Consider the following 72,089-nt stretch of genomic DNA (forward strand, 5'->3'; position numbering starts at 1 on the left):
ATATGGACATTTTCACATACTGTTCAAATCTCTGCTCATTTCCACGTCAGACAAGTTTCATAATCAGACGCAGAGCAGCTTGTAGGTCAAAACAATCTGGAAAACAAAAAAAAACGAAGACCCCTGGAATTTCCTCTGCTGTATTCAGTCCGTCACTGTGCATGAAAAGACTTTAAAAAACTGCCCCGCATCCTCCACAAGGCACAAGACCACCATCAGCGTTATAGATTTTGGCAGGATGTGACCAGTGACATTTCATCCTTATGTGCAGTCGGTCAGTTTAAAGCTACCCTCGAACAATGATTTATCCAGCAGTCATTTGGTGATTATTCTGCTGCTACGAATTACAATCAGTTCAGCAAATGATGTTGAACATAGTTACTCATTACTTTTCCATCACTGCAAATTTCATTTGTGCTCAGTCTCATTTATTGATAGCGCTGAAATGAGACCAAGATGTCCATGTAAGTAAATATAATTAAAGGACAAAATGCTGCACCAGGTTTATTTGGACATGATGACTGTTTCACTTAGCACTTTACAATCATGATAAATCAGTAACTACTGGAACATTTTGCTGTGTAGATGGCATTTCACACAGCGGATGTTGCAAAGCATTGGCAGTTGTGTCCAGTCTAGTTCCAGAGAAATAAGGCCTTGTTGATCAACCCTGGAAGATTTTGAGCTAGAAGGTAAACAAGCTTCACTACCGTGTGCTTGATTATTATTTAAGAGGTACAACAGTCTTTGTCTTTAATATTAACTGATGCTCAAAATCATTTCTGTTTATGAAAAAAAATGTTTATTCATGTACAGACATTACAGCGGACCACTGGTCAGGTTCACTGTACATATTAAACAAAAATACAAATATATTATCAATCCGAAAATGTTTAAGTGCTGTTAGGATGGCAAAACAAAAACCGTTATAAAGTGAATCTTTGCCAAGCTTTGTGGATCGAGCCTGTTGTTCCATATTTGAGCAACAAACTGGTAGCCTTCTCACAAAGATGGTGTGGAATCAAACCAAAGTGCTTATCCATGTATAAGAGGACAATGCAGCACTCTGCGACATCAGGGAACGAGTATTTCTGAAACGAGACAGAAACGAGCCGTCGTTATGAGATGAATGCGCTCCTCGTAGTTCACTGGCTGGTGTGTAGTCGTCCTATAAAAGCTGAATGTATGAGCATTTGTACAATCAAATTATTACTTACTTTAAGATGGTCGGGGAGAGCGGCAAGCTTTTTCTGATGCTCTGTGACCTGTGCAACCAGCGCAGGGAAAGACTCGCAGTCTGCAACAGAAGATCTGACAGAAACAGAGTCTAATTCAGAGGCATTCTTACTTTCTCAGTGTTTATCATGCAGTCAGACAAAAAGCAATACAATTAAGGCTTCATGGCTTAGAAGTCATTCAGATGGGGATCTGTCCCAAAAATCAGGCCAATAAAAGTTTATTTCCTTAGTTTTGCACTGGAGCTATACGACTAACGAAGCTGAGAAATACTGGAGGTCTCTGTCACTCAAAATCTGCTTTAGCCGTGTAGCTCCAGTGCAAAACTAAAGAAACACACTTTGGACACCAAACGCATCTGGGACATTTTCAGTAAACTCGAACTCCGGCCAAAATAAAAAATATAACCATTGCTACATCTGCTGGAAATATACTTACTTGCCTTTAACAGCAGTGCAACAGTAATCTTTAGAATTAGCCTTCGATATTCAGTGGCAAGCTGATTGATTGACTGGTTGACTGACTAAAATATTCCTTTAACATAAAAAGTTGCCCTGCGATGGACTGGCGACCTGTCCAGGGTGTATCCTGCCTTTCGCCCGAAGACTGCTGGGATAGGCTCCAGCAGCGCGACCCTGACGGAGAAGCGGCTTAGAAAATGGATGGATGGATAAAAAGTTCATTGCTAATCTATTAACCCGTGTCAGCAAGCAGTGCTCCTTAAAGCAGTCGAATGCACAAACTGACAGGTGTGCCTGGTCACTTTTGAACATTAAGGAGATGTTACAATCATTAAACTTTAGTTGACGCCTAACTCCATCCATCCATCCATCCATCCATCCATCCATCCATCCATCCATCCACCCATCCACCCATCCACCCATCCACTTCTTAAAACGACTGCAGTCGGCGTAAATCATTGCGATTAGGTGTATATAATAACTGTGACAGGCCTAATATGTAGTGTACCTATTATCAACTAGACACCTTGGCAGATGTGCACAAAATTAATATGCAGCTGTAGCAGGAGTCACTTTTTTAAGCAGGAAAAAGGGAAGTGAACAATCAAATGGTCAGTAATGTTCAATACCTCTGCTTGTTGTGCGGGTCTCCAGGTCCCTCGGAGCTGTTTAGCTCATCGTCGAGATCAGTAGAGTGTGTCTGTGGCTGTGTGCCCAGGCTTGGCTGAGGCTCTTGAGGACGGCTGTGCTGCTGGACCAGGCTGGACACTCTGCTCTGGATGTCTTGGATGACTCTCTTGGTGGCTTGAAGGCTGGCATGGGGCTCAGAGAGGAGAACTTTCCAAAAGCCCTCAGACTTCACGATGGCTTCAGCAGCCTGAGCCTCGGACTGGGACCCAGTTTCTCTCTCATGGTTGGTGTCTCCATTTTCCAATGGTGTTTGGTGATCATTGGTGTGTTTGAGGCTGTTGGCGGTTGTGGTGGCGCTAGTGCAGCTGTGCTTCCACCAGTCTTTGTACAGCAGTTGGTAACAGACAAAAGCCTCCAGGCTTTGGGACACGAACAAGCTCCTCTCATCACCTTGCACAAGTCTTTGTTTACAGAGTGCTACTGAATCCAGACCTGCAGGGACAATAAAATGGATGAATGTCTTGATGTCTTAATTCTAAGGGATGGATGTATATTTAAATAAAAGTAAACAGCTATATAACTGTTCAATGCAGTAGGTTTTACTATATCATAATACTGTGTAGATAAAAAAGGAAATAGTAGTATCTTCGTTCACCATGTTTACTGCAGGGATCTAAGTACTTTTAATGAGTATCAACCGATTCAGATCCAGCGTTTGTATCTTCATAGATAACACAACTGTACATCTTATTTGTGACATGCCACATTAAAATCACTTAATTTTTAGAGTTTAAATAATGAGACACTGATCAGTTTCGTATTTTTTGGCCCATGTTTTTATTACTGTTTTATAATGTGTTTATCCTTCAGTTTTGATATGTGCATAGTGATATACAGCCATATGCAAATGTTTTGGCAACCCGGTCAAATGGCGTTTTGGTGATTTTCTAAGAGAAAATAAGTTACACATTCTCACAGAAAACATATATTGTTAATACACTATTACAGTTTATTTGCTGTGCTTGCTTGCATGTGCATGATTTACATTTATTTTATACGTTTTCCAATATGATGGAAAAAACATTATGCACTAAAATCAGAAGAAAAATGTAATAATTAAGCATGTTCTCTGTAGAGGATGTGTTAATTTCATTTAGAAAACAAAACATTGAATTTCGCCAGGGGGTCGTTCCACTGTACACTGAACTGCTACCTTGTGTTTGTGGTCTACTTAAGTGAAATAAGTGAAACTAGTGTTGTGAATACTCTGTGATTTCATATTGTTCTAAAATGTGTGTCGTAGCTCGATCTGAAAACAGCGGCGTGGATGGTAAAGGCATCTCACTTGCAGTAAATGGAAGGACCGTGACGGAAAGCAGCTTATTTCAAAGACTGGGAGATATTACAAGTTTTCATATTGCACTGTAAGTTCCGCTACGCAGGCAGTGACATTACTTTATCTTCTGAAAATGCGCCTCACTGCTGCAGGCTGTGGATAATTTCAGTTTATAGTGTATCAGAGTAAATATATAAATAAATAAATATAGAATGACTAGAAATAAATATATATATATATATATATATATATATATATATATATATATATATATATGTATGAGAGAGAGTGTGAGAGAGAGAAGTAGATGTGGCTTAAAACAGATGTACAGTATCTCACAAAAGTGAGAACACCCCTACATTTGACACCCTTACATTTCTGCAAATATTATATTATATCTTTTCATGGGACAACACTATAGAAATGAAACTTGGATCTAACTTAAAAGCAGTCAGTGTACGGCTTGCATAGCAGTACAGATTTACTGTCCTCTAAAAAGAACAACACACAGCCGTTAATGTCTAAATAGCTGGCAACACAAGTATTTAATGTATTTAATGTAAAATGCTTGGATCAGCCCTGATCTACTGTATCACATTTGGGACTTTACTAATTAACTGGAATTATGATTTCATAAAAAAGGTTTTATATAGTATATATTACGTTGGACAAAACACAAAATAATGAAAGAAAATGAGTTGACAAATATTTAAAGCAGCATTAATTCTGGGTTCAACATCCTAAAATGATTGATCCATAAGAAATGACTTTTTAAGCATTGTTTACTGTGGAGCTACTAGTGTGAGACAGCATTTGCACAAAAATAAGAGAGCGAGAGAGTGAGCGAGTGAGCGAGTGAGAGAGAGCGAGTGAACACATGAAACTGAGGGTCTCACCTTGGGGAAGAAGAAGCTGGCACATTTCAGCCATTAGGGAGAAATGGCCCACCTCAAATCCTCTAGTTACAGCTCGCAGGAACTCCTCTACTGCTGACGCCCAATCACCCAGCAGCTGACTGACCACAGACAGAGCCACGTCCAAAGCCACATGAGAGAGCAGCTGAAGAACAAACACATCACAGGCGTTATTAGCTTTGCCTCATTAGTACACACTTCATCAATTGGTATTTAATATGAACAACAATAATGTGCACCACACACGAAAAATCTGACAGTAACAACTTTTAACACAACGGATTTTATCATTAAAACATCTCGGACAGTAATAGGGTTATAAACATAAAACAAGACTGACAATGTTCAGCTTAATGATTTTTAATTTGATTCTTCAAAAGTTTTATTGCAGCTTTAAATCATTTCCACCTGAATGTCACATTCAGAGGCTTCTAAAGATTACATGAACTCAATCAGGTCTGTTAAACTAAGAGTTTATAAATAATTAAAAACTTGTCAATGTAAGCGACAACTATCAACAAAGAATGTGTAAAAATTCATAAAATACAGAATTCGGTTTGATATAATGTCTCAGTTAGGTACAGCAAAATAAGGCAGGTTTTCAATAATAAGTTAATGTTTCCATTTTCAGTTTATTAGAGTATTTAATGTTATAAAGTGCAATATTAAAGAATAATTCGCTAGCCACAAGCTGATACGTTAGCTCTGATCCAATTTATGCCTATGAGCAGTGTTCTCATCCTCCCTGCTTTTCAAAAGAGGTATTTTCGGCGGAGGTGTCCATGTTGTGAGCTTACTTGTTTATTTATTATAATCAGGAATAAAAGACATACTTTATTTGCACAGTCCCTGTGTGTGTTGAACTGAGGATGCTTGTATTGAACAATACAATACAATATATACTACTAGTACACTACTATTATTACAAAGACTATGAAGATTCTTCTCTACGTTTTTGGAATAAGAGCACATCACTGTAAAGCAATGTAGTATTATGCATAAGGTCTATGTCGGGTTGGTTGTTGAAAACAGATTTTTTGGCCAATATTATTATTTTCAGCCTTTGACAACTTTTACTCCAATGGAATGCAAAACATGTCCTGGCTCACTACTTTTTACATGTTTTTTCGGCAAAATCTCACTTAAAAAAGATAACTAACTGCTTCTGAGCTCACTGCTAGCAATAAAAGAAGATAAATGTATTTCAGAGAACTGCCTTCCAAATCACTGCTTGCTTGTACATGTTTTAAACACATATTCTAGGAGGGGGAATGTTAAGATTTCTGGACTCACAACAGTAACAATAAGAGTGAACACTGGTAATAACATCTGGACATACCTGCTTGATGGGCATGCTCGCAGTAGCTGAGGGGTTCTCTATGGCTCTCAGCTGCTGATGGAATGCTTTGATCTGGTCTAGGTCAGCTGTAGCCAGGCCAAACTCACTCTGCCACACTCTCTGGATGGCAGACAGAAAGTCCTCCTCAGTGGGTTTAGACCAAGCATGAGACGAAGCTGAGCTCCAGCTCACCACACCAGTGACTGACAATCTCTGGGTGAGAAGCTCACTCACACAGAACACAAGCCTGTGACCCTAGAGTGGAGCAGAGAGGAGGGAGAGAGGGAGAGCGAGAGAGAGAGACACACACTTAAGACACATAACCTTTTGCATTATAAACAAACAAAGAATAATGATTATCAAGGGTGTAAGAAGGTGCCTTCAGAACAGTTCCCTTACGAAATGTAACGTATTAGGGTTCAAGCAAACTCTTACGTTTATGTTAACCTACATACTTCTGATATATGTTTATAATTGTTTTAACAGTCCAAAAGTGATGAAGCTACATTTCCAACCTCAGGCTGCTGCACCACCACTAATAATTATAAATGTTGTATTATTTTCTGTACTGTTGCACAGCTGAGTCTGCATTAACACAAACATTTTTAACAAGTAAACAGTTTTTGGGCACAAAAAGCAAAAGGTAGCTGTTTATTGATCTTGGACGCCAAACCTGTAGGCAAATAAATCTTTGGCTGAAGTATCAGGACCTTGAGCAGAACATATTTCATTTTGACTGCTCTGCCTGACCAGCACCAAGGCTGACATTTACATTTGCTGCAGATTTGGCCAATTCATTAGATCCACAAAGAACAAAACAGAATTTGGGCAACTGACCAATAAAGTATCCTGTATCCTCAGGATATCCTGTGCTGCTAGCCAATCTTGCGACAGCATCAGCTCCTTGGCACATCTTAAGGAGAGAGAGTGGGAAAGGTTGCTTTCCCCAGCGAGATTCGCCAGGTTAGCGGCCGTTTTCAGTGACATCACGTCTCCTTTCTTGGCGATGACCTTGGCTGCATCAAAATTGCAGTCTGCAGCGAGATAGCTGTGGAACACAAAGAAAATTCTTCCAACATGCCTGTTTTGATTAAAAACAAATGTTCAGTGAAAAATCTGATAAAAATATAGCCTGAATGTAGTTGAACTGCCAAAATATGTTCAGTGTACAAACCTTATGTACATGTACAAACTGCACGAGTAAAATTGCAACAATCTCAAGCTGCATCAAGACACTAAATAATCTCAAATATCCTTGCACACAGTGGTTTCTGACCCTGTATGATATACGGTTATCTATAAATGTAAGATCATTCAGTATCAGAACCAGATAGAATGGCAGTTTGAGGCAATTGTGAGATACACTATATTACCAAAGGTATTCACTCACCCATCCAAATCATTTCATTCAGGTGCTCTAATCACTTCCATGGGCACAGGTGTTTAAAACCAAGCACCTAGGCCTGCAGACTCCTTCTACACACATTTATGAAATAATGGGTTGCTCTCAATAGCTCAGTGAATTCCAGCATGGTACCGTTATGGGATGCCACCTGTGCAGCAAGTCCTGCCATGAAATTTCCTCGCTACTAAATATTCCACAGTCAACTGTCAGTGGAAGCGAGTGGGAATGACAGCAACTCAGCCACGAAGTGCTAAGCCACCTAAAATGACAGAGCGGGGTCAGCGGATGCTGAGGCGCATAGCGCACAGAGGTCACCAACTTTCTGCAGAGTCAATTGCTACAGACTTCCAAACTTCATGTGGCCTTTAGATTAACACAAGAACAGGGTGTACAGAGCTTCATGAAATGGGTCTCCATGGCCAAGCAGCTGCATCCAAGCCTTACATCATTGAGCGCAATGCAAAGCGTCAAATGCAGTGGTGTAATGCGCCACCACCGGACTCTAGAGCAGAGGAGACGTGTTCTCCGGAGTGATGAATCACGCTTTTCTGTCTGGCAATCCGACGGACAAGTCTGGGTTTGGTGGCTGCCAGGAGAATGGTACTTGTGTCAAGTGTAAAGTTTGGTGGAGGGGGGATTATTGTGTGGGGTTGTTTTCAGGAGTTGGGCTCGGCCCCTTAGTTCCAGGGAAAGTAGCTCTTAATCCTTCAGCAGACCAAGAGATTTTGGACAATTTCATGCTCCCAACTTTGTGGGAACAGTTTGGGGCTGGCCACTTCCTGTTCCAACATGACTGCGCACCAGTGCACAAAGCAACGTCCACAAGACATGGATGAGCGAGTTTGATATATAAGAACTTGACTGGCCTGCACAGAGTCCTGACCTCAACCCAACAGAACACCTCTGGGATGAATTAGAGCGAAGACTGTGAGCCAGGCCTTCTCGTCCAACATCAGTGTCTGACCTCACAAATGCGCTTCTGGAAGAATGGTTAAAATGACCATAAACCCTTCTAAATCTTGTGGAAAGCCTTCTCAGAAGTGTTGACGCTGTTCATGTAGTCTAAGAAACTGCCTTCCAAAAGAAGTTTTCAGCTGATGACTATTATTGTATGTTATGTTTTGCAAACAGTATTTCAAAAGACAAGTGCATAATTCAATCATAACTTTATGATGTTGAATGATATTATGATATGATATTCACTGAGCCTGATACATTAACTGTACCATTTAGCAGCAGTAGTGTAATGTCCATCCTTCTCCAACACAGCAGCCCAGCTAACGTAGAGGTCCTTCAGCGCAGGGTCGTCAGGCTGCAGCCGGGCTTTGGCCAGTGCGATGGCCTCCCTGTCAACCACAAATACTAAGGTTAGCTTTCAGACCCTTTCACACTGTGAAGGGTCATCAAAAACATTTAAAATATCTCATCACAGGCGTACATATCTGATCTTACAACCTTTTGATTATGATTAATTAGGAAACAAAAATAACAAAACATAGTATGTTATGCACTGACATATCTACATTTAATTTATAAGTGAGGTCTAAATTTTAAATTTTCTCTTACCGAAAACATTGAAATTACAGCCTGAAATTATTTAATACTGAGTGCACAAATGTATATTTATATACATTATATACAATGTATTTATAAAGTAGTGGAATGGAGACCCAAGCTTTCGATGCAGCCGAACTGACACCTTCACAGGCATCATAGTGCTTTTTAACCCCTGTCTCATACCTGTAGAACTGGTGGGCTTTGAGGAGGCTGATAGCTTCGTAGATCTTATGAATGGACACAAGGTGGGAGGCGGCTTTGAGGAACTGTTCCTGCAGGCACAGCTGCTTCACATATGCCTCTACAGTCCTGGCCCACACCTGATAACCAGCTGAGAGAGACAAACAAGCAGAAACACTAATGACAGAGCACTTATCTGGACACCCATCTTTTCAAACTGTTTAATATAATTGAATATATGTTTTTCTTGTCAGCTTACAATAACAGATATCATAGGTATAAATACTGATGACCGCACTACCTTGTGAATAATGCCAAACTCTACCCATTTTATCCTCTTGCTATGATGTCAGCTCTCACTGGCACTCAAACCCTTTAGCTGTTTAAACCACCTTTAGGACAAAATGTGCTTTTAAAAATAGTTTAGGAAAGATGACCTTTATCTAAATAAAGCATTATTACTGTTCTAAGCAAAACCTGTGCTTCCTACCAAGAAAAACACTGATGATCATGAAGCTGGGTGAGGCAAAAATGTATTACAAGTATTAAAGATGAAAGCTAAGTCTTTTAGTTCTGCCCAAAATTTAGTGGATGACAGCCAGAATACTCCACCAGTATCACATCAACTCACGTATTGCTGAAGTTCATGCCAATCAAATGAAGAAGTGCCAAATGAACATCAGCTCTTGCTGCTACTAGGCTCTCTTTAAACAGTTTACACTTCATGCTGCTGGAGTGTGTCTTTAACCTCTTAAGCTCCTTGGAACCACCGGTGGTTCCAAAACGCACTTCATCATAACTTTCATATTTCATAAGTTACGTACAAAAAGTGGGTGTCGTATAAGGCTTTTTTTGTTTTCTTTCCAGTCAAACAGATGGGCAATGTAATTTTAAACCCTTATAATAGAAACTGACCATTTTTCCACAAATCTGAGCTATAAACTATAAACAGATGGCATCTCTTCAGTGATCTGCTCTGTAAAATTATTTTTATAAAATAATACAAAGATTTTTGGCTTTCAGCAGTAAATTATAGGCATACAACAATATGTGGATCATTATAAAACACATTTACTGTTAATTTGAGGGGAGCTTTTACAAAAAAAAAAGAAATAAAATAAAAATTTGCATTTATTTCATGCAGTTACTGAATAATTTGCCTTAAGATTTGTTCATGTAAATACCCTGGAGCATAAGAGGGAAAAGTAACAGAGAGAAAATACCAATTTCACATATATTCAAAAGATATGGCATTTTATATACATTTTAATGTTTTGCTTTATTATGTTTTTGTAACTCAGCAAATAAACAGAAATTGTGCACTAAAACTAAAAGTTTGTCCCCTGTAGAGGATGTGTTAACAACAAAACATGTAATTTTACCAGGTTTGTTCAAACGTCTGCGCATGACTATACAACACTCTATTAAAACTGCACCGCTGCATTTTCTATGACTGAAGACTTACCCATGGGCGCTAAACTCAGCAAATGGTCTGTCAGCTCTCCTTTCTCTGTAGCCACGTGCAGAGCACCAACCAGATCTCCGTTCCACAGCCGCAGATACATCACCGAGTCATAGTGACCCGCTTCCAAATGACTGTCCTCTACATGAAAGACACAGCACCACCACTGATTCATCCAGACTTACACAGAAAGATGAAAGATGTTAATATCCTTATTTTCTATGAAGCTGTCTTTGGTGCACTTCTTACCTTCTTCCCGAAACATCCTGCAGAGGGCCTCCCTGTCAGTAAAAAGGCCAAGCTGGATGTGTTCTCCAGAGCCCGGCATGCAGTTCACTGACTCACCTGAGAAAAGAATGATCTGAAAAATTAATATGTTGGAAATGTACCTCCTGCAGCATTTTACATCCAATATTGAGAGAAAAAAACGATTTATTAAAAAAAAAATTCACATTAATTAGTATCAAACTATAAGAAAAACAAAAAGATGTATGCATTTTGTTTACCACTAGTGGATTAAAAATGAAGGTGACCATTCAACTGCACTGATTTAGGAATGTCATAATTGAGCATAATGGATTATAATATTTAGTATAGTATCTGATAATTGTTTGGGAAAATTTAAGACTTTTAAATGCAAATATAAAAATAAATGATACAAACATACATATAATTTAATTTAATTTAATATTACCCTAAAAAAAGTTTTTTTTTCTCCTGAAAGAGCACTGCCTTTATTTTCACACAGGGTTTACATGAACCTGAACATGAAAATGTGATTTCTTCAGGATGAAGAATTCACCAATTATCACCAATGTACTGTGAGGCGTGTGGTTACATGTTCGCTCTTGCTCTCATTCACACAGCTTGTGTATTGTTGTTGAGAGGAACCATAGTTTTCTACAAAGTTTTCTGGGAGTTCCTTCAGTTGCATTTGTGTACAATAATAATAACAACAACAATAATAATAATAATTCTGAATCATATCAATACATTTCAATTGAATGATATTTTGATGCATTGAATCATTTCCTCAACATCAGAAAATTAAATAGTGATGAGGTCAGAGGTTTCCACTGCTAATTACTACTGTTTGGTATGAATAAAGCTTGCAGTTATACGACGGCTAGCATAGCAAAGCTGGCACTTTAAGATGGACTGGAATCCATGTTGTGTTGCTGACCGTGTGCATGTCTGACAGCGGCCAGCGTAAGGCAGTCCTGCTGCAGCTCCTCTTTGGGTCGGTGATCCATGGAGGTGCTGAGAGGCAGCATGGAGCGTGGCTTCCTCTTTTTCAGAGACAGCTCTAAGAAAAGAAGCACAAACCAATTGCAATTATCACTCTCACAGAAAACGTCAGACAATGGCTACTCTGTGGGAAAAGGTCAAGAGCACTCAAATCTGGTTTGTGTTAATCTATGTATTTAAGTCTAGAGTAAGGCCAGAGGGCCGGCTGACATTTCTGTCACAAAGCCCTGTTCAGAAGCTACAGTGTAAAGGACTTTCCTCCTTCTAGAATACCAGACTTTCCATATCAGGTATTAAATCAACCAAGGCTTATTAACATGGAAGCAAGTAGCCACCAGTTATCAGGAAATGATTTTAGTAAAGCTAAATGGTGGCTGGTTATATTAGCATTTTTAACTGAACTATGATTTTACAATTGTAATGAGGTAGACACTTTGGCACTACAGTCCACTTCTTAGATTAGCTGAATTTTTAACTGTACTGAACTGTACTGGATTACATTTCATTGTGTTTTTTTTTTTATCCATAACTGAAAATGTGAGAGACAACTGTTGTAGTAGCACATACATATACAGAGCTTTGTAGTCAAAACACTGACCTGGTTTTTCTTTTTTCCTTTCTTCTTTTACCTCCTTCTTCATAGCCATAAAAAATTTCCCACCATTTTGCACTTTCTCTGCTACACACCTGTCCATACTGGCGTCCTTAGACAAACCTAAATCCAAAAAGAAAGAGATGCACCATGATATCAGAATCCTATCGGTATAGGCAGATATATGCTTAAAATCTGTATCCAACAGATCTTTCTCTGTAACGCTAATTCAGGCTGATTTAATCCCAGTTTCCACACTTTATATGTCACGTATCTGCAGTTATCACAAAGTAAAATGAAAAGTATTAAAGATTCTGCACTCTATGTAGGTCACTATTCAAAATTCAAGCTACACTATGTAAGATTAGAGAAAAATGTGTATTTAAAACATGCAAGAGGTACATTTTGTTATGTCAGTTGTGCTTTGGTCCCCTTCCCAAGGCAAATGAATCTGATGATTTTGTTAAGAGTATTCAAAGAGAACCTAGTCAAAACTTGGAGAACTCAGGTAAATACTTAAAAATTTCTAATTTTCACTCAATGTTATCCTGACAACATAATTTGTCATGTAAAATTGCTATTAATTTGATAAATGCAACTTGAGACATTTTCACGAGTGGTCTCAGACTTCTGAGCTGCACTGCGTGTACAAATATATCAAACAACTCCCATATCAGTGCATGAAATGTAAAAATATTTAAAAGGCCCAAGTAGGTTAGTTTTATTTATAGAACACTTTTAAATGAAATGCTGTTATCAAAAGTGCTGCACATCAGCAAATGAACTTTGCATAGAAGTATAATAAGCAGTAAAGAAACAACAAAGTAAACTGAAAATGAAAAGCTAAATTGAAAAATGTGAATAAGAAGATAAACATGCAAAGGCGAACAGGGCCACCTTTGTGACTTACACTTTTGAAAGCTAAAAGACATTTTACAGCTCGGCACGAAAAGAAAAACAAACTCATGAGAACACAATAGGAACGTTACCAGTGGAGAGTGTAACAGTAGAGGCGGTGGTGCTCTCTCTCTCTTCATCCTCGCCTTCGTCTTCTGACTGCGCTTCATCTGCTCCACTGCCTCCTTTTTCCTCCTCTCCCATGGGAGATTCATTCTCCTCCGTCTTCAGTCCACCCTTTCCAGCTGCCTTCTTCTTCTTCTTGGTTTTCTTCTGTGGAGCCTTCTTCTTCTCCAGCTCCACACGTCTCTTACCTGGAAGAACATTTTTTACAACATAACTATAAGACAAAAGTTGACCTACCCAACTTAACAGAGCCTCAGCTACACTCCACAGAAATGTGTTATATAGCTGCTAAGATACTTGACTGAGTTATATGTACTCAGTGAATTCAAGTAAATCACAAATGATTAAAATGATTTGAGTAAATCTAATTAACTAGACTGATTATTTTGATGTATCACCCACAAACAAAATGTTGGATTTACTTAAAAATATTGTGTGAAGTGATTGAGTACAACTGTGTTAAGCAGTTTTTAAGATGCTCAGTTGAGTAACATGTACTCAGTGAATTCAACTTAACATGGTTATGTTCTACTACAGTACAAAAAGAACAAAGTACTCAATGAGAAATGCTTTTAAACAACATCTCAAAAGGTTTATAGTTCAGGTAACCTTCCCATAATGTGCTGTTTTCAAACTGTGTGGTACCGATATAGCAGGACACTAAACTTCACCTGTTTAAGACTCATGTACTGAATGCATTACAAAACAAAAAAAGTCCTTCTGGCTGCATTAAGCCATGTATTTTCTTCAATGGATTCACCTTTAATTGGTTGACTCCAGCATGCCAGAATAAAACTGTTTTAAGGTAATAAAAGGGAGGGAAATGCAGGGTAAAACCTTTTAAAGTTGGGCTGTGTAAATTCAAACGTGAAATCTGAACCCATCCCAAGCCCCACTTATATTTTACATAGGAACCAAATTTGAGAAGTTGTGTCCCATAATGTTCAGACAAGAACTTCAAGCTCTAAAACTGGATCCATCAAAAACACATATTTTAGAGTCTCTAAGTCACACTCCAAATCTATTAAAGTGGTGTAGCCTGATCCTGAGCATGCCAATGAAGCAAGACATCCCCCATAAACAGCATCTATGTATTGAAGAACAGGCCAAAACTACTTGTTACCTGCTTGCAGATCTCATCAGCAGCTGCAGAAACCATGTGGTTCAGGTTATTACTAATTAGGTTCAAGTACTTTTTTCAGTGCTGTAGTGCCACCTGCACTGCAGTTTCATGTTTTCCCTGCATCAACACACCTGCTCCAGCTCAAGAAACACTTCATAATTACCCAATGATATGTCTCAGGGGCAGGGGGATAATATGTGCACAGTGCAGGTGAACTGCAGGATTGGAGGATCTGGACAGGCATTTCAGAAAGTGGGCTTTTTGAGTAAAGCTGGTTAACTTATCCCCAAAGTGAGGTTTGCACAAACGTCACCTAGTTCTCCTATCGACAGGCTTGCTTCAGGGCTTATGTTGGCTCCTGGTAGTCTAGTCACTGATGTAGAGGTAATAAATACAGACATTATATTTGGCTTCCTAGTAGTTTCTGCCACCCCTGAGATACATCATCAGAAGGTGGTTTTCCTAGTCTTTAAATGGGAGACTACAGCATCAGAGTGCTACTTTAAAACCCTAAATAACTTCAAGCCAAATAAATTGATCCTGGACCAACTTCCACCACACTCACTCTTGGGAGGTCTGGCATGCTCCTGCTTGGACACTGCCCACTCCTGGACTGTAAAATCATCGCCGCCAGTCCAGACCAGGTCAGGGTCAACAGGGGACCACTGCACACACAGCAGGCGTCCGCTATGACCCCTGTAGTTACACACCGGTTCCTCCTTCAGCACATCCCACACCTGTATTACAGTACACAAGAACACTTGAGACAAAACCACAGGGAAGATATTTTTGAAATATCTAAAATCTTTTCTTATGATATATTCACTACACTTAAAAAAGATGGTTCTTCAAGGGTTCTTTAGTAAAGAAAATGGTTGTATATAGAACCCTTGGCATGATTAAAGGGTTCTCTGCATCATGAAAAGGTTCTTCAGAATTCTGAGAATCTACTGCACATGGTTCTTTATAGCACCAAAAAGTCTTCTTCTATGGTTACGATATCATGCTTATAAGATGAAAAGATCCTTTTTTGGTGCTATATAGAACCATCTGCAGCACACAACCTTTTAGCGAACCATTTCGTTGTAGTGAATTAAACAATGTGATAAATAAAGCACTCCTTCCTTCAGGTACTGGGATTTGCTGAAACTAACCAAAAATGCACTTTACCAGATATACACACAGGATGCTTCATGTGACTGGAACTTTCTATAGCCAACAGCAGGTTACACAGTGCAACAAAATTACATAAATAATATCAAATAGATTTGCTCAACAGCTGCAATTTGAAGCAAGTGTGTTTAGGCATGCAGTTTAGCACTATGCTAATTGGTGAGGAATTAGTTTGTTGGTAAGATTATCCTCACAGCTCCATCCCAAAACTAAAGAAGAAACCTTTGGATGTCGGACTCGTCTTCACTGATCATCTACATTTGTGGTAAATAGCAAACTGAACTACTGCTTTAAATGGCAAAAACAAAGAACAAAATGACTACTGTAAGCCTGTAACTTGCCTGAGCTGTACCGTCGTAAGAGACTGTTACGAGGCGGGCATCGTGATGAGGGCTCCAGGCCAGGCTGGTGATTTTGTTTGTGTGGCCAGACAGACTGCGGAAGGCTTCTGTTACTAGAATGGGACTCTCTGAAGGATTCTCTAGATGATGGTGACAGAAAAACAGCAATTGTTCACAACAAGTTTGCTCAACAAATACTGTAACAATTTTCAATGAAAGTTCTGTGAAAGTAAAGAAATAGCTTAAAAATATCAAGGACTCAAACTTGTGGACCATCTAAGAGTGAGACTGCTCACCAATGGCACTGCGCAGATCATGGATGTAAACAACAGCGTTACTGGAGCCAGAGGCCAGCAGGCAGTGCAGCTCAGGTTGGTCTGAGTGCTGGTGGTGCCAGCGGAGTGTGTTAATGATCTTATGATGCTGCTGAATGGTGCACAGAAGCTTCAGACCGGGAGCACCAAGCACTTCTATAGAGCTACAAATCACAGAGCACATTCAGCACAGACAAACTTGCGTATTGTGTAATCTGTTATCAGTTAAGCCTTGGGGAAATTTCACAAAGCAGTATTTCCATATTAGCTGGATAACTTGGGCCTTAAGTGAAGACTGCCCAATTAAAATGTCCTTTACTACAAAGTTATCTGGCAAAACATCCCTGTTTGTATAAGCTTTGTCTGAAAAATCGTGCATTCTCCAAAATGTTTAAAAATACTTTATGTACGTTTATAATAGTGCAAACTGGTTTAAATATGTTTAATTTAAAGGGCCCTGTATGGACTTTATGGACTTTAATTTACAAATGATCAAGATATTTTATTACTAATCTGAGCCTGACAGTCAAACAACTTGCAGACAATTCTACAGATTCCTTCGCTCACCCATCCTCATTTCCAATGGCTAAAACTTTTCCATCTGGCTTCCAGCTAAAGTCTGTGTGTGGGGAGAGATTGTGCTAGAGAAGAAGAAGAAGAAAAAAAAATGTTTCATTAAAAAAGACAAAGAAGGAAATTAGATGCATGATTTATAAAGAATAATTACTTGATTTACATGAAATTACATGAAATTTCTACTTGCTAGCTAGGTCTCCTGCTACCACACGATGCTCCCGGGCTAGGAAGGTGAAAGCTAGCACATGCTTTTTACAAGAAGCGTGAAGCATCACTGCATCCTTTCGAACTGCAGCTAATGCAACGTTACGGCATAGCTCAACATGCTTGGAGAACACCAACGGCCAATTCTGTAACTTCCACTAAGACATCCCCCAAAATGCCCACCCAGAGAAAGTAAACCTATTTATGTTCTCTTGGACTCAGCATCAGTTGCAGTCAGTTGGGCGTATCTGTAAGTGTCTTACTTTGATGTTGTTCGTGTCACGGATGAGCTTGTCAATGTTGCTGGCTTCTGCCGACAGCTTCCAGGGGTCATGCTGATAGATGACTCCCTCTCCACCACAACTGTATAGACTGTATGTGGGCTTGTCTCCAGAACCTCCTGAGGCCAGAAAACACAACATAAAGATCAACACTAGAGACAGTATTTTAACCATTTGTACCATTTGAATATTTAAACATTTAAATCATTAGCTCTGATAGTCATATGCAAAAGTTTAAGCGTAATTATGATTTTTTATTTCGTAAGTGATAATAAGTGGATTAGACACAGCTGAAGTTTTTTGAAACACCTCAGTGTCACTGCTGGACTGAGAATAGTCCACCAACCAAAAATATCCAGTCAACAGCATCCCACAGGCAGCATCCTTTGACCACAGATGAAGGACTAGAGGATTCCAAATTATGCTTGTGAATCTCAGATTAAGGTAAACAAATACTTTAACTACATTTAGATAACCAAAACAAATTAAAATAACCACACTCATCTCTAATCCGCACCCCTTACACAAAGTAAACTCCTACTCAGACCTCACATATTTATTCCTTTCTTAACTACCTATACAGCCCATGTGAGACCCCTAAGCTCCAGATGCGCAGATAAAAATGCAGAATAATCCACTGCATCGCCCTGTCACCAGTGGCATCCCAGGGGACGGGCGTGGAAGAAGCGCCCAGCCAGCAGAAAGAGTGTAAACAAATTACCCCCCGCCTCCACTTCCCCGTCAGCAGCTCTCTCAAAACAAAAGCAATTATCTCCACCGTCTCCCAACCTGATGACAGATACGGCGATAAAAGTGTCATGTGGCAGCGGAAGGACCGCAAATGAAGTTTCTGTGTCTCCATTTCCCACAGAACGTGCCTGTGATGGAAGGGACGCGGGTTTTTATGCCAGCAGTTCGCTCAATTACCACTGCACATTAAGCGTGTGCCGGTGACGCTGTTCGCTGATGGATGGCTCTTGGCGTCACTCCTAGTTCAATGTTTGCCGGGCTGCGGAGGGTGTTATGAATGAACTTGTTCAGACATCGAAAAGCGACTTACCAAATGACAGAGGCGGGATGGGGGGTCCCCAGTCCAGAGAGTACACTGTTCTGCGGTGGTATGTGCTGGAACTCTGTGGAGGCCTGCATGTCAGAGCACAACGCACAAATGAAAACAAACTCCTTTTTAGATTAGGATGGAGCCAGTTCAAGGTAAGCAAGCAAGCTATTATGAATGTAATGACTCATTCAATTTGATACAGTAGTGTCTTGATTCAATGCATTTTTTCAGTACTGTAATGTGCCTTACACTTCTATGTGAATGTTTTCATTTTGTTAGAGTATTAAACATTATAAAAGTATAATATTTACAATAAATGCTATGCTTTATAATGTCCTGGTCTAACACTTTTGCTACCAGCTAACACAACGATACAATATGATATGCTGAGATACAAGTTAACATGTTGTATTGCTACAGATATATAAGCAGAGTACGCAAAAATAGTAGAAATGACTGCTTGTGCTCTTACTTGTTAGAATAAGCTTCATAGATGCCCACTTTGCCATCATCTGTTCCAAACGCTAAGGAGCCTTCCTTCGCTGGATGCCAGGCCAACTATCAAAAATCAAGAAAATAAATGGTCTAATCTGTAACGATATGATGCAATGGTTGCTGCCTAGGGCATAATGGCTTCTCCCAGCATTTATTTCTCAGAATGCATTTCTGAGCATATTGTTGACACCGTCAGTACTGACCAACTGCATATTTCATCACAAATAGAGCACAATTAGGCTGTTTATTTAGATTTACATAGTGCAGAATGTGAAATACGGAATAAAAATCACTGTATTATTGGTTCTTTTTTGTCCTTTCCAACATACCAAACCCAAACATTTCAATCTTTATGCGTTGCTCATAACTAGTATATATTATGTGCATAAGACCCAGTGTTTATCTGCTGCAGTAACACCCAAATGCCTCCAATGGATCAATAAAGCCCCATTAATCCATTTAAACCACACTGTGTAAGCTTGATGATGTCTTAGCTAACGAAGAAATAGTACAATCAATCAATTTACAAGTGTTACAAAAGCTAGTTGTTTATTTTGGTCTTTGAAAATTGGTTCAACCAAACCAGGTTCCTCAATTGGTCAAACTAGGCCATAATACAGTCAAACATTCCACTAATAGACTGTGCTGTGACCTCATCTCAAAGGGCATTTAATTGTTCTTCCAAGAGGTTTGTCTAGAACATGTATTTGTTTTTATGTACCACAGAGTCATAAAAAATTTTACACAACAATTTTCCAACTTCTCTTTATCTTATATTGTCCGTGTGGACTGAGGAGTGAACAATACATGTAGAAAATGTATCAGTATTTATATACTACATTAAGCTCTTTCCTTTCAGATTAAGGGATAATTGTTCTTTGCCCATTAAAGTTAAACTGAATTGGACATCAAATCACATTTTCCTTCCAACATATTTCTGAGTGACACCACCACAGAGGCTCTCTGAGACAGCTGAGTGTTGTTGCTTGATGACAGGTGGGGGTGGTGGGAGAGTGAGGGGAAACACAATATTATTGGTAAATACCATTCCTTCCTGCTTGCTGGTGCACAATGACAAATCATGAAGATCATGATTATCAAAAATCAGAAGACATTGTAGAAACAAGCAAATGTCATTACATTTTATAGGACAATATAAATTTTGTCTTTTAAATGATGATTTGAAGAACAGTGCTTAATATGATCTAACAAGGTTCATTCTCATTTCAGGTTTACAATAAAAATTCAGTATTCCTTTAAGAGGGAAGGGGAAAAAAACTTAAGCAAGCTGTGCTATTACACATTAACCATTCTCTCACAGTCGTCTTGATCAATATTAATTTCCGGTGACTTACCGCAGTTACTTTGGATTTGATGTTCTGCCAGTAGGTCTTTGTGTCATACAGGTTGTGGATGGACAGGGTGTTCCACACGCGGATCATGTTGTCTCCGACCCCCAATGCCAAAAAGCCCGTGCCCACAGGAGAGAAGCTTAAGGAGTATACAAAACCTCCCAGAGTGGGCAGAGTCCAGCAGCAATCCAGAGAGGCCAAATCCCAGCACTTAATCTGGACACAGTTACACAAAAACACCAACCCTGGTGTAAATGTCATATAGCATAATGCATATCAGGAATACTACAATACTAATATTCTCCAACCTAATCTCTGTGTTTAGCACCTACATTACACCACTGATTACCACAGATAGCAAATTTGATGTGTTTCTCTGTATTTAGAAAAGAACAGAATAAACTATTTTATTACAGATGCACAATCAGAACCAGCCAAAATGGGTGATCAGCTGATTTTTCCTTCAAATGTGCAATTAGATTATTTATTTTTTTTATGTTAGCTGTACTGTGCAATTGCACAGTACAAGTTGTGCTAAACAGCCAGTTACCTCTTACTTTCTATGTGGCACACAGAATTTAAAATACCATTTTGGCCAATGAAACAGCAAATAACATTTTTTAAAATTTAAAACTTTAACTTTGGCTAATAAAAAGTACTGGAAAAGTGTGTTTTGCATGTTCATTTATCCCACAGAAGGTGAGCTTTACATTAAAAATAAAAATTAGAAGGTATGTATGCACAACTGGAATAGACTAAGTTTAGAATGAGCAGATTTTTGTTTAGACCACAAAATCAGCCAATTTATTGTTTCCATTTTGGCAGGTTTATGGTGTAACTTTAGGTAATATAATGTGAGCCATACTAATACACCTATAGCAAAATGTCACAGCGTAATGACTCATTGTGCTAAACAGACAGATGTCTTTTAGTTTCGATATAGCATGTCATTTGAAACATGTCATCTAAATATATGATAACTCATTCATTGAATGCAAGTTTGACACATTAGAAAGCAAACTAGACGTGCATTTCCTGAAGGAACTGCAAGAGTGCTTGAAAAGAGCTGCAAGTGTGTGGGTGTGTGTGTGTACAGAACACCTCCTTAGGCTTGTGTCTGTGTGTGTGTGTCTGTGTGGTGTGTGTGAGAGGGAGAGATGTATGTGTTTGAGGGGGGGTGTCATTCAAATTAACTGTCACTCTGTTATTATGTAGCTCTTAGTGGAGAAGCCTTGTTTGAGTCCGATTTGCACCCTCTGAACAAACAGTCATAACTCGGAAAATGTTTACTCTATCACTTAACCGGATACATGGTGTGAGATTAGACCCCTGGAGGATTATTTTGTTGTAATGTTGTTGTAATGGGAGTGAATAGAGCGGTTTTCTGTACTTAGTGCCAAACAAATGCTCATAACTCTAAAGCTAATTGATAAAATGATGAGATATTTTGAGGTTTCAGAAAAGACAAGTTTCTCTACCATTTAAAACTCCATTTAAAAAAATGGAGTTTCTAGGTGAAAGTTGAAGGATTTTAAAGCAGATTCCCTGCGTGACATCAGCTGTGACATCATCAATGTCAGTTAGAATTTGAAGTTCTGAACATACCGCCATTCATTCTTATGGGAGGTTTTTAATTTTTAAACTTATTTTTATTAAAAGCTACCAATCCGATCGACTCCAAAAATACATAGCACAAGTCACAGCGCTGAGATCTTTGAAACGCAGTTTGAAAGGTTATTTTTAATATGACAAACATGGATGACTAAGATTTCGTGGCTGTTTGTGGGAGCCTTGGTTTGCAAAAGGCTGGGAATCTCTATTTTAGTGTTCCTCATGTGTTCATTTAGCCCACACTGTGTGAGCTTTAGGGTTACAAGAAAAGGCTAATAAAAACTGGCCAGAAACATCAGCCATAGGCCAATTTGGCAGGCCATAAAACTTTATGATCGGGGAAACCCGTTGCTGAATTCCATGAATAAATGTCTGAAATATATCTCTATAATATGGGAGTTTGAAAGTACAACCACTACACTCTGACAGTACTAATCTTAGCTCTTCTCATTACGGTTTATTCAACTTTTGAACCCTGAAGCACCGTAAAAAAGTAGTTTGGTTACTTTTATTTCCACCAAGGTTTTCTGGCATCAATGCATGACAAGGCAGAAACTTACATCAAACTTACAGCACACTGGTAATGTATCACTACAAATTCTTCCTTCTGGTAAACTATTTACCAATCCTGAAAGACTGAATTATACAGAATTACAGTTTACTTAACAAATACCTTTAGCTGAAAAATTCAAGCGTTATTACACCCAGGGGGAAACTGCAGCGCTAATGGAAGACATACTTAAGGACAGATTTACCTCTCTGTCCATGGATGTGCTGATCAGTAGCTCTCTGTCCCCAACACACACCGAGCTCATGTTGAAGACGATGCGGCTATGGTTCTGACCATCGGCAGAACTGCCCAGCAATGTCCACTTCTGCTTGCCTGACTTTGTGAGGTCCCATATCACTAGCTCTCCACTGCACAAACAAAGCAAGAGAAACTTAACAGAGGAGCAGGGAGAAACGCACAGAGCGAGGAAGAGCGGGGAGAAACGCACAGAGCGAGGAAGAGCGGGGAGAAACGCACAGAGCGAGGAAGAGCGGGGAGAAACGCACAGAGCGAGGAAGAGCGGGGAGAAACGCACAGAGCGAGGAAGAGCGGGGAGAAACGCACAGAGCGAGGAAGAGCGGGGAGAAACACACAGAGCGAGGAAGAGCGGGGAGAAATACACATGCAAATACATAAAACATGACTGAATTCTAAAGGCCTGTACCCAAAGCAGCTGGACACTAATTGTGAAGGTCTTCCTTTAGGCCAGTGTACAGTGAGCCACAGCCTCTCTTTCACCCCAGGGTCCACTCCTGCCCCCCGCCTCTTCAGAAAAGGCAGTTTCAGAGTCATAACACCTAGAGAAAGAGCCACAGAGACCCACATTATGCAGAATGCCAACAGAGGAAGCTACAACATTAAACCTCTTTTTAAGTATAAAAGACTGCAGCAATAAGGTTTTCTCACCTTTGCCTCTGGCTGTGCTCCAGATTCTAAGTGTCTGATCTCGACTCCCAGAAGCAAGGTAGCCTCCTCCTACCTCTGCCAGTCCATTGGAAGCATCTGCTGACATTAAGCACATACAAGATGAGTAAGAGGAGCTTTAGGCTCCAGGTGTGACTTTTATTAGTCAAACATGAAAGTGCTTTGACTGAGAAGTTTAAAAGGGAATTTCATTGTACTTTTCAAATTGTCTGTATAATTGAGCGCATACGATATACACAAAGTCATTCAAAGCGGTTTTATATGAAATGTCCATTCAAGTTAGAACTGTTCACGGTGGTGGTAACAGAAACCAGATGCCTGAAACATTTATTGCCTCTAAAAGCCACATCACAGAAAGTTATTATATGAAATGGTTATGAATACATTGCCTAGCGCCTGACACATTGTTTACAATTTTAAAGGTTTCAGCCTACAATGTATTTAAATAAAAAACGATTCTTGGCTGAGAGATACGATGCAGAGTGTTTTAGGCAAAACAGACCCCAAAGAAAACCTATTTTTGCTGATTTACCTGCATTTTCCACTCTTTTACCAGTACCAACACTGCATAACAACTCAAGAAATGTTTAGAGGTCTGAGGTTTGAGCTGACAGCGAATCACTGAATTAAAATGATTTGATACATGAAAGAGCGATCTGATTCAGTGATTCAAGCACCTTTAAGAATGAATTAATTCAGCATTGATATAATGAAGTTTCTTCTGTTATTTGTATTATAACAAAGGCAATTTCAAAGCAAAAGTACTTTAAAATGCTAAATTACCTTACTTACAATACAAATAAGAGGAGTGAATGTCCCAAATAAATCTAAATGTTGACTCACAAGTCAGAGATGACATGGAAAAAATAGCCAATTTGGTAACTGAGGGGGAAAAAGGCACCTTTTGGATAACATTTCTGAGAAAGTTTTTTCATAAAATGTTTCCAGTCGCCGACAGTAACGATATCCTCTGCTGCTCCGTGTATGTGTAGCTGGGGAGAAGATGGTATTACTTTGAAGTAAGATTTTTGTACAGTTACAGCTGCTATTCAAGCAGGTGCAAGGAGTAAAATTTGGCCAAATTAATTGTTACATCATTAGAGTAGGTTCACTGGTGCTTTTAAATAGTGATGCAAATAGGAACATTTGTGCTGTAGTCATCAAAACCCCTGGCTCCCATCACCACCACTGTAAAGAAATTTGTGTTGGCTCATTTCACTCCAATTAACCATTTCACATCAAACCACTCTGAATGACTATTCATTTTTCAGCTATTGAATCATGCAAATATTTTTAATAATCAGTGGAAATCCCTTTGAATCATCCATCTGCCAAATATTTAGTATAACATCCTGGAACCTGATTACACACCAGTGTTTTCTTCTGGCCGGCTGTACAGATCTTCCTCTTTGGGCTCAGGGCACCAAGCCAGAGCGTGGATCTCCTCATCATGACCTCGCAGTCGGTGGATCACCTCTCCTTTCTTGCTGATGTCTATCAATGCAATCATTCCATCCTTGTACCTTAGAAAGAAAGGAAATTTGTTCTACCTCCCACAGGTTTTCAAAGAAACCAGATTTGTCATCAGTCAGGTACATGGTATAATATTCACATGATCTTACCCAACTGCGACATGGTTCTCATTGTGTGGGGAGCAGGCCAAGCAGAAGATGGTTCTGGGTTCAGGGAAGAAGCTATGGGTGTCATTCCTGCCATGCCAAAAGCACACCACAATGCCTTTCTCATCTCCTGACACTACAAGACCCTTCTCCACAGGAGACCAGTGGATGGAGGTGATAGTGCTCTGAAAAAACATGAATACATTTCAGTGCATGTCACTCTAATATTAATGCCTCTTCTGTCCAGAGGTGGGCTGCACATTTTTATTAACAGCTATTCAGTTACAGAGGTTCTAGTTTAATGCTAAAGATTTGTGCTTTCTCAAGTAGATTATAGAGCAGAGAGGTCTACTTTTTATTCAGTTCCATTTTAGTTATTAATTTGAATTACTAATTCCTTTGTTATGTTTATTTTCATTATCTAGACTGGTGACCGCATCTGTACTGCTTTGTGATTGGACACACTTTTCACTTTGAAGCTTTAGCCTTTTATTTTAGACCAAGAAAGCATAAAAAGAGATCAATGGTTTTAGTGGCTGGATGTGATAAAACGTTCTGCAGGATTTCTAAATTCTTAAAGTGCCGATATCATGGAAAACCAAATTATCCTCACTTGTTTTGAATGTGACAGAGTTTGAAGTAGTCTGGAAATGTTACTAAAGTTTCACTCCTTAGCCTATACAATCCATATATAATAATTAAACTGCAAAAAGAGCCCATTCTGAATTTGTTGTTTTTGTGAGGTCACAAAAACCAACAGATTTACATATACGTATTGTGTTTGTGTTGGTCATCCTCTAGTCCTTCATCAGTGGTCACAGGACGCTGCCCACAGGACACTGTTGGCTGGATATTTTTGGTTGGTGGACAATTCTCAGTGCAGCAGTGACACTGAGGTGTTTCAAAACTCGAGCAGCACTGCTGTGTCTGACCCACTTGGACCCGCACAACACATTAATACACCACCACATCAGTGTCACTGCACCGCTGAAAATGATCGCCACCCAAACAATACCTGCTCTGCGGTGGTCCTGTGAGGGTCCTGACCATTGAAGAACAAACTGAAAGGAGGCTAGGCTGAGAAACAGGTGGACTACACTTTGCAATTGTAGAACTACAAAGTGCAACTATATGGTAAGCGCAGCTGATAAAATCAACAATGAGTGTAGAAACAAGTAGGTTGTTTTGAATGTTACAACTGATCGCTGTTCGCTCACGTAAAGAACATAAGTGGACATCAGGTGAGATGAAGAATCTGAAGAAACAGTACTTTGACTCGTGTGAAGGTTTAGGCTACTATACTCACCTCTCCCTCTCCCCCATGATCAGACTGAGGCTGTTTTTGTCGACTTACCTGATGAGCAGTGTGCTCTGCCAGCACAGCTTTCTGCTCAATGTCCCAGATCTTCACTGATCTATCATCTGAACTGGTGGCACAAACGCTTTCTTGCCCATCGTGCTGGCAAAAAGCAAAGCCAGAAACCCTTTCAGTGTGACCGCTGAGTTCACCTGAGAGGAGAAAATGATGAGGTTAGGAAACTGTAATACATAAGCACAGAAACTAACGTGTCCCCATTGAAAATGCCGTAATACAGATGCAATGCTCCTACCTAGAACTGCTGCTGAGGCTGCAGTCACTTTCACCAAGTACACTGTGCTTTTAGCTCCGAAGCCCAGCACCCCGCGCCTGTTGACATCGCTGCAGCGGGAGCAGTACCAGTTAGGAGAAGCAGAGAGAACCCGCTCATGCATTCTGAGTCGGATATTTTGTGTAACGACTGAGAAAGCACACTCAGGTGGAGTTGGAGTTGGGGTTGGTCAGCTAACAGCTAACAGCTAACAGCTCTGTTCACCCATGCTGCTGCTCCATCAACACAGAGGGAGCCGTCCGTCGATGCGAGGTGTCGCAAAAAAAAAAAGCCCCGGACAGTTTCAGTAAGGTGGTAGATGAATAATAATAATTTGCGGTATAATCGATATGTTTATTGGTTATATTACTCTGTTTTCAGTACAGCATAACAATAATTAGGCATTATAAGTAATTTAACTTCAGGCTCTTTGCGGCTCTTTGCGACACTTTGCGGTTATTGTGGATTCAGCATGGCGGCGTCCGCTGTGACAGCGAGTGGTGAGGCTAACGCATTATTTTGACCTCTTCACGCTTCAGCGTGTTTTATGGTGGATTGAACTATACTGTGATGACTATAAACGTCCTTATCTGGTCCACAGGTGCTACATTCCTCAGCCGTTTGGTTGGACACATTCATTCGAGGTTCGTAAGTAGTTTTGTAGCTAAGCTAAGCTAAGCCTGTCCTGCAAGTGTAGAAGCATCAAGGACAGCGGCGGTGTAAATAGAGCAAACACACCGGTCAGTCACAGCATTCAAAGTAGCCCCTTGTTTCTGTGCTCTTTGTCCGTTTTATCAGCTCCACTTACCATATAAGCGCACTTGTAGCTCTGCAGTCACAGACTGTAGCCCACCTGTTTCTCTGCACACTTTGCTAGCCCATTTTGCCTTGTTCTTCAAATGTCAGGACCCCCACAGAGCAGGTATTATTTGGGTATCTGTCGGTGGTGTGTTAGTGTGTGTTGCGCTGGTCTGAGTGGATCGGACAGTTTTTAAAAAGCTCGGTATCATTGCTGGATTGAGAATAGTCCACCAATCAAAATATCCAGCCAACAGCACCCTGTGAGCAGGGATTAGAGGATGACCAACACAAACTGCTGTAACAGATGAATTAACTACTGCCTCTGACTTTACATCTGCAAGGTGGAGGGAGCAACAAGATAATTGTGTCTCATAGAATGAACAGTGAGTGTTTAAAAACTCCAGCAGCACTGCTGTGTCTGTTCTACTCATACCAGCGCAACACACACTAACACGGCACCACCACTTGAGTGTTTACTGCCATGCTGAGAATGATCCACCACCCAAATAATACTGGCTCTATGGGGGTCCTGTCCATTGAAGAACAGGATGAAAGGGGCTAACAAATTACGCAGATGGACTGTAAACAATCTATTATTGTAGAACTACAAAATGTATCTGTATGGTAAGTGGAGCTGATAAAATGGTTAGAGAGCGCAGATACAAGGAGATTGTTTTAATGTTATGGCTGATTGGTGTATATTTGTCATATATTGTTCATAAATGTTTAGTTTATTTAAAAATTATAAACATAAGTTTGTATCTGTTATTTGCAAATGCATAAGCTAAATATCAATAGATATGTTAGTCTTTTATGATCCATAAATACACGTGTGAAATATGCCTTTATTTGCATTAATGATTTAAATGTGCAGAAATGTTTAAAAATCAATGGAATTCTTATTTAAACAACAGGACCCTGGGTTAAAAGCAAAATTCAAACACAGAGGGCAGTAACAGTCCCTTTCATAATGTGCCATTTTGGATAACTGGTGGAATTTGACTTAAATTCATTTTTTTCCAACTTCATAGAGGTCCAGCTCAAAGTGCTTAAATTTGTGCAAACAAAACAAGTTTACATTAAATAGCAACGAAAATAAACAGTCCCTTTTTTCCTGTCTGTTGACCACTCTGTTCTGCTTACATGTACTCCAGGTTTCTCGCTCCCTGCTCGCAGGTGTCTTGTCTCCACACTGCTGCAGTATTAAACACCAAGAACTGGGAGAGGAAAAATCGCATTATATATTCGCCTCAGCAGAAAGATGAGCCCCCCAGACCAGCTGTTTGTGACGTTTTTCTCCATGTCCTTCATACAAGCTAACATGCATACCAAACTGGTTTGACAATTTTATTAGTGAAATGTTATATGGTGTTTTGTTTACATCAAATGCTCACTGTTTTTTTTTCAGGAGATATTTCACTGCAGATACCAAATTAAGTACAGCAAAGACAAGATGTGGTATCTAGCTAAGCTGGTGAGTGACACTGAAAAAACATTGCTACTTATTGATCACTACGGTTCACTATTAACTGAATGATTAATTTGGTCTATGCCATAGTTCTCAATCTTGGGGTCTGTCTCATGAAGCAGGGTTTCTTGTTTAGCCAACTAATGTTAAGCTTATACTCAAGGGCAGGTAAAGTTCACGTCATAAAAAGCTCTTGGACCAATCAAGGTTCGGCTTCTGACCAAACAGGAGCAGGTTTCTGGTGGAGGTGGACCCCTCTGGTCCTTCATTCTTTTTTCTTTTTGATGTTTATGACACTGTGTAATAAGGATTAATATAAGTAAGTAATACTTAAGTAATAAGTAATAAGTCCTGCTTTCGTATGTGCGCAAAATAATTAATCTCATCCTGAGTAACTAAACCTGAGTTTAACCGTCAATGGCTATTGTAAACTGGTAAGCCATGGCTGCATTTATTAGGTTTGTTAAATTAGTTAGGAACCATGTTTGAGTTGAACAAGCTTCGTGAGACAAGGCCCAGGACCTGGAGTACCTGCAGAGTTTACAGAATTTCTAAAACCTACTAACCTGCAGAATTTCTAAACTCTACTAACCAGTGCTGCCCAGGCAAACCACAGTTTCAGGAGTCAAATGTTAAAAGTTCAACTCAAGAAAGGCTTAATAATAAACTGAGTTGAATCAGGTGGAGCTGCAAAAACACAAATATGGTGGGAGGTGTTTTAATACTGAACTAATGTCTATATGGTTTTACCGACGCCTCTAGATCAGAGTTCATCAGTTTCATTCCCGATGAGCTAAGGGTTCCTATGCTCAAACACCTTAACCACTAAGTTGAATCAGCCGCTTTTCAACATAGTAGGCACCAACAGCTGGACTCTAGGAATGATGACCTTAGCTGTTGACGGTAAAGGGCCGGGTATTGCCAACTAGTTCATAATAAGGTAACGATTGTCGCATGTGAATATCTCGCTATGCGTCACAAGATTTCGGTCAAAATTCCTAATTAATAGTATTAATAAACTCTGGCTTCTTAAAGTCAGAATGCAGCCTGTCCTGAAAGCTGCAGGAGCTGGTTGTTTCTGACACAACAAATGGATGGCAAGTAACTATAGAAAAAGCTTTATGAAACTTACTTGTCTTTTGTAACTACTGCCATTTAGTAGCATTAAGTAGATGCTTACAGTCAACATGAAATCAAAACTGACCTTTTTTCACCATGTTAGTTAATGTCCCTGGTGATATAGAACACAAATCATATGATTAAAAGACAAATATCTTGCTTTCGCATAAGTTTAATCAAATGTAACGACCTTTGCCGGCCTCTAACACGTCTTGTGATTTCTTGCATCTTGTGCACCAGCAAGGAAAATTGTATTAACCATTAATATCATGTTCCACCTCCCTCTCCTGCCACTTACACCTATCACTGAGTGCCCAGTTAGTTCAAAGACCTTCCCTGATTCCATATTTAACTTGAAACATATAGGATGGAAGAAATGCGTTACGATTTCTGCTTAATATCCTTCAATGGTAGTAGATTGAATTCTATATATATAGTATATAGAATATATATATCAATGCAAGAGCCCAAAAGTATGATTTAAAAATCATGTAATCATAATTGCGGTTCAGTAAAGCTCTAGTAAATTGTATCTTCTTCTTGGGTAGCTGTAATCTTTTCATATCTGCCAGTTTCTTTTTTCCTCAGTATTTAAAAGGAGGTTCTCCACTTTGGTGCGAATAGACAATGCAGCAGCCGTGGAACTGTGAAGTATTATCTGAAAAATGTAAGGCTTATGATTAATGTTTGGTGTCCCTCAACTAATAGGATGACTAAGCTTTCAGATGAAGAAATTCTGAAAGTTGTCTGAGTCAGCAGCATCGCTCAGTAGAGTCTGTTGTATTTTGAGCAGTGCTTGCTGTTTCTTGTTGCTATTCTGGATATCATAATGATCCTGCCTGAACAGAGGTCATCAACTGAATTATTTTATCTTCCTGAGAATATTTTATGTACAGTCTCATAGCTGCACATGAATGTTGACGTGAAAACGGTTCACTCATGACTTTTTTCTTTTGACAGATCCGAGGAATGACCATCGACCAAGCCCTCGCTCAGCTCGAGTTCAATGACAAAAAGGGTGCCAAAGTAATGAAAGAGGTACCTATACAACTTTTTACCGGAACTGTTATCATACCTCATTACTCAATCTTGGTGATCTGGATAGGACCATTATTATTATTATTGTTTTACAGGTTATTTTAGAAGCCCAAGAAATGGCTGTGAAGCACCACAATGTTGAATACAAATCAAATTTATATGTTGGTAAGAGTCCATAATATCTTTCGTTCCTCTTTGTCTATTAAAATCAGTGTCAATTGAAAATCATACCATGATGTTTTTCTGAACTGTCTGAGCATTTTAGCTTGATGATAGGTGGGGGTGGTGGAAGTGGGAGGTGATACATGATGTTATTTGTAATATTGTAATATTATTTGTCCTCACCTGCTGGTTTATGATGATACAATCAAAAATCAGTTTGGGAGGCTAGCTGATGCACTATACTTTCCACTGTGTAACTTCTTACAGTGTCGTATTAGCTTATAAGTATGATCTTACAAACGAGGAGGTGCTGATCTTGCTGATTTGAGCATTCTCACTGTAACTCTTTCAGCACTATTTCAGACTATTTCACATATACATCTTGGTAAATGAACCAAGTTTTTTACACTGCAAGCAAACTTTAAAGGGGAGACACTTTCTGGTTCTCTTTAGCATTGATGATATCTCATAGCACTAGTTGTTTATATTTCAACTCCTTTAGACTCCACCCCACCAATGCAAAGTTACAGGTAGCATTGTTCAAGTTAATAATACAACAGTTCTTTGTATACATATGATGAGCTGCATTCACCATGGTAAAATTCCAGTATATATTCTTAAGATACTAAAAACGATTAGGTGGTCATGATTAGGCTGAGCCTAGAACTGAGTTTGGTTCATATAAAAATAAATAAATGTGAAAATACTTAGAATTTGTTTGGCTTGTTCTCATATAAAAGAAGAAACCATGACTCTGTGGTTTGAAACCTCTCAAAATGCTTGAACAGCCCGTGTTACCAGCAGTTGTCTGATAAATTTTAAGTGTAGAAATTTAACGTAAGAACGCAGAACTTGTGAACTGTCAGATTAACAAATCCAGCATTTAAGCTCCATGAATGTGCTGGACTTCCTAACCGAATCACAGTCGTAATATCGGCCAGAAAAATTGCAGTAAGATATTTTCCACCAATCGTTCAGCACTAGTGAAAACATCGTAAGACAACAGGTTGACCAGTCAGTCACAGCTCTCTTAGAGTAAGGTTCTGTCAGTCAACTTTTACTAATTTACTAATTTAATAATTAGCATTTACTAATTTGTCTATTTTTACAAGATAATGCTGCAAGTTTGGGCCATGAAGCTAAAGAGTCTTGGTGACTATAATAGCAATGTTTTGAAGCATATAAACGGCTCACAGCAAAAGCTAGCCAGGCTAAAGTCCAGCCTCAACACAGTGGGTTGTAAGTATTGTATGGTTATAGTTATAACCTGAGTTACAACTGAACTTCCTCAAAAAGAAATCTGTATCTCCCCATACAAACTCAAAACAGTTCATCTTGTGGAAGTGTTCATGCACAGAATAATCAAAAACACAGATGTGCCGAATGAGATATAGTTACATTTCTTCATGCTGATATTTGCTGTTGTACTTTGAGGTCAAAAATTAATTTGCTGCATATGACACATTTTATATTTTTATATATATATATATATATATATATATATATATATATATATATATATATATATATATATATATATATACACACACACACATACATATACATATATCATATATTTTATGTAACCCCCCACGACCCAGAAGGAGAAGTGGCTTAGAAGATGTGTAGATGTGTGTAGAAGAAGATATATTTTATGTAAAGCTAACACAATAAAATGTAAAGCCTGAAATAATCATATGATACATATATACTTTCTTATGTCACACACAGGCTAAAAAATAAGATTTGGCTTGATGTGTAGGTCTAATGCAGAATCAACACACTGATATGATAATATGAAGATATGATGACAATAGCAGATAATTCACTTGCGTCCCATAGAGCCAGTTTTGACTGAGTTCTCTTTGAATTCTCTTTAAATGCACTTGCAAGGATGCTTGACCAAGGAAATCCATAGACTGCCCTACTACCATTAATTGCTTGCAGTTGCTTAGAACTTCTTGTCCAGTCAGTCATGAAGTCTTCAACTAACCATCCTTTTCTCCCCAACAGCTGAATCCTTCTCAACCAAAGGCAAATATCTCAAGCGCATTCGCTACCACGGCCGAGGTATGTTCGGCATCATGGACAAAGTGCACTGCCATTATTTTGTGAAGCTGGTGGAGGGTTTGCCTCCCACAGTGGAGCAGAAGACCGCGTTCGACCAGGCCAAGGAATATGTGGAACAGCTGAAGAGCCGGACGATCATCCACTCCCTCTAACTTGAACGCCTACATGCCAAGCTCATGTGCTCATGTAAATAGTAATGGAATAAACAGATTGCTTCTGCTGTTTAAAAACATCTGTCTTGATTGAACTTTTATTTGGTCATTTCCAGTTTCAAATTGAAATGAGGTTGAGTCGAATAAGCAGATCTTGCCACAACCCCTCAGCGAGGTCTTCCTGGCCTGAGTTGTGCCGCTACATGACATTTCCATTCATGACATTTCCGTCCGTGACGTTCTTCATTAGTTAGCTGATGAGTGTGGCCTCGGCCTTTTCCTGTAACCTTTGATGGCACTCTCCAGTTTTATATTGTCATGTGCCCTTTTAGTGTGAACATGACCAGACTTGTTCCACTCTTAAATGCGGACAGCAGAGTAGCTGATCTCTAATGATAGCTTCCATTTTCCATCTTTTGAAGCAAGTGCAATGGACGGTGCACCAGGATGCTGTGCATTTTTACAAGGCTGAATAAATTAAGCTGAGTTAATTACTGGTGCATTTGCTTTATGTGTTTAGATAATAGTCGTGATTGAAACATACTACTCCATTCACTCTCTGCCAGTCAAAGGTGAAATTAAAACAGACTGAAAGATTCTGAATTTGATTACAAATCTGTAGCCTGACGTTGTTTTGAATATTATGACATTTGCAGTCATGAATACAGATACGATGCGAGACGGAACCAAGGCAGACTGGGAGTTATTTCTGCATTGTGCGTCTGATTTGTTTTCATAAGTTTTTAAAGGCTTTCTTCCGTGACTAAGTCTAAAATGTTAAAGACCTCCAAATGGGAAAGAGCACTCCAAATGTTTTATTCATAAAATAAAACTGGATTTGAGTCAGCTTTAGATTTGAGGAGCCAAATCACCTTGAAGCGTCCCAATTCCCCTCCCTTGCAGTCCTCAGTCCCGTTTTGAACAGTTTCATTATTCCCCTCATTAAATTAGAATGGGTCTGGTGGTGACACTTGGGTTCCTCCATCTAATGGCACATTATGAGAGGGACTGGCACGGCCCTCAGTGTTTTAATTTTGCTTTCAGCCCAGGGACCAGTTACTTTAAGGAGAACTTCACTGATTGTTCAACGTTTCTGCATAATTAAAAAGTTAGCATGTAAACAAAGTCATTCAGAGTGGCTTCATGTGAAATGCTCTGTTTTAGAGGAACTTACTAAGTCAGTGCAGTTCACATTGGTAGTGATAAATACCAAAGTGTTCAGTGCCTCTAAAAGCTACTTCACAAAGTCATTACATGAAATGAGCAGAGATGTGATGCCTGAGACATTGTTTTACAACAGTTTTGAAATTTGGAAGGTTTGGCCTAATACATCTTTTAAATCCCTTCATGGTGAAGTAGTACACAGTATAGCCAAATGTATGTGGACACCCTGTGGGTTCAGCTACGCTCTTTGCTAACATTTGTATAAAATCAAGCACATAGTTGAGCATTCTCCATAGACAAACACTGGCAGCAGAATGGGTTGAACTGAACTCTTGCAACTTTAATGTGGCACTGTCATAGAATGCCTCCTTTGCGTCAGGTCGATTTGTGAAAGTTCTGCCCTGCTAGATCTGCCTCAGTCAAATGTAAGTGCTATTATTGTAAAATGTAAGCGTCTAGGAGCAACAGCAGCTCAGCCATGAAGAGGTAGGCTATGCAAACTTTATTGTACACTCACTACAAAGTTCTGCCTCTGGAAACAGCATCAGCACAAGAACTGTGCATCGGAAGCTTCATGAAATGGGTTTTCATGGTTGAGAGCTGGACACAAGCCTAAGAGCGCAATACACAACACCAGTTGTTAGTTGGAGTGATGCAAAGCATGTTGCCACTGGACTCTGGAGCAGTGGAAACGTGTTCTCTGGAGTGATGAATCATTCTTTTCTATGTGGCAGTCTGATGGACTAATCTGGGTTTGGCAGATGGCAAGAGAACACTATCTAGCAGTAGTGCCAACAGTAATGTTTAGTGGAGGAGGGATAATGGTCTGGGGCTATTTCAGGGTTTGAGCCACTTAGACCTGGTGAAGGGTAATGTTAATGTTACAGCATGCAAAGACTTTTAAAATAATTTTATGCTTCCAACCTTTTGGGGAAGATCCTTTCCTGTTCCAGCATGACTGTGCCCAATTTGAGGTCCATAAAGACATGATTTGATGAGTTTGGTCTGGAGGAATTCCAGTGGCCTTGATTGCAAGTCAGGTCATCTCATCAAGTATCAGTGCCTGACCTCACAAATGCTCTTTTGGATGAAAGGGCCCATATTTTCCCATAGACCTATTCCAATATTTTGTAAAAGAATGGTGGCTTTTGCCACTTTTGGCCATATTGTGTACATACACATGGTATTGTGTACCAGGGTGTTTTAATACTTCAGATTTAGCGCTTCAACATTGCATGATAAAAAGCTCAGAAGCCCGTGTGGGTTCCCAGGCTTACTGTTTTGGACTGTAATAAAATTTGCATTGGAGCAAATAATGGGGGGCATTTCACAAAGCAAGATTCTGAGTTAGCCAGATAACTTGAGCCCTCCACCAGGCCTGGATCATTCAATGGGTTTTATGGGCACTAGAGGGGCCCCACAAGCAATTATGAGACAATCTAAACAGGTCTTTTGACTTGTGGTGGGAGCTTTACTAATGGCATAGTGGGAAATACGAACTAACATTGTGTCCTAACAGCAAGCGAAGCAACCGACAACAAAACCAAAGCGCTTCCATTACAATCAGCAAAGATATCTACACTAGAAGTGTGCGGAAGAGCACGCTGTGGTGAGACATGATGCACAGTTTATGATGGACGCTTAGTTTCTGTTTTTGACGTGTTGCTAGTCCTGCTCTGTTGGCCCTGCCTTGATGGGATGATAGGAAGGTTGGAAAAAAACATTAAAATTAAAATGCAATCTGGTTGAATGTATTTGAAAGGCATTTTGCCACAGAATCAGTGCACTGTGCGAGAATATGTAATTGAAAAGAGGAGAAGCGCCGTTTCCCATTTACATTTGAATATTGCCCTCTTTCTAGCGCAGTGTTCTCTTTTTGGTAATACAATTTAAATGGATTATTAGAGAGTGCAAATACATATAAGTTACATTTTAATTATCATTTTGACTGCATAACAGTTTTTTTATGTTTTCTCATTTTTCCTTTTTTTTTTTGCACATTTAAGCTGACTTAAGCTGATTGTAATTCACCTCTTCATTGGGGTTAATGTTTTGCTTGTCAACAAAGGATGCATGCTTTATAGGGAAATGTTGCACTGGTTGTTGGGCTTATATTGACCTGAGTTCTCATTAATGTGTGTGTAATCTTGCTTCTTTTTTTTCTGAATTGGAAAAAAATGTGATCGTAGTGATGATGTGCGGTTAGTATGCTGCTGCTGCTATCGTGCTGCATGGGCCTTCTTGAACTTTATGTGATATAGCATAACAAAACATTGACCACCACAAAAAGGAAGCCAGGTAGGAGCCCATCAAACATTTGTGCCCCACTACTTGATGATCCAGGCCTGCCCTTCCCTTATGGACAGGCTTGACTTAGGCATTATTTCTCTGGTGAAACTGAGAAATCCTGCTTTGTGAAATATCCCCATGGTTCTTCATGGTTCCAAAGAACACAATACAATTTACAAAAAAAAACCCAAAACAAACCACTTGGAATGACTTTGTTCAGGTCCCGACAGTCGTCTTATTTAGAAATGCTTTGAAAGAATTGGCGGAAATCCTCTTTAAAGTGTTCAGAGCATCAATTTTTAGCCTCATTTCAGCAACAGGTAATTTTGTCATCTCATACAAGTGTCTGTTTTCTAACCTATTATCAAAAGACGTAAGAGCTTTGTTTAATAAAGAAGTCATTACCATTATGACCCCCCAGTACTGAGAAGAGCAGTGAATGGAAAGCACTTGAAAAGAAAATAACATCCATAGCTTGTTATCCTGCAGGGATGGAAGTTTGTTTTCAATTTACAGGGCATTGCATTGACACAGCACTACACACAGAATTATTCATCAGAAAACTTCAATACAATCTCCAGTCATCCCTCTGCTGCTTTACCATAAAGTTAAAAAACATCTTGTAGAGTGTCTGCTGTGCTAGGTGTTTCTTTTACAAGTTGTTTGTATAATGCTGATCTAAAAGCAGAATCCCACAGCCAAATCCCAGGCTTGACCATCATATGAGAAGCTGAAACCGATCCTGGATCAGTGGGGAAAAGGGGCCAGCCTCCATCAGAGGCATGGCTTTGTGGCCACTTTCTAATTTCCCCACAGTTCCATGTTCTTAGTATAACATGGGCCGACTCCGGAGGCGAGGGGCTCTTCATCTCGTCGCCTACAGTGTGCTCTCAAATAAAATGCCATCTCCTGGCCCCAATTTAAGCAGACAAGTGCCCTCAATTTCAGGTTAGAGCCCTGGTCTATCCCCTCGTTGCTGGAGCTCAGAGCACTGAGCTACAATAAGAAGAGCAACTGTTCTCTCTGCACATGGTTTCTATGGCTAGAGCACCACTGAGCCAAAGCACAATTCACTATTTCTTTAACATACAATGACGCTCTGCTGGAAATCTACAGTTTTCATTTCATGTTTCAAGTTTAGCAAGTGGTTGTCAGCATTATCATTTTATAAACGAGTTTCATTCATTCAAATTGAAAGTCACAGTTTGTCACAGAATTTTATTCAAATTGGCTGTTTGCAAAAAGAGGTTTGACATGACATGCCTCTAAAAAATATTACTAAAGCTTCAGTCAGTTAAACCACCTTCTCATCAGACATGAAGTAACTTCTGCTTTAATGCCTGAAATATTTCATTCTTATTTTGCCAGTTATCAAACCGTACACTGACCGGCCACTTCATTTCTTCAGCTTGTCTTATCATATAGTTCCACTTTGTAGTTTTACAATTACAGACAGTAGTCCACCTGTTTGCTTACTTATTTTGCCCCCATCTTACCCTGTTCATCAACAGTTAGGACCTCCACAGAGCAGGTGTTGACCCAGGGACACTCTACACAGATAAGCACAAAAATTTGTGAGAATTAGGATCATCACAAAATCATGTCAATATCCATCCATCCATCCATCCATCCATCCATCCATCATCTAAGTCGCTTCTCCCTCAGGGTCACGGGGCATGTCAGTATCATGTCACAAAATAAATGACTTGGTCAAAGACCAAGTATGATTTCCTACAGTATTCATTTTCTCAGGACATCATTATGTAAAATGTGAAGGTAAGATTTTTCATCATTTCACTACAATCTGTAGCTCAGGGGTGCTCAGTCCTGGTCCTGGAGATCTACCCTCACTGGAGACTGCAGAGCCTTCAGGTGTCTTCTGGCTATAATATTCAGATGCTCCTGAAGGCCTTCATCACCTGAATCAGGTGTGTTACATTAAGGGTGGAGCTGAACTCTGCAGGGTGGACACCCCTGCTGCAGCTACTCAAAGACTGGGTAAAAATTTAGTATGGTTTAACCCAGTGGTCACCAACTCACCAGCCCCTTACTTAACACTAATACAGCTGATTCAGCCAATTAGGGACTAATGAAGAAGCTCATTATCTGGAGGAAGATCTACAGTACCAGGCTTGGTGACCGCTGCTATATCCCTTTATTACCGGCTCAGGCATTGTTTTGGTTAAATTTTTATTTATTTATTTTTACATTATTAAAATATAAACAAAGTCATTCCATGTGACTTGGTGTGATATGCTGCGTTCTAGAGAAATATGCTGAGTCAGAATTGTTCACAGTGGCGGTGATAGGAACCAGACATCCACCTCTAAAAGCTCCCTCACAGAAAGTTATTCCATGAAGTGCTGCTTAAATCAATGTTTTATGATCATTTTGTGATATTTAATCAAATGGCTATTATAACCCCAATTCCAGTGAAGTTGGGACATTGTGTAAAACATAAATAGAAACAGAATACGATGATGTGCAAATCCTTTTCAACCTATATTCAATTGAATACACTACAAAGACAAGATATTTAATGTTCAAACGGATAAACTTTATTGTTTTTTGCAAATATTCACTTATTTTGAATTTGATGCCTGCAACACGTTCCAAAGAAGTTGGGACAGGGGCAACAAAAGACTGGGAAAGTTGAGGAATGCTCAAAAAACACCTGTTTGGAACATTCCACAGGTGAAAAGGTTAATTGGAAACAGGTGAGTGTCATGATTGGGTATAAAGGGAGCATCCCTGAAAGGCTCAGTCATTCACAAGCAAGGATGGGGCGAGGTTCACCACTTTGTGAACAACTGCATGAGCAAATAGTCCAACAGTTTAAGAACAACGTTTCGCAACGAATTTAGGGGTTTCATCATCTACAGTCCATAATATCATCAAAAGATTCAGAGAATCTGGAGAAATCTCTGCAAGTAAGCGGCAAGGCAGAAAACCAGCACTGAATGCCCATGACCTTCGATCCCTCAGACGGCACTGCATTAAAAACCAACATCATTCTGTAACGGATATTCCCACATGGGCTCAGGAACACTTCAGAAAACCATTGTCAGTGAACACAGTTCGTCGCTCCATCTACAAGTGCAAGTTAAAACTTGGAGACCCCGGACTGTTGAGCAACTGAAGTTGTACATCAGGCAAGAATGGGAAAGAATTCCACCAACAAAGCTTCAACAATTAGTGTCCTCAGTTCCCAAACGCTTATTGAGTGTTGTTAAAAGGAAAGGTGGTGTAACACAGTGGTAAACATGCCCCTGTCCCAACTTCTTTGGAACGTGTTGCAGGCATCAAATTCAAAATGAGTGAATATTTGCGAAAAACAATAAAGTTTATCCGTTTGAACATTAAATATCTTGTCTTTATAGTGTATTCAATTGAATATAGATTGAAAAGGATTTGCAAATCATCGTATTTTGTTTTTATTTATGTTTTACGCAACTTCCCAACTTCATTGGAATTGGGGTTGTACACCTCATCGACATTACATATGAACTGAGGACTTATGTAGGTTCAATGATGGTTTTGGAGAGTAAATAAAAGGGCTATATTTGTGTAGTAGACAATGTGACCACTTTGGTTCCTATCACCACCACTGTAAAGATTTTTTTCTGTTATTTTCACTTAAATGAACCATTTCCCATTAAACCTCTCTGAATGAATCTGTTTACATCTCAAGCACTGCATCAGATGAGCTGGAGTTAAGGAGTCGTGACCACTACAACAGCGTTGACGACTTTGAGAGGCGGGACTTTTCAAGCCTTTAATTTGATGATAAATGGTGTGATTGTGAGTGGAGCAATAGTTAATAGATAGTCATTCTGGAGGACCCAGGAGTGATTTCACCTCAAAATGGAACAGACAGAGATATTGAAGTCCGAAACAGACAAAATCTTGGAGTGTATCTTTACCTCCACAGCCAGTAACCACGGTTTGGGGAAAGAGCAGTTGCAGTATCTGGTGACCGCGACAAATTGAAGCTAACATTTTCATTTTAGATTTGGCCGTGAAAAAAGAATAATGACTAAAATAGGTGCTTTCAATTTATTTTTAGGCATTTCATTTCATTTTCAATTTTGGCAGGATATTTGCACAGATGTTTGGAAAAAGAAATGGCAAAAAGAGGTTTGCATTTACATTTCAATTTACATTGTTTTCATTTTCATTTCCTAGAAACATGGCTATATATTATACATCTTCAGCAAATCCATTTGTACCAACAATCCATCCATCTATCCATCCATCCTCCACCGCTTATCCGAATCCGGGTCGCGGGGGCAACAGCCTAAGCAAAGAGGCCCAGGCCTCTCTCTCCTCCGCCACCTCCTCCAACTCTTCCGGGGGGATGCCGAGGCGTTCCCAAGACAGTCGAGAGATATAATCCCTCCAACGTGTCCTGGGTCTTCCCCAGGGTCTCCTCCCCGTCGGACATGTCTGGAACAGCATCCAGAGGCCATCCTTACCAGATGCCCAAACCACCTCAACTGGCTTATCTCAACATGAAGGAGCAGCGGCACTACTCCGAGCCTCTCCCGAATTTGTACCAACAAATCAGATATAATCCAAACACATTCGTATATATCCTCTTAAACAGGAGGCCCATATAAATCCAATACAGTGTATCCCTTACTTGCTGCTTACACTAACACTTTTAGTTCAGTATATCCACAAAAACCCCATGTTATCCCTTTTATGCCGTTATGCTTGTCTGTTCAAATATGCTCTGAAACTCACATTGTCAACTCAAAGCTCATTTGACTACAAAGTTTCTCTGAAATTCATCAGTCATTCATGAGGTAAAGCAAATGTGGTAGAGCAAGGAAAACATGCTACTTTACAAAGAAAGGGGTTTCCAAGATTGGAGTTGTCTACAGTGTCTCCCTACAGTATGTCACATTTAAACACAGTTACTGTTTCGTGTTTTATAGACCATTTGAATTGGCCTTTACAAAGAAACCACTCCAGCCTTATTCTTATAGCAGTTACACAGATCGTTGCCTATTGTGCCTCCATGTAGAATTTACACATGCTGCTTTGCTTTGGACAAGATCAAGATAATCTTGTATCCTACAAAATACACTCTAGACCTTTTCCTAGGTTTGCGTGTTTGTTGTGTTGATGGTCTATAAAAATCTGTACCATACACAGAATCTCCTGTTTTGGAATGGGAAAAAAGACTGCACAGAGAATCTTTTGTTCATCTTTTATTCAACTGCATCAACACGTATTCTACTCCAGCTATTCCTCCAGTGAGTCTCCTCAGTGGCCCTGAGACCAAGCAACGGTCATATCTACCACAAACCATGAAATGTTTCCATGTCTTGCTGGCAGAGCGCGTGTTCTTCTGATTTTATGAGGTGAGAGGAACTATAAAATATGGATAAGTTCAATCAAGACAAGGGGAAGCTGGAACTCGCGATAAAGCTTTGTGTGCCACACCGCGGCTGCGTTGGCTCAGCCTCGTCTCCTGCTACGCTGTTGTGGCTTCCGGATAAAAGATTAGTCACTGAATTATGTATTCCTTCAGTCATAGGCTAAATATCCAGAGAGAAAATTGTGTGATCTCCATGAGGAGCCTGGCGCTAACATAAAGCCGTGAGTGAGCACTGTATTATTTACGATGTTAATTCAAGCATCGAGTAGTTGGTGTTCAATGCTTGGCTCTTAACTTCTAGAGTTCTTGAAGTGTAACTTTTTTCTCAGAGGTTGTTGGCATCATTCACAACTAAGGTGAGTCAGAGTTTACCAAAGGATACGCAGAAAAAAACATGTATTTGTTTTTGTCTTTCCTCAGAGTAGGGCCTTCTTAAGGAGAGAAAGACGCTGGAGTGCCTGGAGGTGTTCATTTTTTTAGTCTGTGGTGGGAAGGGAACAAATGATGTTTGCTTGCTAATAAAATCCATCACAGACACCCTTCGGCCCAAACCGCAAGCCAGCACTATATGCTTTGCCCTTGAGGAAAAAAGGGCCCAAACAAACACCTTCATTGTTGAGTTTTTTTTTCTGCTTGAGCTCCCGTTCAGTCCTGCCTCAAAGTAATATTTATCTCAGTGCGCACGATAAAGAAAGAGAGAGAAAAATTGCAATGTGAGAGCTTTGTTTTTGGAGGCTTATTGGCCAGCATTGTGTCAGCTTAAATCTCAAGTTAAGCTAAAATGGGCTCCCACTCCGATTTATTTATCTTCTTTCATCCCCGTCCACATTGCCCACAGATATGACTGGCGCTAGAAGAAGTGTAGTTGATCTGATGAAAAGTGACAGGAAAGAATGACTGGAAAATGTGCATATAGAATGCATTTGTAATCCAATTACTCTGTTTTCACTTTCTCTTTATTCGAAAAATTGAAAAAAAGATGAGGAGGAAGGAATTGATATCTGTTGCTGTATTACACACTTCTTGAAGTCAGCAGCAGTGATGATAGAATAAGAGTAATCCTATTTATCAACTATTACATCAATCTAGTTAATCAGAGTAATTGGCTAGATGCTAATTTTAGTCCAGGGACATATTCATCTAATCATTCAGTAGCTGATCATTGTAGCAGTACTCATCAATACATCTCTAACAGATAGTGTTAGCTTCATCTCATATCTGTAGGTGTCACTGTTGATATTTGCCAAAAAATAGGCCTAACACCAGTTTGTGGTGCACATTTCCTGATGGAGCTATGCTCTTCTTCTGCAGGAGTGTTTTGCAGTTTGAGTTTCATTTTAGCACATGTCTTCAATATCTGCTTAAGGACTCTAAACGATTTGGGCTCCTCAAAGCAAAGGCCGTTTTCTTAACCGAATAAGTTGTATTTTTTTCCCCTGTCCATATTTTGTCATGTCCTGCCCCCAGGACTTGGATTGGGCAATAGTTCTTACTCACAAGCCTGCTCTATGGTTGGTTCATACCTTTTCATAGACTCCTTATGAGAGTGTTTTTACATGCATTCCTTTCAAAATGAACCAAATTGTGTGCTGTTAAGGTGACCCTTTCAGCATTTTAAGGGAACTAAGATTAAGTTTTTTTATGCATATGTGCATAAAACCCGAACCCCGGAGAAGCGGAAGATAATGGATGGACGGATGGATGCATATGTGAACACACCAAACAAAGTCAGACCCCTCTAAGGGTTCATTTGTGGATTATTTTGTGGCCTGATTGATTTATTCATTTTGAAAACAAAACCGCCAAAGGGTGCTTCACATTTGCCGTGAGGAAGGTGTGGGCAATATGGAAAAATATTATCACTATAATTAAAGACATTTTCATGATCCAAAAAACACACTTTAAATATTATCACATAAAAAAACTTAAACTGCGCACAATTATTTTTATTCAGCATTTGACATACTGCACTAAATCCACTAATTAGTGTTCTCACGATTTCCATAATTTGCTCAGTAAAACACGTTGTTCATCCCCATAACAAAATTTATATGATAAAATATCATCATATTGCCCACCTCTGTCTCGAGGTTTAGCATATATGCCCAGCCACTACTCCAGTATGAGTGGCGAGTGTAACCGAACTGCTCAGGAGAGTGGCTGCCCATGGGTTTATGCCATCTCACAAAAAGACATAATCTTTTAACCACAGTAATCATTCCAACATGAGCTCTTATGACTTATTGCTATAATATGTTAGTGCTGCTCTTTCATAGCGAAACAGTACAAACAGTACCCACAGGCTGTTTACCTGAGTAGTTTGTTTGAACTCTTACTACTAGAAGACTGTGGCTGTGTATATTTGGTCAGCTTTTTCAACAATAAAGCAAAGTGCAAAAGCAGACTGGGGCTATTTCACAACGCACAAATCGGCCAGAAAATTTATCACAAAAGAACTGTACTGAGAATGGGAGGTGGTCTGAGTTCACTTTGTTGGTCCGTTGAGAGGATAGTGGATTTTGGATTTTGGGCTTTTTCAGCCCTTCAAAAAAAATCATAAAAGTTAAACATTGATTCTGACTTTTTAGCAGACCATGTTTGTCTTGTGTTTCTTTTCTGTAGCTGCAAAATGCACAGATGAGAAAATCTAGACATATTTTTATAATTTAACGCAGTCATAAAAAAGCCAAAATTCACCACTTTTGCTCCAATGCTGCAAATGCTGTTTTTATATTAACAAAGAACATTATGCCTATATCCAGCTAATGAAATATTGATTTGGAAAAGTATTGTAAGCTGTGCAAGCTTTTAAAGTTCTTAGTGCTTTAGCTCCGAGCCAATTCATCCTTTATTTTTTCAGTAGTGCACAAACCTAGATATTGATAACATCCCTCAAACAAGAACTCTAGGCTCTTTCCTGCGCTATAATTAGCAACACCTCTGGCAATCATTAGAACACTGAAACACCATTTCAGCTATGTTTTATTGAATTTGTGGATTTATGTAAGGGTTGATTTCTGACACTGATGTACGACTTTCAGAGAGGACTCATACATCATTTGTGGTCTGTACATTAGTTAGCACTAATTATTTATTACTACTAGAAGTGGGCTCAGCCTAAACCCATTCTTGAGTAAAAAGTGTAGTTACTTGCTCAAAATACTGACTTGAGTTCAAGTAAGAGCACCTTTCTAAAAGTCAAGTAAAAAAAAAAGCTAAAAGACAGTCTAACGATAAAATGACCACTTTTTAGCTTTTTAATATACTGTATGTCATTGGTCATATTAAGCATGACTGATTTATAACTTTACTATTTAACGGTGCGGTTCATTCTGGAGAACCCCAAGTTCATGGATGCACATTGCCAAGATAAACAACGCTAGGCTAGAGTAACTTGTTGTCTTCGTGGCCATCTTTGTGGCCTTAAAACCCTTCTCTAATATTGTACAGACAAATATGTAACATCAATAGAGTGAACAATGACACAAAGTAATTTAACTAATTTTAGTTAGGTTGCAAACTGTTGCTACAATTGCTGCTATAAACCTGACCAGTTGGGATTAGCCATCATAAACATTATCGAATATTAACAACTGATAATATTCTGATGACTTCACAGTTGCGCTACATATATATATATATATATATATATATACACACACACACAGTATACACACAGACACACACACACACACAGACCAGAGTTGCAGCTTGCCCACCAGCATGGCATCATGGTCTGCTTAATGACATAATTGAATACTATGAATACTGACCTATTGGTTCTGTGAAAAGTGAAAAACTAAGTTAATGTTCTAATCAGAGCAACCTCCTCGTTCGTTTTCATGCCTTCTAACTACTGATAAAGTCAGCTTCTTATTCACCAGCTTCTTGTTTCCCCTTTTGCCATCGAACAGGAATTTACCTGCTGCTGCACCAATTTAGGTGGAACAGGAAAATTCGAGCAAGACTCAAATATGACACCAACTTCAGCCTTGCCAAATCTCAGAGGTATCTCCACTGCTGAAATGCCTCAATGATGTTAAGATGGCTCTTCGCCCTTGTCTGATCTAAGAACGTCTATGCCAGTCTTTGTTGTTCACATCTTTTCCTCTTTGGCTATTTTTCTGTCCATCTATCCTTCCCAACAATAGTTGGAGCTAAGCACATTGCCCCATGTTCCTGATAGGCTGGAATAGTGTTTGTTTTTTCTATTTATGGAACCAATGCTCTGCATGAACACTGAATTTTTTCCACGCACACAGTACGGAGAGCTTGCGGACCATGACGAGATATTTGCTGAATTCAACAAAAAGTATATAGGATTGAAATCGCTTACTGCACCTTTTAAAAGCCAAAAGTCTTGATTCTGTGTAATCATTCCATCAAGATGTAATGACTAGGGCTGGGAATTGATCCCAAAAAGAGCTGATTCGCCGATTCCAGGAATTCAGGAACCAGGGGAAGCTTTGTACTCAATTTCACACAGACATTTTATTGTTTTTAATAAGCCCTTATCAACTTTGCCTAATGGTTTCCACTTGGGAATCCTGAATACCATTCTATTACTTTCTAGCTCTAGTGGGCTGTGTGGGATTGAGTGAACGTAGGTGTTGTGTTCAGCAGCAGAACTTGCCCAGAAAACATTGCAAACTGTCACTGCCATCGTTCAAACCTGGATGAAAGGGATTGCTATCCAGAAGCGGAACGTTCCATCAGAAGTTCAATTTTCCCAACTTTTGCCGTAGACTGAAGATGATAAACTGAAATAAAACAGATACTGATTTTTTTTTTCCAGAAACACAGGGGCTGCGATATTGTAGTTGTCCAGGAGTAATCGTTCAATTCATTTCTAGGGTAGGGCTTCTAGGATAGAATAGTGGCTAACACCCTCTCACCTCACACAGGCAGAAGCATCAGTAATGCTGTCACCATAGCAACAGTTACCATCGGCTGTGATTTAATTTCTAATTCTACTATGAGGCATTTAATGATGGTTTTTCAACATGGCACAAAACATGAAAACACAGCATTAGTGTCCTTCTCTAATACTGTGCTCCACTTGGAAATAAGTCACAGTATGTAAGGAAGGTGCATAATGACTTCAATTGCTTCATGTTGAATTCAATTGCTGAGTAACTTATAGAACCGCAGTGGAATTTCTTAATACATCCAACATCGGACATCCAACATAGGAAGTGAAGTTTTCAAGGTGCTGTTCTTATGTTTTTGGGAGGTGTGACCAGTCACAAAGCAGTACTGCTCTCAACAGCACAATAAAATAAAACAGAAAAGGAACTGGGAACTAAAAGTTAATGACTGAAATGTACTTGAGTAGAAGTAAAAGTATCATTTGAAAATACTCAGGAAAATACTAATCTGTCAATGTTACTTGAGTACATGGAACTGAATAAACATAAATAGCTACTTCTTCTGCTACAACTAATAATAATACACTGTCCATTTGGTCAGATTACCATTGTGTGGTGAGTCATGTCCAGAGCTGGAGGCCATGTGCAGGATTTTCACTCTTTATGTGTGCTCCAATGAATTTTCTCACCTGTGATATTTTAGGCACCACAGTGGCTGCCGAGAGCCATAAAGATGCTTTTGTTTTAATTAGCCAAGTACATTCTTGGAACTCAGCCGTTTAAAAAAACAAAAACAAGAAAAGACAAAGCACTGCACTGTATGCACTCCACACGTTTCTGAATGTCCCCACAGAAGCTCAGGAATCACTGAAGGCATCTTCAAATGTTACTTTTACTTTATTTCAAAAATCTTTAGCACTTAGGCTAAGCAAACGGATTCACCTCAGATTGTTTGTGAAGAATTGGCGCAACCCCTTTTACTAATTAATTTTGCTGCTGACATTTTTCTGCTGTCCCCTGGTGATTGCCCATCGCCACAGGTGCTGCCTTTCATTAATTAAAATCCTAATGGATTTAGAAATGTTACACAACTTTGGATGGGGGCGGGGTGATCTTCAGATGAGCCGACGCTGCGGGTCGCGCTCAGGCTTGGGAAGATAAATGGGCACCATTTTGCTGAAGATTGGCTGAGAGATTTCCTTGTGTTAGCTGCTGTTGTTGTACCAGGTGTTCGGGCAAAGTTGACTATAGCAAACGGCTTTCTGTGCAAAGAGAAATTCCACTTTTTTCCAAATTTCTGCATAATTCAGTCATTGAGATGTAATCATCATCCAGAGTGCTCTGATTTGAAAAGGTGTAAAGAAACAAACAGCTGAGATTTCTCTACAGTGGTGGTAATGCATACCAGGGATCATAATGTCTACAACACAAATATAGCCCTTTTATTTACTGTTCAGAATTAGCAGTGTATCTGGTTGTGTTTATAAGCAGTGCTGATAATGGTGAAAATTGTTTTTTTTTAAATAATATTTTGCATTACATCGCCCTGCACCTATGCACATGTTTAACACATCCTCAACAGAGAACACACATCTGCACATTTAATGCATAATTACTGATAATTTGCTTAATTCAACAAACTGGAAGGGATACAAAAACGCAAAAGTTATTGCACAGCTAGTTTTATATTATTTTGTTTTAATTTTGTACCCCAGTATGTTACACTCGGCAAACAAACAGATATTGTGCATGACATTTTGTAAAATGGCTAAGTTTGTTCCCTGACAGGATGGTGTGGCTTTTTTCAATTGATGAAAGGTTATGTAACTGGTATTCAGACTTTTGCAAGACTGTCTCAGTCATGGATTTAAAAATGTATTTATTTATTTTTTGCCAAAAAGGTTTATCTCAAAACTACCATAAAACAATATCTCAGCTATCAGACATTGTCATGTAATGACTTTGTGAAGGAGCTTTCAGCTGCATTAAACTCTTCAGACTTCACCAGCACTGCGAACAGTTCTAGCTCTAGTTTCTTTCTTTTTATTTTTTCTTTTCATTTTTTCTTGAATTATGCAGAAAGGTTAAAGAATCAGTGGAATTTGCTTTTCGGCATTTTGACTGAGAAGAGCTCTTGGGTTCTGCTTCATAAGTTCAAGCCTAGTGTGACAAAACTGAAACTTAGCACAGTAAAGTGCAGAGTGTGAAAGCCTTGCTGAAAGCCTTTTAGCACTTCGTACTAAGCTTGATTTGTGTCCAAGAATGGGGAAGAATTCCGGTGTTTTATTGGGGTTGTGCTGATTAAGATATGCTGTGCACTTTTAAACTAGACTCGATATTACCCTCCAAATCTTTGATGTTGAATTTTGAATCCTCTAAGTCCCAGTTTCAGCACTCATGTTCTCTTTATTGTCTGGTGTTCATTATTAAAACATGTGCAGCGACACTGTCTAAGTGCAGTAATACAAGACTTATTCTGTTTTCTACTGCAGAAACTATTCTTTCAGGGAACCCACCCCCCACAGTGTGCTGCTGTACAAGAATCCAACATTTAGGCTGAACCCTACGTTCCTGCTTTCAAAGCTAATGTAGTGTGCAAACACAATATCTATTGTAGAGTGTATCCTGGACCTTCGTTAATTGATTACCACTGTCAAGCTTCTTCTGGTGCTTTCGCAGACATATGAAGTAGAGATTTCATGGGCACAGTTGGTTATAGAACATAAGGAAAGGTATGAATGGAGGCGCAGTGAGCATTAGGCAAGATGTCGAGACACAAAGTGGTGACTCTAGAGGATTATTAAAGCGGGTGATTACTGAGCTCAAGGTTAGAGAAAGCCCTAAGCAAAATGATGGAAATTGATTTTTCACTCTTGGTGTGATGAACATGAGCTGGGGAACAAGGTGTAAAAGTGCATAGAAAACATCAAGCTTTAGTTCTACGTGAAGAAGTGTGTGTGTGTGTGTGTGTGTGTATGTGTGTGTGTGTGTGTGTGTGTGGGGTTTTTTTTTTTTTTTTTTAAACAAAGGGTCTGAATCTTGAGCAGCATCCTTATTAAAATAGATTTCTGTAAACCCATTCAACCAAACAATGCTTATGTGAAATGCTGATGCGCAACTCTTGCTTTCAGTCACATTAGCTTTGAAAGGCTGATGTGTTTTTCTTCAGAATGTTTTTTTTTCTTTTTTAAAAGGATGTTTGTGTTCTTGGTAATATTTATGGGACTTGTGCTCATTTCAACATGTAGGTTCCTCCACTAAGCTTTCACGACATATACAACTGTTTAGGTTCAAAATAGCATAAAATAGGTATTAACATAGCTCAGAGACATCAAGTCCTTGTGTTATTGTTGGAATTATGAGCAGAGGCATAGCCAAAGGGTTGCCAGGTGGTTGGGGTGGCCAGTGCAATCCTAGGTTGAAGCATTACCACCCTTCTAGTTATGGAAAGAGAGACAGTCAACAGTTGTCAGTCAGCCATCATCAATAAAGCATCAATCATGCTTACGGTCTCCTACCGTCAGGGTAGTTACCCGTCAGTTATAAGAGTCTGATGATGCTGCATTAAATAATGTGATTGGTTACTTTGCTGAGCAGACTGCTAAATGAATGTACCCTGGGTCTCTGTCTGGCTAGATTTCTGATCATTGAACAATAGCCTGTAGTGAAGGAAGCCTAAATTAATAACATTTATAGTCTGTCTATATAAATGTTTTTTTTTCTTTTAGTTTACTTAATAATGACAGTTAATAATAAAAAAATGAAAATACGGTTTTGTCTCAGTTTGCTTTCAGCAGTAATTGTTATTTTATTTATGTGGAAATGATGGACAGGTTTTATTATGTACAGCGGACATCACCTCCTGTCATTTTAATACAGTAGCACTATTTTATTTATTTGTAATAGACTGGTGGCCTGTCCAGGATGTATCCTGCCTTCTCCCCAATGACCACTGGCATAGGCTCCAGCCCCTACCCCCCACGACCCAGAAGGATAAAGCAGTTTAGAAAGTGTGTGTATGTGTTTTATTTATTTTATTTTTTTAGCAGTGTGCCACCCCATTAAAACCCCAGGCATGTTAGTATCTGGTAAAAGGCTTTACATCTTAATCATAGATTATGGGAAAACATGAATTTTGTCTTTGAAATGGCATGATATGATGAATTGTGCTTAATATGACCAAGGACATTATCTAACAAGGTAAAAGGGTCAATTTTGATTTCAAGTTGACTTTTAGAAGCATGCATTTTTGAGAAAAATGGAATCTTCCTTGAAAGCACATGCTGGGTCATTGTGATACCATAAGGGGTGTGCACACCTACTTTAACGTCCCTGTTTCCTGCCCTGTAATGTGATTTTCCACAGATTTAATATCCCTGATGGTATCTGCTTGGTGAACATTTAGAATGTGCCGGCCTTGCATCCATTTTTAAAATCAAAGCTGGGGACAAAAGCAGAGGACAGTCATTGGCTAGCTGCTGGATAGAACTGAATGCCTTCAGCCTGATCATGAATAGATCAGGCAGGCATTGTATTGGTGAGGTATAGAAACCCTGGCGGCCATCACCTAAGCCCCCTTAATCATCTCTATGGTCCCTTGTCTAGACATCTGTATCCCCTTTTAGCCTGTCCATGATAATTAATCAGTGACCCCCCACACTTGACCTGTGTGTATGTGTTAATGGTCATTTGTCATGTCCTGCCTGGCCTGTCAGCCAGCGCCCTGGGTTCCCTCTTGCACATATGCTGGGGGCTCTTGGCTGGGAAAAAAGAAACATTTGCCAAGTGTCTTTGTCCTTCTTTGTCATCATCCATCGCAGGACATTAGGAAATATTAATTGGCTCGTGTAAGGGTGAGGGTTTCAGTATAAAGTAGGATGTGTGGCTTCACTCTTAAAGGTTCTCAAATGATTCTTGGCATAGATGTACAGTTCTAGGAACAACCTGTGATTTGTATTAGTTTCTTCCCACTCACACATCTCTTGTACAAAATATCCACCCATGAAAGGCTCTTTAGGGAATCAAAAGCGGTTGGTTTGCACCTTTATTTTTATGAGTGCTTCTGAGTACAGATGATTCTGATGAATTTAGGATTTGTCTTTCTTCTCTAAGTAGATTAACTAACTAAAAACTATCATGCGTCTTGCAGTTTTAACCCCATGACGTTTTGAAAGATGGTTCTTCAGTGGTTCTTTGGTAGAGGTCATGGTTCTATTTAGAACAATGAGTTCTATCAAGAACCATTTCAAGCTTATTGGGTGTTGTATATGAAAAAGGTTTTATGTAGCACCAAAAAGTGTTCTTTTATTGTTACAATGTCAAGCTTTTACCAATAGAGAAATGATTTTGGTGCCAAATGGTTCTAAATAGAACAACATACAGCACATTCTCCTTCAATCTGAAGTACTATTTTGCCATTTTTTTTACGCATTTGCCTCAACCTAAGTGATAAATATACAGTCATTTAAAGCTACACTATGTAAGTGTTGGTGATTTGGAGACCTCTCTGGTGGAAATATGTAATTGCACACAACATGCACAGCAATATTGTGTAACATTTGTTTTGCTTCAGACCCCTTCCCAAGCAGATAAGTTGATTATTGTGAGCGCCTTGAAAGAGTATTCAAAAAGAACTCGATCAAGTGTGGGAAGTGAATGATGTACATCAGTAAAATGTTCGGTTTGCATTCACAATCTAAACATTGAGTCAGACTTTTGTTTTAAGTCTGTGCATGTGGCGTTAATACACTAAGATGAATTGTGTGTTCTGAAAAACGTGGCCAAAATCTGACTAGACACGTCTGACTTTTTAATTAGAAACCCTTTTAGGCTTTACAGGGCAACTTGCAGCCGTGCACGCACACCATAGTTTTTTTTTTCTCCTGACTAAGTACTGCTACTCAACAATAAAAAATCTTAGATAACGCAGATTTAAATTATGTTTGTTGCAGTGTAAACATAGGTCTGTAACAGCTAACAACTAATCCACAAATAATCCGCTCTCTTGTGATTTTAATTGTTAATTGCTAATTGGAATTATTCATGTCAGTTTGTCAGCTAAAATTTAATAATTGTGACAGGCCTACCAGCAACACAGTCAACTTCAGAGAGGTAAATGTGTCTAGCATTTGAGGCGATTTACCTCAAAAAGTGCATGCTAAACTCATGCTAGACACAACCGTCTAAGTGTTGGCCTTATCATCAGGAGATTGCGAGTTTGATCCCTAGTGATGCTACAGCCAACCGTGGCCTGGAGTCCAAGAGAGCACAATTGGCCTCGCTCTCTCTGAGTGAGTAGGATGGCCGCCCTTCTCCCCCCATCGTTCAACGCGATGCTAGTCAGTGCAGGCGTCTATTAGCTGATGTAACAGATCTGGCGGTTGGCGCTTTCCTCTGAGCGCGTTCGGCTGTCCTGTGACGTTGCATGAGCAGCAGTTCGAAAAGAAGCAGTGGTTGGTTTCACAGGACTCGGAGGAAGCCTGTATTGGCCTTCACCCTCCTAGCGTTGGTAGTATCGTGTGACTGGGGGAGTCCTAAGTAGTGGGTGGAATTGGAAACGACTAAATTGGGGAGAAAATTGTGTAAAAAAAAAAAAAAAAAGCATACTACTTAAAACAAAATTTATACAAATACAATGCTGCAACATATGATGTTATGAGGAGTTTAAGGTTACTAAGAGTTGCTTTTCAGCTTCTCATTTGTGTCATCTATATAAACAATATCTAAGAATGATTGCCTATGTTTAATGTATGTAGATATGTAAATGGAATTGGTTAACAATTTAACTGTACAAAGTGTAGACGAAACAGATTTACAAAGATTTTGGGGCTTGATATCGTGGGTCAATTAGCACTATATCACTGTATCATTCCTTCATTATATTCCCTGCTGATTGCAGCATAATTTAAGGCAGCCCTATAACTACTGCTGCACCTGTCCTTCATGTCTGTTTAGCAAGGCAGAACCCTAAGGCACACCAAGACTAGGCTACATAAAAATATAGTCCTAAATAAGGCAGCTTTTGTTTGCCTGCTCAAGCTGTGGCTGAGTTATTTTATCGGTTCTTGTCAAGGAGGAAGAAAAATGCTCGCGCAGACATATCTGACATTTGCTCGAAGCAGAAGTTGCCGTTGTTTTTAAATGGGAGCAAATGGCTTGCGTGCGTCCATGCATGCGGTTGTTCAATTGCGCCTTGAGGTGTGTCGTGCAATATGTGTACTGCACCATACATAACTTGAGTAACACAAGGGGAATTCTTTCTGAAAGCATAGTGACGGCTCATTGCATGAAAACAACAACTCCACACCATTCATTTGTACGTGTAATGCTCACTGGCTCTTTGTTGTTTTTTTTTTTTGTTTTGTTTTTTTGTTACCATCATCAGGTCGATTCAGCCCTCATTTGCTGTGTCCGGCGCTTATAACACCTATTGCTAGTTTGGAGTAGACGTGTTTTGCCACTCAAACGGGGATCTTATTTCTAGAGCGACTAGTTAATAGGTGCAAAAAATCCAAGAGTGGATGAGTCATTTTCTTTAAGGAGCTGAAAGCAGAGTGCTTTCCCACTTTACCAAGGCAAGTCATTAATATTCAGTCAGTATGTGTGTGTGTGCGTGTCTCCTGATGAGTCTTTGCAGCTCTTCTACTCTCACTCTCTCCTTCTCTCTCTGAAACACAGTAGCTACTCAACAACTCAACAGCTGCAGAAGACAAGCAGTGAGCAGCAGCAGCCGTCAGCTTGCTGTGGAGTGTCCCCAGTGCAGCACGGCCCACATAGGGGAATCACTACTCTCACCTCAATCTTCCCCCAATACCTGTTACCTTTTGTAATGGAAACGCTGCAGAATTTGCTGGCCTTCTGCCACAAAACAAACAAAATGGCCTAAAGATAATGCTCGCATCACGGCCTTCCTGTCAGAATTCTGATGCTTGCCTTTCAAACCGACGCGAGGCCATGAGGCCCAGTCACCTAGTAACTGTGGTGTCAGGGACGTTCTCGTGTGGCAGCGCAAACCTCTGTAGACTGTGCCGCCAGACAGGAAGCTGTCACAAGCTGTTTAAGCTGCGAGGAATAAAAAAACACTAAAAAAGAACCCAGGCCCTGCTTTAATCTGCTTTGGGGTCTCACTAGCTCGTGGCAACTTCCAGCTACAGAGAAGCCAATCATCCAAAATGTCCATCAAAAGCATTTGTTGTTCTTCCTTTGCGCGTCCCCTGAGCAATAAGGGCAGCTGGCTGATCACGGCGAGTCACAGTCGATTAAATATTGACTACGCAAGTGGCTTTACAGTCCTATCCAGGGAGTTTTGTTCAAGGGATGAAAGATCAAATAAATATAGACAGGGTAATAAGAATGGACTGGACACGTTGAGGAGCACAAGGCACTATTAATGCAGCGGGACAATGGGCATTTACTTCCAGACAACTCAATAAGCCCTGTTTCTACAGGTGGCTACAGTGAACTGTGGGATTGCATTTATTCACTGTGAAAGAATTGCCAGGGAATTTTGCAGCCTCGCAGATATCTATTATCTGACGATTTCTGGAAGGTGTGCAGCCAGTCTTGTGCCTGGGGTGCCAGTGTCATAGACACTTGACAGTAAGCCAGGTTGACTGGACTTTGGCATAATTTGAAGATGTTTGGCATCTGAAGGGCTTCATCAGGAAATGACAGGAAAAAATGTCTTTAAGATTATTTTAAGTCTAGTCAACTTGACTTACTATTTTTAGACAATTCACTGGCCTGGATGACTGAACCTTTACGGTTTAATGTTCTGACTAGTCAAACTGAACAGGAAAAACACAAAATTTTGTTTCTTTTCTTGTCTTTTTTACCTCCTTATAGCAGTAGCAAACCAAGACTATTAGTTTTAGTAGGCCTAACTCTCAGTCAGAAAATGAGAGAAAAAAATACACCTCTATAACTGCTGTTTTCGGCTACTCCCACTATACGGCTTACAAAAGGCATAGAGTGACTTTTTCTCACAAAATTGGTCCCACAGTCAATCAAAATATCGATGTCTTTCTCCACTGTCACTTCCTGATATTGGTAGTTAATCTAGCATGTAAGACTTTTTGTTCACCTCCTGAAGGCCTGATCCGTGGGAGAGCTCACTGGGCTTTATCTGTACCAAGGAAAAACAACCCCACAGAATCTCTATTGGGTGTTTCAGTCTTAATTTCCTCTTTTGTTTCCAACCAAAACTTAACAGTAAAATAACAGTATTACTACAATATGTGCAGAATTTAAAGGCTGAACAGAGCAGGTATATGTAAATGCTTTGATTTTCATGACATCACAAAACATTGAGCTTGAAATTACTATTTTTTTCTGGACTGAGGAGCAAATGACATGTTTAGAAAACCTAACATTGTCTGTGGTTTGCAGGGCATGGCAGTTTTGTTAATTAGTTAGTTTGTTTAAATCACAAAAAAATGTTCACTGTACAGATAGTTAACCAAAACTAATATTAATGTTGTGATCGTGATAATAATTTGCGAAACATATAGGCCAAGATCAGTATAAATCAACATGCACTATATGGACAAAAGTACTGGGACACTCCTCTTACTCATTGAATTCAGGTTTTTGTCCATATAGTCTTTGTATTTATTTCCTAGAAGGCCCTCATATTTGTCCACTGCCTTGTAGTAATGTAGAGAAGTATGGATTGTTTCAATCAGACAGGCTATTGTGCCCAGACAGTTCTGATGGGAATTATTTTCCATCTTTGTAACAACAGTCAATCAAATGCTATGACATGAGCATTGCTTTCTCAAATCATTACAATTATCAAGCACTAGTAAAGATAATATTTCTGTTTTTCAGTTTTATTATACTTATTTGCACGTATTTGGAATGGGTTGTAGCTACATGGCTATTTTTTTATATCGTATCATAGGTTGTTTTTTTTTTTTTTTAGGAAACCTTTCAGCCTCTGATGTCCTTATTGTCCACCAGTTTTAAACCACAAAAAACACATTTTAAAGACTCAAGGTTACTGTGCCATTTGCGACTGTTGTTTCATAAATCAGTGGATAATGTAATTGCCTGAGATCAAGCCATGGAGACTATTAATTCGCTGCACTCCTCTAGAGGCACTTAAGGTGGCATTACGAACACTTGAAATGTATTATCTCAATCAGTCGACTTGCTGCAGCTCCCATTTCGGAAGCGAGAGGGAATAAATAACGAACCATTCCCTGCAACATGCTACTTATTCTGGCGTTGTCTAAAAAATGAGAATAATGCACTTTCTGACTCTGAACAGTACCTTACACAATCCCTCTTTTTACATCTATCGAAACCTAAAAATGCAGGCCAAATCTTGTTTCTAGTAATGTCGTTTCTCACTTGCTATCGTAAGCATGACTTGATGGTCACAGTGACTATTTTTCAGGTGGTGTAATGCTGAAATATAATTTGAGTGCGGGCATGTGGTGATTTCGTCTCATAGTTTTAGGCTCTTTGGCACTGATGCATTTCAGAGAGGCTGAGTGGAATGTGTTACAGGGCTATGAGGCTCCTAACATCTGACTTTTTGATCAGGGTTAGCCTGCTGCTGTGTCCTACTGTCTAGTTGGTCATTTGAGAAGAAATGACAAAGGTGAATGTTGGCTTCTAGCAAGTAGCATGTATAATATATAGCACTGGACAATGTACTGTACAAAGTAGATTAAAATGGCTAGTGGGACATTTCTCAGTGCTGTAACTAATATGCAATGTGGGTACAATTTAACAGTGGTAATTTTGCTCATTTTTTATATAGAAGTCCATTCTGAAGTCAGTGCTGTGGCCACTACTAAGCTTGGACAATAGTGTGAATTTAGGCAAGTGGTTATCACCTGCAGAACTATCGTGATAGTTTATCATTATGATCCAAATTCAAGTAACGGCGTACCACATGTAAACGTACAGAGCCATACTTATAGCTTTTCCTGATGCTATATAATTACCAATAAATCACCTTAAAATGTTCCAGTAGGCTAGCTTCTGAGATCTTTCTTTATATGTTTTGCACAGCCAGTGTGTAAAATCAAGTGGTTCTCCCTATTGGAAACCAAAATATTGCTTTACTGTTGTACTGGCACCCTTCTTCTGAGTAGGGCCCTGTCTCAAAGTCTACATTTGCAGTGTGTGGTTTTGCTTAAGCACCCTAACATGCCATAGATGTGGATATATGTGATACCGTTGTGGGACCTGCTGTTGTGAGCATCGTTACAATGTTAATGTATACTTCAGTGTGATCTTTGACAAAGTGTGAGTTTAGTGTCATCTCATGCAGTGTTTTTGCACATTTGAGGAATGGCACATATTTAGATAGATACTGAAAAGCACATGAACGTGCAAACAGGTACACTTTTGTCACATACCATAGAACTCGATTTACCATAGTTTCTTTGCCACAACATTCACAATATTTTCATGTAGCATAAAAAATTTGTATGTAGTTAATTAGTTGATGTTCTATATATGTTGTTTTTGTATTGCTTATAATTAAGTGCATTCTTATCTATGGTATGTATTGTGTGGTTAAAAGGTTGCTTGATAATTAGTGCAATATCATGATTATAATTACTTATTTGAATATTTGTGATAATTTATATATCTATCAGCCCAAAGCCACTACTAGAACTGTTCACAAAGGTAGGGCCACATGGGGTGCTGGGGTGTCTGTTTGTTCCACACTCCATCTTCTGCTGTTAAATCCCTGCTTCTTGGTGCCATTACATGCTTAGTCATTCTCTCTCCTGGACTTTCTCATCAGTCTCCTTCAAAAATTCCCCTGTGATTTAGTGAAGTGACGGCATTCTCTGCACAGATGGAGAGACAGAGGATCAGCTGGCTCTGGGTGTATATTATCACTCTCCTCACTGTCTCCCTTTTCTTTTTCATTGGAGAGGGAACATAAAAGGCTACCGTCCTGTCCTTTTCCCCGCTGTCAGCGTAATGTCCAGAGGCTGGAGGCGCTACCAGGAGACAGGCCAGTACACCAGAAGACATGGAGGAGGCCGTAGGAGGGCAACAACCCAGCAACAGGACCACTACCTCCGCCTTTGTGCAAGGAGGAACAGGAGGAGCACTGCCAGAGCCCTGCAAAATGACCTCCAGCAGGCCACAAATGTGCATGTGTCTGCACAAACAGTTAGAAACTGACTCCATGAGGATGGTATGAGGGCCCGACGTCCACAGATGGGGGTTGTGTACACAGCCCAACACCGTGCAGGATGCTTGGCATTTGCCAGAGAACACCAGGATTGGCAAATTCGCCACTGGCGCCCTGTGCTCTTCACAGATGAAAGCAGGTTCACACTGAGCACATGTGACAGACGTGACAGAGTTTGGAGACGCCGTGGAGAGCGATCTGCTGCCTGCAACATCCTTCAGCATGACCGGTTTGGCAGTGGGTCAGTAATGGTGTGGGGTGGCATTTCTTTGGAGGGCCGCACAGCCCTCCATGTGCTCGCCAGAGGTAGCCTGACTGCCATTAGGTAGCGAGATAAGATCCTCAGATGGATGCTTTAGTCCAAGTCTGGGAGGAGATCCCTCAGGAGACCATCCGCCACCTCATCAGGAGCATGCTCAGGCATTGTAGGGATACAGGCACGTGGAGGCCACACACAATACTGAGCCTCATTTTGACTTGTTTTAAGGACATTACATCAAAGTTGGATCAGTCTGTAGTGTGTTTTTCCACTTTAATTTTGTGTGTGACTCCAAATCCATTGGTTAATATTTGATTTCCATTGATTTTTGTGTGATTTTTGTCAACACAAGTATTCAATGAGAATATTTCATTCATTCAGATCTAGGATGTGTTAGTGTTCCCTTCATTTTTTTGAGCAGTGTAGTCATGGCCAAAAGTTTTGAGAATGATACAAATATTAATTTTTACAAAGTCTACTGCTTCAGTTTTTATAATGACAATTTGCATATACTCCAGAATGTTATAAAGAGTGATCAGCTTAACAGCAATTAATTGCAAAGTCATTATTTGCTTAGAAAATGAACTTTATCCCCCAAAACACATTTCAACTTCACTGCAGCCCTGCCTTAAAAGGACCAGCTAACATCGTTTCAGTGATTGCTCCATTAACACAGGTGTGGGTGTTGATGAGGACAGGGCTGGAGATCAATCTGTCATGATTAAGTAAGAATGACACCACTGGACACTTTAAAAGGAGGCTGGTGCTTGGCATCATTGTTTCTCTTCTGTTAACCATGGTTATCTCTAAAGAAACACGTGCAGTCATCATTGCACTGCACAAAAATGGCCTAACAGGGAAGAGTATCGCAGCTAGAAAGATTGCACCTCAGTCAACAATCTATCGCATCATCAAGAACTTCAAGGAGAGAGGTTCCATTGTTGCCAAAAAGGCTCCAGGGCCCCCAAGAAAGACCAGCAAGCGCCAGGACCGTCTCTTAAAAGTGTTTCAGCTATGGGATCAGGCTACCAGCAGTGCAGAGCTTGCTCAGGAATGGCAGCAGGCAGGTGTGAGTGCATCTGCACGCACTGTGAGGCGGAGACTCTTGGAGCAAGGCCTGGTCTCAAGGAGGGCAGCAAAGAAGCCACTTCTCTCCAGAAAAAACATCAGGGACAGACTGGTATTCTGCAAAAGGTACAGGTAGTGGACTGCTGAGGACTGGGGTAACGTCATTTTCTCTGATGAATCCCCTTTCCGATTGTTTGGGACATCTGAAAAACAGCTTGTTCGGAGAAGACGAGGTGAGCGCTACCACCAGTCTTGTCTCATGCCAACTGTAAAGCATCCTGAAAACATTCATGTGTGGGGTTGCTTCTCAGCCAAGGGAATCGGCTCTCTCGCAGTCTTGCCTACAAACACAGCCATGAATAAGGAATGGTACCAGAATGTCCTCCGAGAGCAACTTCTCCCAACCGTCCAAGAGCAGTTTGGTGATCAACAATGCCTTTTCCAGCATGATGGAGCACCTTGCCATAAAGCAAAGGTGATAACTAAATGGCTCAGGGAACAAAACATAGAGATTTTGGGTCCATGGCCTGGAAACTCCCCAGATCTTAGTCCCATTGAGAACTTGTGGTCAATCATCAAGAGACGGGTGGACAAACAAAAACCTACAAATTCTGACAAAATGCAAGCATTGATTGTGCAAGAATGGACTGCTATCAGTCAGGATTTGGTCCAGAAGTTGATTGAGAGCATGCCAGGGAGAATTGCAGAGGTCCTGAATAAGAAGGGTCAACACTGCAAATATTGACTTGCTGCATTAATTCATTCTAACTGTCAATAAAAGCTTTAGTTACTCATAATATGATTGCAATTATTTCTGTATCAGATAAAAACATCTGACAAACACACATAAAAACCAGAGGGCAGCAGATCATGTGAAAATATAATATTTGTGTCATTCTCAAAACTTTTGGCCATGACTATGTTTATATATCACTAAAAAACTGCTAAATATTTCAAAGAAAACTCTTTGAATGACTTTTGAACATGGGATGCCATGAACTACCAGTACACCAGCTAGTATTTTAAATCTATGGAAAAATGACTGTAAAGCAAGGCCTAAAAAATACTTGTCTTTCTCAGTTATTATTTCAGTTTCACTTATTTTACAAAAAACCCTAATTTTACATAAATGAAACTGGACTTTGGACAACAGCTTGCTGATGAACCTATTCCTTCTCCCTCGTTCATTCCCACTGGGTATCTAAGCTGCCAGACAGAGTAGGCAAGTAAATTAGCTAACTTCTTTCTTTGTTGGCTAGTTTAATTTAGCCAACAAATGCTTGCATTGCTTAAATGAGTTGTTATCTGTCATAGCCACAGAACTATTAGTCACTAGATTCTGACCTCTGCCAGGTCAATCAAAGCTTGAAAATAAATGAAAAAATGTCCGTTTCCATGGAATTGTTTGCATTGCTGCGGCTGCCCCACCTGCCAATGTGCACCATGTTTGAAATGTCCACATAGTCATGGACAGGCTGAGAGCTTCTATCATCTCAATCCAACTGAATTACGTTTTAGGATTTAGGGTCATCGAGATTTAAGAAAATGTACTTTAAAATTTGCAGTCAAGTTGCCAGCCCATTTAACAGTGGTAAGTGTGAATATGTGCATTTTCAAAGAATTTCTTATAAGTCGAACTGGTTGTCAAAAACCAAATAGGAGCTTCTGGGGAAGAAGCCTCAACAATTTATGGGAATCTTCAGTTAAGTTAGGAGTCCACCCTGGCATTGTACATGGACCTATTGAGTATTTGCGTAATGGACCATATTCGAATGCATTTCATCCAGTGTACATTATCAAATATTCTCTTGTCAGTTTTAAGCAGACTGACAGCTACATTTCCATCTGCATGCATCAAGACCAACGTGCATTCAAATACCTTCATAAACTTTAAACGACAGCCTGGATGCCAGTAGCACTTCTTTCACCTCAGGCTAATTTAATTCAGAGACCCTGCAGACCCTCATGGCTTCTAGAACCCCCTGGTCAATCATAATCAAGATGGTGTCCGATGAGGAGTCTTTGCCGGAGAGCTCCACTGCTCACACTGAGAGGAGAAAAGTGAGAATTTGTCATTCCAAGAGGGGATCATCAGAAAATCAATGATTCAGAGCTACAGGCAGTTGATGAGACTGCATAATTACGCTATACTTTTCCATGGGAGGTTCAACCATGATGCCTGGTGATGATGAGGTGAAAAAAAGGCCCTGAGACCTTTCTTTAAGATTTTTTTGTTCGCCTTAAGGACAGGGTCGACATTGCATTGCCTGTGGCAAAGACTTTTTGGTGATTGGAGATGCCACAGTTGCCCCAGGCAACAACGGACATGATCTCCAAGAGCAAAACAGTCCCTTGGAAACAAAGGTCCTTTTTCCGTAAATATCAAGCATTAATAAAATTAAAACACTCCTCGTTCTCTGCACTGCAGTTTCTAGACTTTCTTTATCCTAATGGCAAGCGGTCATTTTTTTTCCATGCTCGTAATCTCTTGTAACCCCAGCAGGCCTGCAGCAAAATCGAAGCAATTGGGTAGAGGTGCTTCAGTGAGGACACTAATGTCTTGCTTGCTGGATGTCTCTCTGTGCTGAATAACGAACTGGGCAAGGAATGAATGAGTGCTGCTGCTCAGTGCTTCAGTGGAGGTAGGGTTCTCTTATCTCCTCTCTGTGGTTACTGGTGACAAGACACAGGCCATGGGGCCTGTTGATGTGGTCAGAAAGCCCTGTGGCTCCACTTAGATATTCATCAAAGGCCACAAGCACAGGCAAGATGAAATACGCTAATTTGAGCTGCTCATTTATTGGAAATGGAAACGAATTTTTCGGAGCTCAGTGACACGAGATGGCTTCTCTTGTTTTAACTGTAGAGACATTACTCCACCCAAAGGCATGGCTCTGCTGACAGCATGAGAGATAAATGGCACTCGTTTAATGAAGCTTTTACAAGGAGAAATAAGAACTTTAAAGATATTTAAAAGACCCAGTATACTAAAATAAGATAGTGAAAGGATTATTACTTGGTGACAGGAAATCTACAGCTACAGAACAAGCACTAATGTAGCAAATATTGAGAAGCTTGGACAATTTAGCAATTGTCGTTCCATTTTTATCAGGTGATGAATTGAGAATCTCACTGGTGTATTTTCTGGTCAGCATTGCAGTCAGCGTTCATTTTCGTTTCTGCTTCATCTATTCAAATCTATTCCACAAAGCTCCCTCTTGCCCATTTATCAAAGATAAACAGATTGCCATGCAGGGTAGTTGGGAGAAGGGGCAGGATTTGGTGGGTGGTTGTCAATTTGCATAAACGTGTATATTCATAAAATGTTGCTTTCTTAAGGAGCATAAAGATTTAAGGATGTCCCTAAGGAATTTTAGTAGTTTCTTGCACATAACACGTAATACATTAAAATATTTAGAGATTTATTGTTTAGCCTAGATTAATTGTTTAAATTTAGACTTTTTAAAGCCATCATTTTATTTTAAAGCTGTACTATGTACATTTCATAAGCAAAAATCTGAATCTTCCACTAAAGTCTGACATAACTTAAAAGTCAGAGGTGTTGGGTTGGATTTGGCAGGAGTTTTTGGACCATGTCACATCTTTATGTATTAACATTAAAGACATAGGCTCAGAAAGAAGGTCCAGTGAGACGTATAGATCTCTGATGCAAAATCAACGTTATACTGATGAAGATGTGATGATGTAGATGTAGATCATTCACTTACACTGTTGCCAAAAGTATTTGGTCATCTGCCTTCACACGCATATGAAATTGAGTGAAATCCCATTCTTAATCCATAGGGTTTAATATGATGTCAGCCCACCCTTTGTAGCTAGAACAGCTTCAACTCTTCTGGGAAGGCTTTCCATAAGGTTTAGGAATGTGTTTATGGGAAATTTTGACCATTCTTCTAGATGCGCCTTTGTGAGGTCAGACACTGATGTTGGACGTGAAGGCCTGGCTCACAGTCTCTGCTCTAATTCATCCCAAACATGTTCTATCGGGTTGAGGTCAGGACTCTGTGCAGCCCAGTCAAGTTCTTCCATATCAAACTTGCTCATCCATGTCTTATGGACGTTGCTTTGTGCACTGGTGTGCAGTCATGTTGGAACAGGAAGGGGCCACCCCAAACTTTTACCACAATGTTGGGAGCATGAAATTGTCCAAAATCTCTTGGTCTGCTGAAGCATTAAGAGTTCCTTTCACTGGAACTAAAGGGTCGAGCCCAACTCCTGAAAACAACCTCACACCATAATCCCCCCTCCACCAAACTTTACACTTGGCACAATGCAGTGAGACAAGTACTTTTCTCCTGGCAACAGCCAAACCCAGACTCATCCATTGGATTGCCAGATGGAGGAACGTGATTTGTCACTCCAAAGAACACGCCTCCACTGGTCTAGAGTAATCTGAGGGTGAAGTTTGGAGGTCTGTAGCGATTGACTCTGCAGAAAGTTGGCACACTGTGTGCCTCAGCATCCGCTGACCCCTCTCTGTCATTTTACATGGCCTACTACTTTATGGCTGAGTTGCTGTCATTCCCAATCACTTCCACTTTATAATACCACCGACAGTTGACTGTGGAATATTTAATAGCAAGAATATTTAGTTGCACATGTGACATCCAACCATGGTACCACACTAGAATTCACTGAGCTCCTGAGAGCGACCCATTCTTTCATAAATGTGTGTAGAAGCAGTCTGCATACCTAGGTGCTTGGTTTTATACACCTGTGGCCATGGAAGTGATTTGAACACCTGAATACAATGATTTGGATGGGTGAGGGAATACTTTTAGAAATATAATGTACTTGGAAGATGCGCCCTTCACCAAAGTTCTCAAGAGTTCTCTCACACTTGCAGTCAGATTCATCTCCTCGGGGAAGGGATTCAAAGCATTAGCCACATTACAAAGTATTCTTCTATGTGGTGCATACAATTATACATTTCCACAGGAGATGTCTCCAAATCACCACATCTTACATAGTGTAGCTTTAGGTGTATTTTAATTGGCTCATGGTGGAGGGTTGCTGATCAGTGTACTGTTGTGGAGCAGATGTTTATTTGATAGTGCTAGAAGTTGTGGAAGCAGTTGTGGAAATTGAGGACATAGTGTATTGCCAACAAACAATCAAAAGTATCTTTTTTAAAGCCTCTTGATTGCGATAGTTTGTTTTCTGTTTTGCGTCCTGGACATGGCCATGCAGGTCACGGTCACAGAGCAACACTTTAACAGCGCCTGCTCAGAGGCACATAAATGTGTCCCAATATGGCAGGCTCACTTAAAGCTGTAATGACAGCCCCAGCGTGAAAGAGGCTGTAAAGTTGATTTCTCGCTGGGCCAGTGACCTCTGCACACCTCTGCATGAATACGCAGGGTATTGGGGGGGGGGGGGGGAGACCGAGAGGACCACTTAATCACACTCTAACAGCAGCTTTGCAGACATTGCTGGCGAAGATAAACAGAGAAACAGCAGAAGACAACCTTTGGTTTTGAGAGTGCCAGGGTATAAATCCTGCGGTGTGCTCACAGGTCACTCACAGTCTCAGTTCTCTTGCTTGATGTTCAGTCATAAGAGCTGAAAATGGGGGCCACAGGAACATAATGGGTCGATTTGTCCCGAGTTTGAATCTGGTGGAGGTGTTGATACTAAAATGCTTATCAGGTGATAGAGGGAAAAGTCAGTATATCAGCATTGAAGATTGATTTTCTGCTGAGTGAAAGCTTGATCATGTGTAGGCTGTATGTTGCTGACAGTGCCTGCTATGAAGGGGCAGTAGATCTAACAGCCCTCAGATTTTGAGATCCAAGAGGGTTTTTTTTTTGAAGACCTCTTCAGAAACACTTGAAAGGTTATCAAAAGTCAGCTACTCCTTTAAACGTTTCACTTTACATATAACTTGCCTTCATCTCCAGTCCTATGTCTTCAAAATTCTTTATTGTTCCTCTAGTGATAACTTCTGTTATTAACCTATCAAACAACCGACTAACCTATTACTATACAGTCTTCAGTTCTTCTCCCATTTGCCACCCATCACCCCAAGTTTATCTACACTCGCAGCAAAAACTGTTACTGTAAGAATGCAGTCACTGGGGTGTTACCTCTTGTCTTCAGTGCCTTTAGTTAGGGAACATATTTGTACCATGCAACCATTTGTAATGTGTTCTAGTACTTTGTTTACTGCTTTCTAGTGTTCTGGAGTTTTAATCCAAAATTTTGAACAGTAATGAACTTTAGATTTACACATTAACAGTAACATTTTCTCATAATGGACATCATCAGCTTTGCCAACAAATGGTTGCAGCCCCACACTCACCCTTCTCTCATCATCGACCCATACCCACACACCATTGGACAGCTAGACGTCAACAACGGCAGGTTGTTTCAAGCAACACCTTGCCCAGTCAGCGAGATGTCCCTGCTAAGTCTACGCTCCTAGCTGTGAGGTGAATGGCAGCGGAGTGGCAGCAGCGTTTGGACAGGTGCCTCTAATTGGCAGTCGGCACTCTCAGCCGCAGCTGGGGCTGCTGGGAGTAATGATGAGCCGGGGCCGGCCGCGTCTGGAACGACTCACCCCCCTGGTGACAGACTTGCCAGAGATGACGGCGTTTCAGGCTGATTAATTTGAGTGGCGGCTCTGGCCGCGCGAAAGAGGCAAAGGGGAGGGGAGGCTGTAGGGCCCATGACATTGTCCTTTTATTATCAGAGAGCCATGCTGGCAGCAGCCTCAAGCAAATGAGACAAGGCACCCTGGGAGGAATGCCATCGGAGGACATTTCAGATATTCGCCATAGAACAGCTCAGAAGAAAATCTACTCTTAAGGCTGGATTTTTTTAGTTTGGTCTAAAGAGGCATATTGCACTAGTGGGTGTACCACCTGTCATAGCGGAACATGCATATTAAAGGTAAAGCAAGTGGTATTTTAAGATTTTGTTCGTAAGTAGCACATTCCTGAGCCAATCCGGCTGGCTCAGCTCAATTTGTCATATTTTAGCTTTAGAATAACAAAATAATCATTGTAGATAAAAGGCCTTTTCTCATCACACAGACTACTAAGAGGTTTCTCTTCCATCTAACATAAAGTGTAACTTTTCCTCCATGTTTCATGTAGAGGTTTTTTGCCCTGCTTTCTGATTTAAATATATTAATGTTGAGTGTGATGGGACTTCAGGCCAGTAAGAAAAAAACAAAGGTCATGATGACAGGCTGCTAACGCTACCATTGATGGTACAGATATAGAAGTGGTGGACAGTTTTTGGATCAATTATTAACAACAAAAGATCTAGCTGTCAAAAAATACGATAGCGATTTGCGTTCAGCAGAGCAGGGTTGAAGAAACTTGAAAAGATCTTCAAATATAATGATGTGTCCCTACAAACATGGATCAGAATTGTCCAGGCTATGTTTTTTTTTTCTGTGATACTTTATGAATGTGAAAGCTTGACCATTAAAAGACAGGAAAAATATTAATGTCTTTCATCTTTGGTGCTGGTGCAGACTTCTGAAAGATCTTGGGAGGTTAAAAAAAAAAAGTAGACAAATGGATCCTCGACCAAATCAAATCTCGTTTTGAAGCCCTGAGAACCAAACTTGAGCTGTCTGATGTTGAATATTACGTGAAGACCCAATGGAAGTTAAAGGAAAAGGGAAAAGAGATGACCACTAACAAGATGGGTAGAGACAATCGGAGATATCATGAGCAAGCCATTAAGTAAAAAGACCAAAAAGAGAGGACAAGATATTCTGGAGGAACTACAACGGATTAAATGATGATAAAAATGCTAAGCATTCGCTGATACCGATCTGATCTGTGCATTTTCATAGATAATACAGCCATATATTTTGGAGAAAAAAATGCTAGCATGCTAATTAATGCTACAGATTACTTTATGTTTAGACTGATGTTTATTTTATTTTTTTTTAAATCATTTTGATTTTGTGTTGAATACTGATTTTTCCAGTTTGATTGACCTCCCTGATGATTTGGCTGCAAGCTACTTTTAATGCTGTAATCACCCATTTTATAATATTGTGAATATGAATTCTAATTTTTCTAACACAGTAGCCTGCTCCTTTGTGAAGTGTGAAGTGTGAGTGTGAAGAAGTAGCAAAGGATCAACACTAGATTGAGCTTCTTTTAGATATTACCAAATCCATTAAAATTTGTAATGATTGGCCCCATAGTGGATTGGGACATTGGTAACTTCATCAGCTTTCAATGAACAAATCTATGTATTATACATTTAAGTATCTGTCATTCAGTTTATCTTAAATTTGTTTATATAGCATTTTTACAACTGACATTGTTGCAAACAGGCTGATGGAAATGAGCATGCTTTGTCTACCCATAAAGTGTCTGCCCAATCTGAGCTAATGAAGATAGATGTAGTTCATTTTGAGTAGTAGCCCCACGAATTGTTCAGGATTAATATATTCTAATCATTCAGGGAGGCTGCAGGCTCACTTAAATGGCTCTCCCTGGTGTCCTACAACCTCCTGGAAAGCACGAGACATCATATCCCATGTTTCCCAGCATGCTCCTCTTCGGCAGCCCCGCGCTGTTTTAAGCACTGAGGCGCTTTACAGAGCAAAGAGAATTGGCTTTAAGCAGCACTGCAGCCTTCGTCTGCAAGCTGTTTGTACTGACTGTTGTCAGGAGCTGGAGCCATGGATTTCAATAATGCCGGAGCTTCAAGAGATGGAAAGATCAGTGCCACGTTATTCACGATGACAATGGCAGGCAACTCTTGTGCTAAAGCTGTAAACAACCTTGGTGTGAGGAGTAGCAGCTGTGCTACCTGCTGCCTTTTGCCTGGGTTTCCCCCTGTATATTCCTTGAAAGTTGGTTGTTGACAAAAGTGACATTTAAGCATTTGGTCTATTTTTCAAGCCCAGCACATCCAGAATATTTTGTGAAGTGAGAACGTGAAGCGGAAACAGGCTCTGAATGCTAATGCACTCGTCCAGTTTTGGCAGAAGATAGTAGGGGATTCAGTTTTGGTTAAGGCTTTGAACGCAGTGTCAGAGATGAAGCCTCCCTTACGGGCTGAGAAAGAAGATTCTCTCTCTCTCTCTCTCTCTCTCTCTCTCTCTCTCTCTCTCTCTCTCTCTCTCTCTCTCTCTCTCATCTCTGTGTATTGAGGGCTCAGAGGAGTATACACTACTTTTGATGCACCACGCCATAGCTTTTATCAGCACTCCAGCACGAAAGGGTAGCTGAGGAAATCTATGATTTATGTTCTAATTACTAAAAAGGGATTCTTCCTCTAAGCATAAGAAGGTAAAGCATATAATAATTATTCATTAACCCCACAATAAGTGTTCCTGAAAGAGTATCATTACCATTTCATAAGATATTTTCTGGCCTGACTCTGGTAATTATATAGGACATCACTCTCAACTTGTTTCTCCAGAGAAAACAAGACAATTAAAGAATGGTATTCCTCTCTCCATGAAGTCACGGGTAATTGCATAAGACAATTAAAGGGAAATGTTCTTGGGGAGAATCTAATATGGAATGTGACTTTAATTAGTTTCAAATTTTGAAGCTGAATGAGCCCAGTTGTAGAGAAATGAAGTTCGATATCAAGCTTCTTTGTGTCTGCACCTTAGACACTATCTAGCATTGTGGAGAGTTTGATCATTGTGCAGATTGAGCAGGTATGTTCAGCTGCTCAGTTAGGTAAGAGCTTTAGTTTTAGTTTAAGTGTCAAGTGTGTTTGCACAGCTCCAAGCTTAGATGTATCTCACTAAAGGTACTCGCAAATGTCTGGGGCAGCACTTTTGGATAATCATCGACTTCTGACACTGGATAATTTTGTATTCTGTTTTGTAATCTGTATCTGTATGAGAAAAGTAAAAACCCCTCATCCATTTGTAGCAGCCAGCAGATGTAACAAAATTTGAGACTTTCAGCATAGACCAAGTACAGAAAGTGCCCCAAATACACTTTGAGCTTCCTGCTAAATCCGTGTGAGTTTCTCATCTTTTTCGTTGTTGTAATTCGTGCCTTTGGGCACATTTTCCTTTGGTCTTCTCCATTTATTTATATCTGCACTATGCATTGAGGTAAAAATGGGAGCGCCATTAAAGCCCTGCCTGATTGTGTTGGGCCCAATTTAGAGATTATCTACAAAAATTACTCAGGGCAAATGCCTGTCATTTTAATTTGCTCTCTAACAAAGGATTTTATAGTGTTGCCCCGATTAAAAAAAGAAGTTAGTCATGCATGTGGCACTGTAATGCTTGATTAATTTTACTACATTGTAAACTCAAATACATGGGAGGTTTAATTAACGTCCCTTGAAGTTTGTGTGCCGCTCAAATCATATTGTTGCATTGTCAACAGCAGGCTTTGATGCTGATAAAAAGAACTTGATTTCATAGGAGTGTCGCAGACTTTGAGACGAACTGTTCCTACAGCAGCACTGATATTGTTTTCCTTTCCGTGCCAAAAGACAGGTCTATGCCAATGCCAGGCTGCAATTTCCTTGGATTCGCAGTTGATTTATGAAGCGGTGACGGATATGGATTGGGTATATACGTTCGTTTCCTATTCATATATCCAGCGCTATTATCGGGATGCCTCGATTGGTATTAATCATTAGCTTGGGTGTCCTTCATCCATGCTTTGTAAGTTTGAGTGCATGGCCAATTTACAGTCCACAGGCAGACTGATGTATTGGTCATTTCAGATAAAGAGGGCACACTAATTGGTTTAGGCCCACAGGAGCCTCGCAGGCGCGTGCGATAGCGGGTCCCCCGAGTTTAATGATGTTATTCAAGTTAGCCGAAGGGGACGGGTTGCATCTAACATTGATTTGCTTTGTGTTATGCCGCTTGGGAGAATGAGTAGGCAGGTTACTCTCACTTTGGAATGCATACATGTATAAGTGGTGACATACCGTCATGCACATACATGTATTACATCTTCTTACTGTCTTTGTCTCTCTCAGTACCACATATTCTTACCTAATGAATAATGCATTAACCCCGGGCAGTTTGCTCTTGACTCAATGAAAATTTATACTGGACAGAATTTTATAACGTACAGGAGAATAATCAGTCTCAATGATTAAGAATTCATGTCCACTTCTGCCTTTTGACTATGTGAATATGCTTACACTCAATATAGAAGCACTTAGTTTCTTTTTGGGTTCTTTCTGATGATGCACAATTTTTGCAGTCAAAGAATTGCTTTTCATAAGTATGCTACATCCTATTCATTTCAGTGAAGAGCTCTGCCTCATCACATGGTGCGGCAAAGTCTGCCTCCCCACGTAAAAGGTTGATTTGTCTTTTATGCAAATGAATACTTAATACAAATGCATTTAGCAAAACAGGCAATGGTAAACTAGTAACTTTCTGTGAGAGTAGAGAGCAGAAAGCATGGATCTCCTTCTCTACTTTGAATCCATGAGTGCGTTTAGATGCATTTA

At 39.9% G+C, this 72,089-nt stretch overlaps 2 protein-coding genes across 3 annotated transcripts; one reads left to right on the top strand and one right to left on the bottom strand.

Annotated features, from left to right (window-relative positions):
* Positions 1 to 488: 488 nt before the first annotated feature.
* gemin5 (gem (nuclear organelle) associated protein 5) lies at positions 489 to 26,894 on the bottom strand. 2 transcript variants are annotated; one of them, XM_017704282.2, is made up of 28 exons: positions 26,617 to 26,894; positions 26,361 to 26,515; positions 25,010 to 25,191; positions 24,759 to 24,910; positions 23,370 to 23,468; positions 23,128 to 23,260; positions 22,669 to 22,831; positions 20,306 to 20,518; positions 18,928 to 19,013; positions 18,456 to 18,538; positions 17,378 to 17,514; positions 16,902 to 16,975; positions 16,317 to 16,498; positions 16,021 to 16,160; positions 15,072 to 15,243; positions 13,350 to 13,571; positions 12,367 to 12,483; positions 11,704 to 11,826; positions 10,770 to 10,865; positions 10,524 to 10,661; positions 9,062 to 9,209; positions 8,548 to 8,667; positions 6,754 to 6,964; positions 5,917 to 6,171; positions 4,560 to 4,722; positions 2,327 to 2,819; positions 1,218 to 1,311; positions 489 to 1,091 (listed from the first exon to the last, which is right to left on the bottom strand). In XM_017704282.2, exons 1-28 carry the CDS (start codon positions 26,756 to 26,758, stop codon positions 927 to 929), a joined length of 4,458 nt encoding a protein of 1,485 aa, XP_017559771.1. In that variant the 5' UTR covers positions 26,759 to 26,894; the 3' UTR covers positions 489 to 926. The 2 variants fall into 2 exon arrangements, with proteins under 2 accessions (XP_017559771.1, XP_017559773.1); XM_017704284.2 differs by having other exon boundaries at positions 23,370 to 23,465; positions 26,617 to 26,893.
* Positions 26,895 to 27,027: 133 nt separating this feature from the next.
* Positions 27,028 to 33,524, top strand: mrpl22 (mitochondrial ribosomal protein L22). Its single transcript, XM_017704287.2, has 7 exons — positions 27,028 to 27,134; positions 27,236 to 27,278; positions 28,590 to 28,716; positions 28,844 to 28,909; positions 30,983 to 31,060; positions 31,156 to 31,225; positions 33,236 to 33,524. Exons 1-7 carry the CDS (start codon positions 27,107 to 27,109, stop codon positions 33,442 to 33,444), a joined length of 621 nt encoding a protein of 206 aa, XP_017559776.1. The 5' UTR covers positions 27,028 to 27,106; the 3' UTR covers positions 33,445 to 33,524.
* The last annotated feature ends 38,565 nt before the right edge of the window (positions 33,525 to 72,089 follow it).

The sequence above is a fragment of the Pygocentrus nattereri genome, chromosome 16 (assembly GCF_015220715.1).
Source record: "Pygocentrus nattereri isolate fPygNat1 chromosome 16, fPygNat1.pri, whole genome shotgun sequence".
Classification (NCBI taxonomy): domain Eukaryota; kingdom Metazoa; phylum Chordata; class Actinopteri; order Characiformes; family Serrasalmidae; genus Pygocentrus; species Pygocentrus nattereri.

Bases quoted from the DNA above. Each gene is read 5' to 3' on its own strand.
- mrpl22 (XM_017704287.2), top strand. From the start codon at position 27,107: ATGGCGGCGTCCGCTGTGACAGCGAGTG. The intron at 27,279-28,589 runs GTTCGTAAGTAG...CATGTACTCCAG, and splicing joins GTTGGACACATTCATTCGAG to GTTTCTCGCTCCCTGCTCGC. The intron at 31,061-31,155 runs GTACCTATACAA...ATTGTTTTACAG, and splicing joins GTGCCAAAGTAATGAAAGAG to GTTATTTTAGAAGCCCAAGA.
- gemin5 (XM_017704282.2), bottom strand. From the start codon at position 26,758: ATGCATGAGCGGGTTCTCTCTGCTTCTCCTAACTGGTACTGCTCCCGC. The intron at 19,014-20,305 runs GTAAGTCACCGG...GATTTTTGATAG, and splicing joins TCAAATCCAAAGTAACTGCG to TTGGCCTGGCATCCAGCGAA. The intron at 9,210-10,523 runs GTAAGTCTTCAG...TGTCTCTCTCAG, and splicing joins GCTGAGTTTAGCGCCCATGG to CTGGTTATCAGGTGTGGGCC.